Genomic DNA, 59,914 nt, shown 5'->3' on the forward strand with positions numbered 1-59,914 from the left:
GGGGGGGGGGGGGGGGAGGCACTGGAGACCCAGGACCCGCCCACACTCTGGGCGTGCAGAGCACCGCACCCTCCAACCTGCTGACCATTGGCAGGAGCCCCTGAGGCGGGCGTGAGAGGCGTCACACCCTCAGCTGCACCCCAGGTTCTAGGAGAACCCAAGCCCAGGGGTTGGTGGTCCCCTGGAGAGCCCCCTGTGGCCTGGGGTGGGGGGCCCCAGACCCGGGATGAAAACCCTCCAAGATTGTGGCACTGTGCTGGTGCCCCGCCTTCCTGGAGAAGGATCCAGAAGCCACTTGGGCCTGAGATTGTGCTGGCCTGGCCATGAGGTTACCCTAGGGGCCCAGGTAAACAGAATGTGGTGGGGAGGGCCCACAGTAGCACCCCCATGGTTCACTTGTCAACTTCGTACTGGCCCCAAGGGAACCCCAACTCTGCACACACCATCCCCTATAGGACCCGCACTGCCAGCCAGCTTTTTCCAAGTGGCACCCCAAGAAGCAAGCCCTGGGGAGGGCCTGAGGGGGCACTAGTAGTCTGCTCTCCACAGGGGGCTCCAACCCCACCCCACCTCCTAACCTGGGGTCCCATGTGAAGTACCCTGGCCAGCACCCAGGCTTGGCTATCAGTCCCCAGCCCCACAGAGGCTAAGTCCTGTGACACCTCGGCCACCCAAGGTCATGGGTGCTGCTGGGCCAGAGGGAGCCCCCAAAGGAACCATCATTGGGATTTCAGTTTGGGGGTCTTTGCTGGGACGGGGCTTCCCATACAGAGCCTGGAGGGGCGAGCGCCAGCCCACGGTCCTGCCCCCTATGGGGTGTGGCTTGGTAGCTTCCCCCATCACTGCCCCAGGGGTGGGGACAGCTGGGATCAGCTCTGCCTACAGCCAAGAACTCAGAACCCACTGCCCATTAACCTGAGCACTGGGTCTGCTGTCCAGGGCAGGGGTGAAGGGGGTGTCCCTCCAGGAGCTGGGCTGGTCGGAGGGGCTTCGGGCCCTTGAATCAGGCCCTCCAGAGATGGGGTCTGATGTGCCCCGTCTCCCCCTGAATCCCAGACACCCACCAAGGGCTGTTCCTCATTCCAGCCTGTGCTGGGGGCACAAAGCCAAGCTGTTCCTTCACCCAGGGTGGGGCTCACACCCCTCCCCTGCCTGTGCCCCCAGCCCTCCCCATCCTCCCTCCCCAAAGAGGTTGCCATGGGCCTGTTGGTCAGCAAGCCGGGCCTGCATTTGGAAGTGGCCCCTGTCTCCAGGCACCATCACCCCCCGGGGCCACGATCCCCAAGCTCCATCCTCTGTCTCTACCCCAAAACCCAGCCCTCAGGGTCCCCTCCACGGGGGAGTGCGTGGGCACGAACACACACACACACACACACACACACACACAGCAGCCTCCTGTTTCCACAAAGCCAAGCAGCCTCAGGAGAGCGCGGGTGTCTGCGAGGTCTGGCCCGGGGCGGGCAGGCAGCCCCCTGCTGCGCCAGCGGAGCAACAGGAGCGCTGCGGGGGCTGGGCGAGCTCCCAACACCAGGAACAAGCACGTGCCCTTTGTTGCCCCGATTTCCACAGAGCCCCACAAACCCTGTGGCTCCTCGTTCTCCAGGGGCAGGCTGTGTAGACCACCTCCCAGATTGCTCCTCCCAGGCCCAGCAGGCAGAGGAGCGCTCTTCCAGAATGGGTCCCCGCCTGGACACAGCACCCCCACCCTCCACCCACCTTGGTGCCCTGGCTTCTGGCCAAGACAGCCACCACCCATGAGTCTCCACGTGCCTCCTGGCCGGGTCGTGCTCCCAAACAGCTTAGCCCCAGTTCGTGTTTGCTCTCTCTCTCCGGCCCTAGACCCCACCTCTGACCCCAAAGCCCTGACACGTGCCTAGAGACACGCAGTCTGACTGAGGGCTGGGGAGGACTGGGGTGCCTGGAGGCGGTTTCTGGCTCTGGGTCCCTGCACGGGGCCAGGCTCAGGCCCCAGGCAGTGGGGGTGGGCGGTGAGGCAGAGGGAGGCCAGAGCAGAACCAAAACTCCGGGGTGTGTCCCAGCAGTTGGGGTCCTGGAGGCAGGAAGGGAGTCGGGGACGGAGGTTTCGGGAGACGCTGGCTGTCCGTTGCCGCTGCCGGGACTTCACGCAGCCCCACCCTGCTGGAAGGGCTTGCGGGGCCCCCTGGCAGGTTTGGGGGCCTGCCTGTGGACATGCTGGGTGACTGGACGCATGCACTGCATTGGGGCAGCATGTGCACTGTTTTCTTCTAAAAGTTAACAGCCAAGAAAACGTCCCCATGCTGATGTCTGCACTGGAGGAATGGCCAGGCCCCACCCCGCAGGCTGTCCGGCCCTGGGCACTCCTGGGCACATCACAAACCTCCCCTTCCTGGAAGCATAGACCCAGGCCCACCCCAGCAGGGAGCAAAAGCTTGTCTGCCCCCAAGCACGAGGTGCTGTCAGGATGGGGTGGTGTGACAGCCCTCGCCCTCACTGTGGACAGACAGCTCCCGCCGGTCGAGGCAACGAGTCAGCGACTCAGCAGACACATCCCCTCCGTGAGCACCGGGCAGCGTGGGCCAGCGGGACCTGGCATGCCCCCACCTCCTGCCACTGGCCCCATGCTCAGTCCCCAGGCACGAGCTGTGAGGACCTGGGGCCACACGCGGAGCTAGCACCATCCGCCGTGGGGGGGGGGGGCTTTCCTACCGCCCTACCCCCGCTGACCCACAGCCTCCCTCCCGGACCCGAGGCAGCGGCTCCACCAACAGGCAGAACCAAGGAATTCCCCCACGTTCCCCCACAAGTCTCTCTTCTCCGGGGGAGGATCTCCCACCGGTGACCATCACGGCCGCGGCACTCAAATAGCAGGCGCAGCGGAACGCCCCTCCCGGTTTGGAGAAGTCAAACGGTTACGAAGCGCTTTGCAGGCACACGGACCAGCGCCACCGGCGAGGGCCTGAGGGAACCTCAGCCCCGATGCTGCTGCTTACCACTTCCTCTCTGCCGCCCTCGCAAATCCCGACCACATGATGATCTCCCTTTCCTGCTTCCTCAGGAAACAGCTCATCGAGATTTGGGTATCCGCTAGGGAGCCAGGCTGTTTTCACAATTCTTCGCGGCTCCCTGCACCCTCTCAGGTCCAAACCTGTGGCCTGCGCCCCCGGGGGGGGGGGGTGTAGGTGGACATGGGGGAGGGCACTTGAGCACTTCCTGAACCCAGGAGCACAGGAGACCCTTAGTGAAAGAGCAGAGGCACAGCTGTGCCCCTGTGGAACCAGGTATGTGCCTTGGGGGGAGTGTTTTTTGGCCCCCTGAGCCCCCAGCCTGTGGGCCTCTGGGTGGTGGCACCTGTGACCGTCCATAGTCCCCATGGGCCCTGGGGTTTGGGAATGGCCAAGGCTGGGTGGCGGTGAGTCACGGGGGACGGAGGTCCACCGTACTCTGCTGTTTCCGGGCTTGCCTGGAATGTTCCACAGTTAAGGGAGTTTGCTAAGTAGCCAAACTAAGTATGGTGCTCCCTGGTCAGGGGCCTTGCCTGACCCGGCCGCTGCCACACCCACACCAGGCCCAGCTTCCTAGAAAGGAATGCAACCCATCTGCTTCCTGGGGGGCGTCTGGGCATCGAGGGGCCCCCAGGTCGCGGCACCTTGACCGTCTCCTGCAGCAAGGCCAGGGCCTGCTCCTTCTCCTCCAGCAGCTCCGGCAGCCCACTCCGGGCGCTCCCGCGGCCCATGGGCCGCGTCCTGGCTGAAAGGCAAACACCCGGCCTTTAACGCAGGAGGGGTGCGGGGATAAGAGCGGAGGTCAGGAGTGAGGGGCCCACCCTGTGCACACACAGTGGCCCGTCTTCTCTGGAGTCTTCCTGACTTGGAAGGGTCTTCGCGCTGGAGGGCCCTGTGGAGCACAGCCCGTCTGGGAGGTGAGCAGACGCAGGAGCTCAGAGGAGAGGCTGGGCCCCCTCGGCCACGGGTGGGGGTGGGGCACCACGCAGGCACCGCCGACATCCACCCACGGCACAGCCCTGGATGCCTCTGAAAGGCCCGTGTGGACCGTGGACAGGGCCGCTGGCTCCCACTCAGGAAGCTGCAGCCTGGGTGGCCTTGGACCCGGGACTCCCCTGGCCGTCCCCTCAGAGCAAGGACCTGCCTTTCCGGAGGTGTGACGTCAAGAGTGCCACAAGCCTCGTCGGACACCGCCCTCTGTGGGAGGACCGAGGGGGCTGCGATGGGCCTCAGTTCCCTGACCCAGGGATTGGGTACGACCGTGTGTGCCAGGCTGGCGAGCTCTGCCCAGGGTCTGCCAGCATTAGCACTGGAGGGTCCTGGGGCCTGCCACGGTTTTAAAGGCTGAACAGTGAGGGCCAGCCCCGGAGGTGCTGCTAATTGGCCTGTTGCCAACATACCTCCCTGTGTTTCTAGGCACAGAGGCGGGTGGGAGGGGGCTGGAGAGGAAAGAGCATGGCCCGGGGCTGGCCTGGGCACAGTAGTTTTCACTGCCCCGGGGCCGGTGGGTCAGGCCGGGAAAGGGCCAAGGGCTGGAGTTTCAGTCTGCACCCCGGGTCATGGGTGTGCAGGGCCTTTGTCACCCGTGCTATTATCACTGGCATATAAGCAGGCCACATCCCACCACCACCAACACAGCAGGGCAAAGGCCACACAAGGGCCCCAACAAATACGGCTGCTGTGAGCGGGACTTGCCGTGCAGTGCCATCCCTCACCCTTCCCTTCGGGGCACACAAGATGGGCTCGATGGCCCTGGGTGTGCTGGCCACCACCCTTTGGATTTCCATCTCTGAGACCCACAAATGCAGCTTGTGAAAGACTTTCCTGCAAAGGAGGTGGGGGTGCAGCCCTCAGAGCGGCTTTGTGGGGCCAGGAGGTGGGTCCAGCTTTCCTTGGAGGACAGATTGGGGCTCGTGGGCCTTCTCGCCCTGCACCCACAGAAACCCTGCAACCATCCTGTTCCCAGCAGGGCCATCTGGGGCCAGATTTTTTTTTTTTTTTTGTTAATGACTCAGTAGCTGGGGTGTGTCAGGGGAGGTGATTCCCAGGGTGGAGCCAAGTGGCTGGGTGATTTGAGGCGGGTGATTAGGGTGCAGGGAAGAAAACCACCCCTGCCGGAAACCCAGAGCCTCACTGTTGGAGGACAGGTGAAGGTCAGAACTGGCCACTCGTACGTCTCAACCTGGGCCTCCGAGGGAGAGCTCACCTCTTGGCTAGAAAGTCCCGCAGGCTCCCCGCCAAAGTGCTCACAACCGGGACTTCTCACCACCCCCAGAGCCTACCCCTCCCACCCCTGGGGTTGAGCAGCAGCCCCCCTGCCTCCACCTCCCCCCAAGTCCCCTTCTCCCTCTCGGTTCTCTATCTTACCAGAACTTGCCCAGGTGTCAACCCCACAGTCCCTCCTATATCCCCTCAGGCTCAGAGAGGTCCTGACCACGGCCTCTGGGGGCCCCGAGCAGCTTGAGCTCCCCCCCTGCCTAGCTTCCGGGGCGCAGGGACCCTGCTCCCCACTGCAGCACCCCTAGATCACCCACTCCTCGTTCCACTGTCACTTAGGGTCCTCGTGCTTCCTATTGCCCATCACGACGGACGCTTCCCACTAGACAGCCGGTCCGCCCCATGAGCGCGAGGGCCTGGAGCCGAGCCCGCCGCCCGGAATTACCGGGGAGTCAGCGAGCCGGAGATGCGGTCCGAGGGCAGGACTGATGCCCTGGTGGGGGTGGTCTCAAGCTGACCGCGCTGTCCTCTTGGCGGAATGAGGTGACTCCAGTGGACAGGGACACAAACACCGAAGAGACCGTCAGGGAAGCGGCCTGAGAACCGTGGTCCAGAGGCCCGGAGAGGAGGGGAGGGTCGCGTCGCCCGCGGAGAACAAGGGGCGGCGGGAGGCGGGAGGGCAGGCGGCCGAGAACGCGCCGGCCCAGCTCCGGGTCCGCAGGCGTGCGCGCCCAGCAGCCGCGATGGGCTGGTGCCCCAGTCTCCGCCCGCACGGCCGGGGCGCAAGGTCGGCCCCGCCTGATGGCCTCCAACACGTCAGCGTCCCAGGACCCCCGAGGAGGCAGCGCCCTGCCGGGGGCCGGCCCCGTCCTGGGCGAGCGGACCCAGCGGCCAGGCTGCAGGCCCCCCGGCGGCGCGTGGGTGCCCGGGAAGCGGGGCTGGGGTCGGCGGGGCCGCACGAGGAGCCCGGCCGCCGCGTGGCTCCTCCTCCAGGGGCCGGCGGCTGCTCGGGGCGTCGCCTCACGCCCTGCCCCGGGTCTCCCGCGCGTGCAGGGAGCGCGCGCCGCGGGGACGCCTCCGGGCCCGGCCCGGCTGCTGGGGCCGCTTCGCCGACGGCTGACGGGCGGCCCCGCGGCCCCCACCCTCCCCGGCGTCTCCCCGCCGGCCCCGCTCAGCCGCCGGCCCGCCCTCACCGCCGTCGCCGAGTCCCGGGCCGGGGGCGCTTGGAGCGGCTGAGCGGGGCGGGCCAGCCAGGCGCGGAGGCCACCGAGGGCAGCGCAGGGCCCCGAGGGGCAGCGGAGAGCCGCGGTGGCCGGAAGGGGCGGGGCGGCGGGCCAGGCCGTCGGGGCGGCTGACTTCCGGCGGGGGAGGGGGGCCGCGGGGCCGGGGAGGGCGGGTAGAGGGCGGCGCCGCCCCGCGTTGCCCGGCCGCGAACGAGTAGTGACTCCCGCTGCACGGGGTCGCGCACACGGTCCTGCGTCGGTTTAATGACGGTCCCGACCGCTCAGAACCCGGTCGGTGACTTGGTCCGAAAACACTTCACGGCAGCTCCGGCCCCGCTGCCGGCGCGGGGGCCCCTCGGGGTGCGGGACGCCGGGGGGGGGGTCCCGGGAGGGGGGCGGCCGGCCGTGGCTCCTCTGCGCGCGCTCCTCAGGCCGGACGCGTCCCCGGGGGCGGGGGGCAGGGGCCGCCCGACCCGAACCCTGCGGGGAGGGCACCGCCGTCCCCACCCGGGCCGATGTCCGCCGTCCCCACCAGGGCCGATGTCCGCAGTCCCGCGTCACCTCCGCTGCACCGGGGGCCTCGGAGCCGCCTTCGCACCCGCGGCGCCCTGGGAGGAGGGAGGAGAACCGGAGCTGAACCGCGGCCGGAGCGCTTCCTCGTGCATTCCTCGAAACGGAGGTCACCGCGGCCCACACCGGCCGCGACCCGCCACAAGCCTAACCCCCGCGACCCCAGCCTGGCCCCCTGGCTGACAGGAGGAACAGATGCAGGGGCAACAGGGGCGGCTCGCAGAGAAGTCCTGACAGGCGCAAGTGGGTGTGAGACAAGGCCGGTGGACAGTGACCCGGGGGCAGTGCCCCAGCCAGCCAGCCAGGGAGACCGCCCGCCCTGCTGCCCAGCGGCCTGGGGGAGACAGGCTCACCTGCACGGGTCCAGGGGTGGCCCTTCCGACCCCAGGCTTGACTGGAGGCATCGGGGGTGGGAAGGTCGGCTTCACACCCTGGGGGACAGACAGCAGACTCTGGACACCATCGAAGGCCCCATCTTCCCCAGCACTGGCTCTGCTCCCGACCCCCTGGCAAGCTTCTCCACAAAGAAGTGCCCCCAGCTGGGGCAGAACCCCCCTCCTGGCCCATCAGCTGCACTCTGGCTCCCCACCTCCCCTTCTCCCTCAACGTCCCCCCCCCCCCCCCCCCTACCCCAGCATTTCCCAAAAAAGGCTCTTAAATGGCCAGAATGTGGGTCTTTGGAAGTTCAAATGCTGAGAATTCACCACTAAAGTTGGCCTCTGTTTACACTTCAGCTTCCTCTGGGCAGGCAGGGCAAGTGCCCCCAGGATCTGGGTGCAGGAAGGGAAGGCCCAGCGTGGGCACTGGCCACCCCCCTCCAAGGGAAGACCCTTGGTGTGCGCAGCTCCCCTGTAGCCGCTCCCCGGCTAGACCCGTTTCTGCCCCTTTGTCCATTTTTCCTCTCAACCCCTCCCCCAAGGCTATCTTTGCAGCTTTGCTGTAAATCTAAAATTAGTTCAAAAAGTTAAAAAAGAGAATTTCCATGAAGCAAACACCACAGTAACGGTGGCTCCTGGCAGGGTCTCCGGTTGGACGCAGCAGACCCTGGGGGATCACAGCGTAAGGAGTCGTCCACCACGCATCTCAGAGCACTGGACTTGAGCTCCAAAAGGAAGCCAGGACACCACAGGGTCTGGCCGGGAGGGGCCCGGCAGCCAGGGAAGGGCACGCGTGCCGCTGGAGGGGTCTCCAGAAGGGCAGAGGCTTCTCACCTGCTTGGGCTTCAGCTCAGGGAGGCGCTTGGCAGGAGGAGGAGGTCTGAGCTGGTGGGAGGGAGAAGCAGCAGTCAGGGCCCCTCAGTCCCCTGGGTTTAGTAAACATCCTCTCTGGGCTGGGCCATCAGCCTCCCGAGTGTAGGGGCTGCTGCCCTGGGGTCCCCAGCTCACCAAATCCAACCCCCAGCCCCCACACTCCTCGCCTAGGACCCACTTAGTGCTCCCAGATTCCCTGGCTGCTGGGTCCCACTGCTGCTCACCTGGTCTGGGGGCGGCCGGGTGTACACAGGAATGGTGAAGGGTGGGTTGGACATGGTAATTGGAGGCTGCAGGGAACAGGGTGGGGACCTGGGTCTCACAGGGAGGCTATGTCCAGGGAGCCCGGCTTTGGAGGTCCCAGCCAGAACCCGAGGTTCCCACCCCTCCCAGAGGAGGGAGAGTAAAGTGCACATGGAGGGCTCTGCCCTGCCCCACCGATCCTCAAGGCTGAGCCCAGGTGCGACTCCCACCCTCCCCTTTGTCAGCCTTGTGGAGGGGCCCAGAGATGCGGGGCAGGGACAGAGGGCATCTGGGCCTTAACACCTCTCTGTCCGTCCTGCAGAGGCCGAGAGCCTCACGTCCAAGTCCAAGGTCTGGTCTCTCACTGGCTCATGCGGGTTCTCAGCCTGTCCACCTGAAGCCTGCTTCTGCCTCTGCGGGGCAGCTCCAAGCCCTGCTGGGAGGGACTGGGGATGGCCCAGGGGTGGTGGGCTGCACTGCTTACGGCAGGGGGCGGCTGCTTAGGGGTCGTCCTGGAGACCATGGGCCTGGTGGGCTGGCTGGGGCGGCTGGTGGCGGCTGGAGCCCCACCCTGGGCTGGCAAACTGGGCCCCTCGTGGAACAGGGGGTTGGAGAGCCCCTTGGCAGTCTTGGGCACTGAGCTCCTGGGGAGAAAGCAAGACTGGTCAGTGTGTCCTGGCCTTGGGGTCTGGCCCAGGGACTCGGGCTCCTGGGTGTGTCCTGCGGCCAGCAAGATGGGGTGAGGGCCCATGGCAACTCCGTGGGCAGCTGCCCACGACGGGCAAAGCCCGTATCATCCCAAGTGCTCTGGCACTGGTCAGGGTGGGGATGGAGGGGCTCTGTCTGGGTTTACCACCCCGACCTGTTGGCCACGCCTGTCACCTGCCCCGTCTTCAAGAGGCAGAGGCCCCAAGCTCTCTGTGCGGAGGGCTGTTCCTCTTCTTCAAACAGCAGCAGGATGTTTCCCAATTGTGTACGCACGGGAAGTGCTCCTCGCAACCCCAGAGCACGCTCACCTCCCAGAGCCTCGGTTCCAGGCCTTTCGGTAGAAGACCACGCCTGCCAGGAGAGCCACCAGCAGCACCACAGATGCCAGCAGGCCCACCAGGAGGCTCCTGGACCCTGTGGGGGTGCAGGAGACCAGGTGTCAATAGGGTAGTGAGGGCCCCAGGGCCGAGGAGGGGACTGTTTTCTCAGGCGGGGACCCAGGACCCCAGAGCCCACGTGAGGAGCCTCGGCACTGAGAGTGAGTCTGTTACACCAGCCCTGTGGGCTCTCAGAGCAGGGGCTGGAGGGCCTGGTGGTGACTGGCCCCTGGCCCACAGTGACGTGAGCAGGGTCTGGCCAGGCTCAGGAGGCCATGCTGCTGTGGGCAGCCGTGTGCACAGTGGCTACTGGAGAAGACACTTGCGGGTGTGGGGGGCCCTCAGACTCCTACGCTCAGAAGGCGGCCGAGGACCCAGCAAACCAGCTGGCGTCCTGTCGCCACGACTGTGCCCTCCCTCTAGGACAGGCCTCTTGCCTGTCTCACATGGAGCCCAGGCAGCAGCCGTGGGGTCAGAAAGCCCAGGCCGAGGGCCGCACACCTGCGTCTTTAGCAATGCCTGATGGACCTGAGGGCATGCGGTGTCCTTCTCAGCCCAGCCCAGGTGGTCTGAGGAAGGACGGGACCTGCACGGGACCCTATCAGGCCGTGCAGGCACGAAAGCCCCGGGGTCGCCGGGCCTACCTGTGTGCACGTGGGGCAGCAGCTCTGTGCAGTGGGGTGGGGCCCAGCCTGGGTGGCAGTGGCACGCTCCCTTGTGGTTGCACACCTGGGGGTGACTCGGTGTGAGGACCAGGCCGCCGTACACCTGTCTGCCGCCTCACCCATCAAACGTGCGGCCAGCAAGGTGAGCTTGTCTGGCGGCTTCCTGTGGGCTGTCCTTGGGGCACACCCCCAAACCTCCCTGAGACGGGGGGTCAGAAGGGAACACCCCAGCCCTGGTGTTCCAGGCTCTCAGCGGCCGACTGTCTCCACACCGCGACACACATTACTGACCGCTGAGAGCTTTCAAGTGTGCCTAGCCCCAGCCCACGCGCCCGCCGGCACCACTGCCCCAGGCCTCGGTGTTCACATGAGACACCCAGATCCCGCCAGCCTCTGGCAGCGTCCCCTGCTGGGCCTGGGCTCATCTTGAGCACGGCCTACCGGTCTGCTTCAGCCCCAGAGGACGCGTGGCGGGACACCCCGTGGGCTCACGTACCCCGTGGTTGTTGCACTGGGCAGAGCAGTTTATGGATCTGTAAACGTGCAGGTGCTGGCAGAGTCCTTTCCAGCAAACCTGGAGGGCAGAGGGGATCTCCTCAGGCAGACATTCTAGACCACTGCCTGGAGCCCCTGTGTCCCCACTTCTACCATCAGCTGACGCGAACCCTCAGCCTGATTGGGGAGCGCTGGGGGAGGCAGGCCGGGGCCATCACACCCAGACTGGCCAGGCCACAGTGGCCACCAGGGCCAGAGGGCTGGAGTCCCCATGCCCAGAGAGGTGTGGGCTTGCAGAACAGAATGGTCTTCACACCCCGTGAGCGGAGGACTGGCTGCTTGAGCACCTCCCGTCCTCCTGCACTGAGCACACACAGAAGCCCGTGTGCACAGCCCTCAGACCACGTGGGCTCGCCTCCGTGGGACATGTGTCTAGGACCGCCACACGGGGCGCATCCAGGCTCACGTCTGGGTCACAGCCCTGAGAAGCCCCTCTCCGCTGCAGCCAGTGGACGTGCCCTGCACCAGCAGGGCCTCGGGGAGCTCACCCTCTCCTCGCCGCACTTGGCGCCTTCCGGCACTGGCTCATGTGCAGCACCTCCCTCCAGGGCGAGAGCCTGGCAGGTGCCCGTACGCAAGGTGAGGGTACAGGAACTCCGCTCCCGCGGCTTCCGTCCGCCCTCACAGTATAGGGTGCCACACATGTTGACCCTGTGGACTGAGAAGCCATGCAGCCAACTCTGCTGGGTCTCCTGTCTGATGCCTGTGGGCCCTCCCTTAGGAGGACCTGGGGAGCTGCAGGAAATGAGGCCCCGAGCCCCCAGATGGGGCACCTACCCCACCCCCAGTGACAGCGACACACCCTCCCTCCCATGAGGGCAGACAGATGCTCAGGCCTGGGGGTGCTGGAGGGCAGGGTGGACCCCGTGGAGAACCCTCTGACTCAGACCCCAGACTCCTTTGTGCAGAAGATCCTCTTGGGCAGCCCCACTTCCAGGGACATCCTGCGGCCCGCGACCCGGGGGGGTCAGGCCACAGATGACCCCTCACCTGCTGGAACCATATGCGGGCCTGCCCTGGCAGCCTGGGGAGATGCTGTAGGTGTAGCATGTCTCCTTGGCAACCTGCGAGCCTGTGGGGGGCCGGAGGGGTCAGTCCTCTGGCTTGGGCCCCGCAATGCCCCGCAAGCCTGTGGGCACACGGCCAGAGCACACATGCCTCACCTGGCCCCCACAGGTCCTGGCACCTCTGGGCCAGCGCAGGGCAGACCCCATTGTAGCAGTAGCCCCCTGGGCAGGGTGTGCCGTTCTCCTGGAAGTCGTCCTCCGGGCACACTGGCCGCTGACCATCACAGTACTCCTCAAGGTCACACGCATCCTTTGGGGGACGGCACAGCTCACCGGCAGGCGTCACCTACCCAGCAGAGCAGAGCTCACATGCGCTGTCAGCCATCTCCTTGGGAACCCTTCCCACCGACTGGCCTGGGGGCCCAGGACTCACCCTGCAGTCCTGGCAGCAAGCACCCTGGGCACAATGGGCCCCCGCGGCCAGCTGGCAGGTGGTGGCGTTGCAGCAGGGGTTCCGACAGGCCTGGAGGGCAGAGGTAGGAGTGGGCTCCAGCGCGGACCCTGGGCCCCCTCCCTAGAGGCCCCTCCAGGTGGTGACAGGGCTCAGAGAGCAGAAGCGTTCTGCTGTGTGGCCGTGGCACACGGGGCGGCTGGTGGGTCACGAATGGGCGTCCGTGTGGGCAGAGGGTGGCGGGCATTTGGCCTGTACCTGGGGCGGGCCGCAGTCACACTGCTCTCCACGCTCCACAAACTGGTTCCCGCACACAGGGTCGCCCACCATCCGGCTGGGGTCCGGGGCGTTGGCCAGGCAGGCTGTGCGAGGCTCCTCCATGAACATCTCCAGGTCAGCGCGGCTGCATTGGCTGAACATCCTGGGGAACTTGGAGCTGGGGGCGCAGGGTGGAGCCTTGGTCAGGGTGCAGGGGCACCTAGGACACCCTGCTCCCCGGGCAGCCCCTGGCCTCACCCGATGCTGGCCGCCATGATGCAGCCTCCGCCCTCCCGTGGCACGGGGCAGTAACAGCCCTGGATGTTCTCGTCATGGTCCATGCCCAGGTTGTGGCCCATCTCATGGGCCATGGTGGATGCGACACCGACAGGGTTCTCTAGATTGTGGTCCTACCGGGAGAGGCCGCGCCGGCTAAAGCCACACCCCGTCCCGCCAGTACCACTTCTCAAAGCACCCCTGCACCCTCCAGGGGTGGTGGCCCCCAGGTGTTCCAGCCCATGGGGACAGCGCAGGGACAAGCATGTGGACCTAGTCCTCAGGGCTCCCCATCCAAAGGCCAGCAAACCTGGTTCACAGCCCCCGAGTCCTGGGAGCACATGGCCGACACCTTGGCCAGTCCCACGGTGGTCCCGGTGAACTCAACGCCACTGGAAACAAGAGCAGTGGGCAAAGGTGGACGCCCCGCAACTGCCTCCCTCCCACGTGCCCCGGCGTTCCCACGCAGCCCCCCAGCCGCAGGGGCCCGGATCTGCGCCAGGCGCCCACATACGTGATGAGCTGTGCGTTGTCGTGCTGGTGCCGTCCCACCAGGCTCTGCGTCCGCCACCGCAGGAAGTTGTCCAGCGTGGTGTCAGGGTTCGAGCTCACCTGAATCTCGTCCTCTTGGCTCCACATCTCCAGGCCCACCAGGACCACACGGAAATTGAGCTCCTGATAAAGCTGGGAGGGCAGGGGAGCCCCAGGTCAGGCTCGGGGACAGTGAGGGCTGCAGACACAGCCCTGCTCCCTGCTGGCCCAGTCCGCTCGACCACCGAGATTTCTACCCACCTTGTCCACGTGGTTCACCACCTCCATCACCCGTCTGCGCACGGCGGCTCTGCTCCCCAGCCGTTGGAACTGGAGGAAGGCAGGCCCTCAGAGGCACGCGCCCACCAGCCAGCCCCAGCCCTGCCCCCGCACTCGCCCGCACTACCTCTGCGCTGTCGGTGACCACATACAGCTCCACATAGCGGGTGTCTCGGGGCAGCGGCCCGTTCTGGGGGCACAAGACGCTGGTCAGCTGCCCCAGTCACAGTCCTGGCCCAGGCCCAGTGTTCGCACACTGACCCTCTCCCGGGGTCCTGGAGCTGGCACCTGGGCCCCTGCTCGGGACTGAGGGTGCCATCCAGGAGGCTCCAGCTCAGGCCAAGGGGCGATCTCGGTAGCCACTGGCAGAGCCAGATGCAATGGCCATGGGGACCCCCAGCCGAGCACAAAGAGGGTCTGGGGGATGCAGTCCCAGGGGACGGGGGTGATGCAGCTGGTCTGGGCCCCCCCTTACCCGGGGCCTGAAGGCTGCTGAGGTCCGAGGCCCCAAGGCTTGCTCCAAGCTGGTGTCGCTGACCCCACAGGTCCCAAGCTTCTGTTGCAGATGCTCCGCCCGGTACAGCGCGTGCCGCCCCTCTTCGCCACCCCTGTCCAGGGGCTCGATCACGAGGACATCTGAGCCAGCCCGGAAAAAGCCCCTGAGGGCAGAGGGAAGCCAGGCGGTTCTGAATCGGCGCCCCCCCCCCCCCGCCCACGGGCGTCTGGGAGGACGGGGGTGGGGTGGGGGGTGGGGGGGTATATGGGACAGGCTGCAGGGCCCGCGGGGAGCCCCACAGCCCGGGGAACCTGTGACTTCTAAGAGGCCACAGTCCGTGTGTGGGAAGGTCACCACCCTGAGCCCCTCTCTTCTCGGCCTCTGACGACTTCTCTGGAGCAAGTGGGGGACAGCTGACACCCCCACCCCCCAGGTCTGCGGCCCCCACCTGAGGCCCACACAGGTGCTGAGGCTGGCGGTGGAGTGCCGGTGTCCCTGCACGTGGCCCTGGTAGAAGCAGTGACCCTGCAGGAGGGGGGAGGCGTGAGGGGCCCGCAGCTCTGACCCCCCCACCGCTCCGCTGGCCGCTGGCCTCTCCAGGGCTGTCCTGGGCCCTACCTGCCTCTGTCGCTGCTCCACCACCTGGGAGCCATTGGCAGCCCTGTAGGTCTCCGTGTAGCTCGAGCCCACCAGGTCCCTGGAAAAGAGCCGCTGTGGTTCCCGGGGCCCTGTCTGCCTCCCACTAAAGCCGCCTCTGGCCTGGCAGAGTGGCCGGGCCTCTACTCACCTGTTCTTCCTCAAGTGCAGGGTGAAGTTGTGCCCCTGGGTCCCAAGGACGTAGCTCACGCTCTCCGGGTACAGGTCCTGAACCAGGGGACAGGGAGGAGTCCAGGGTGAGGGGCCCTAACCCAGGGCACACACGCCTCAACCCTGGGTGCGCTAGGGCTGGGCTGGGGTTGCAGTGAAGGCCAGGGCACCCTGAAATCTGAAAGCCCCTCAGAGGACCTTGGGGGTCGTTCAGTGTCCGGCTGGTATTAGGGAGCTGGGGCTGGGCAGGTTGGAGCTCTAGACCTCAATTTCCCCATCTGTCCACGCACGTAATGACTAGATCCCCTTTCCCAGGAAGCAGGGGGATGGGAGACAGGGCCCTGACCGGCAGCCCTTAGATCCAAGGTAGCAGAGGAGATGGGGGCACATGACCGAGCACCCCAGGGGAGTGCCTCCAGCCTGCCGACCTCTAGAAGGCTTTCTCCAGATACCAAGGTCAGGACAGGCGGTCCCACAGGGATTTCAGGAATGCCTCCAGGCAGCCTTCCTCGGGGAATCCCAGCCCAGCTCCAAACGCCCCAGGAAGGTGCGTCATCACAGTCACCACAAACCCGTCCGGTGACACGCCCCAGATGAGCCATTCCCTCGGGCCTGAAAGGGATCAGACTTATCCTGCCAGTGAGTGAAACTGTGACGTGCCATGAGCCATCAGGGCTGCTGAAGGGCAGCGGGAGCAGCCCCAGGGGCCCCCCCCTCAGCAGAAGTCACTCACCTCGCCCCACCCGCCGGGGGTGGGGGGGGCAGGCTGAGGCAGGAGGCAGGGAGGGGAGGCGGGGGATGGAGGAAGTGCGGGCAAAGACAGCCCTGCGGGGCCACGGGGCCGCTGTTCACCAGCGGCGGGCACGCTCGGAGCTACAGACAGGACAGGCTCCGGGGAGCCAGTGGGGCCCCCCAGGCCGGCTTCCCCGCCCAGACTTACCAGGTGGGAGGGCAGAGCTCGGCGGGCACGGGGTGCTGGCAGGCGTCGGGGCCACACCACCTCGTACTGCTCCATGTGGGGCAGTGGGTTGCTGGGGGCTGCCACTGTGTGCGAGAAGGGGGTCAGCCGGCCAGTGGTGGGCCTGCACCTCCTCCCCTGGGTGGTCACCACAGAGTGTGAGCACCAGGGATTCGGAGCCCTGGGTGGAATCCACCGGGCTGACCTAGACCTGACCTGACCTCCTGTCCCCTCCCCTCCCCTCCCCTCCCTCGGGTCTCTGGGCGAGCACCGGCCTGGGTGGGGGGTAGGTCTGCCCTCCTGCCTGCAGGCCGTTCCCGCAGCCCAGATCCAGCAGCTGTCAGGTATCCAACAACAAACAGCCCTGGGAGTGGGGTGAGGCCCAGAGGGCGGCCACCCGGCAAGGTTCTTCGGTCCTAGAGCGTTAATGGATGAGACCCTCATCTAGCAGAGCACCCGCAGAGAGGCTCCGAGCAGAGGCCCCCCAAGCTGGGGTCTGGGCCACCACAGAATTCAGCCCAGAAAGCTCCCCAGAGCAGCAGGGAGCCGGGAGGCCGGTGAGGGGCGGTCCCAAGGGGCTAGACTACCCCCTCCGCCCTCCTCCCCCAATGCCCACCCTCAGCTCCAGGTCACCGCTCCTCGGTCCTCCCTTCCCTGCCAGGCCGGGCGACCTGGGTGGGCGTGGGCAGTCATCCCAAGGCTCCAGGTGGATGGGGAGAGGCGCGGTTCTCCCCGGTGCCCTGTGAGTCCCCAGCGGGACCAGCGCTGGGGAAGTGCCCCAGGCGGCTTCTCCCCCCAGTTCCCTTTTGAGGTTTCCGTCTGCCACGCTGGGCCTTCCCGGTGAGGACTCCCCTCGGCGCGTCCGACCCCGGAGACTGACCCGGAGCTCGGCAGGGCGCGGAAGGCCAGGGGACTCGCCGGCGCCCCGGACGGCGGCCCCTCCCCGCAACACTCACCTAGCAGACACAGGGCGAGCAGCGGGAGCCCCAGGCCGCGCATGGCCGGGGCGCGCTCGGGGGGCGTACACTGGGGTCCGGGCCAAGAACAGAGGGCGCGCACGGGGCCGAGGTCTGGGGTCCGGGGTCCAGGGTCTACCGACGCCGCGCTGGCAGAGGCGGCTCCGCGCGGGGGAAGAGGTCTGGCCCCGCCGCCCCGCCCCGGAGACCAGCCCCCGGCCCGCAGCCTATCGGCCCCTCCGACGCCGGGAGGGGCGGTGCTTGGACACCCGCCGGGGAGGGGCGCCTCGCCCCGCGGATTTCCCGCGTCTACTCCTGGGCCCCTGCGGGCTCCTGAACAGCGCCTGGTGTCCCGCACGAGGAACAAGCTTCACAAATGCGGATCGATTTAAGGGAGGGGGCGGCGGACAGACTATCTGAGCCCCTCCCTGGAAGGTCGCCCCTCTGCTCTGAGCAGGTGAGGAAGCCCAAGGTGGCCTAGCCCAGGGGCCTGCTGGCCGGGCAGTGGCTTGGACAGGCTCTGTCCGGGGCGTGGCAGGGGGGGATCAGGGGCGCAGACTTCCTGCGCAACAGAGAGCTATGCACGCAGCGCCCCGGTGCCTCTTTCTGCTCTGGGGGGGTGGGGCCGCCCCCGCTCTGGCCCGGCACCTGGGTTCCTCCCGGTGGGTCCCTGTCACCTGCCCACCCAGACCGCCTGCAGCTGAACCACGTGGCTCCGGAGCTGCTTTCTGGACAATCTCCCTGAGATGGCAGCGTGGGAGCCTGTGCTGCCCACCGGCAGTTCCGGGCCAGAGGGCAGAGCTGGACCATTACTTCCTCCAGAGCAAATGGCAGCAGGAGCTCATGGATGTGGATGTGGATGTGAAGGCATCTCAGGCAAAGGCGACAGAGGCCGTGGAAATGGTCCAAATACACGGGCTCTGTCCCCTGCTCACACACAACTTCTTGTGATGAAACGAGGTACAGGAGCCCCCACGCCCCAGCGATCTTGATCTCTTCCTTCCTCGCATGTGGCAATTCTTTGAGAACAAAAAGTAAAAGGCAAAACCCAAAGCTGCTGTGGGTGCCCACGCTCCGCTCCGTGGGCAGCTCGGACCGGCCCCGTGCAGCTGCTGTCGGCTGCCAGGACCAGGACCCCACATGCACCTCGGCCCTCCCCTCACCACCTGCAGCCCTGAGGTGCATTGGCAAGCTTCCTGCCCAGAGCCCAGGATGGGGACACGAGGTTTCTGGGCCTCAGGGCAGGGCAGGAGGGCCCCAAGCCAGGGGCCAGCGGGCTACTCTGCTCACAGCGCGAGGTTTGAACAATGCCGGGGCTCTGGCCATGACGGCTCACAGGCCACCCCCCACAGGCTTTAGACTGGAAGAGGAAACAGCCTGTGGCTTGAACGGGAGCCCCCCGCTCCACGGTACCTCCTGTGCAAGGTGGTGGACAGGCTGGGGCTGCCCACACCCCGGCTGCAAGGGGGGGACCCAGGCTGCCTCCAGGAGCCTGCTTCTGGCTCTCACGCTTCCTTGCCCACCAGGACACCCCTCTCCGGAAGCAGGTGCTCAGAGCTGAACTGGGACAGTGACACGTGACCTCTGGCAGGTGGGCAGCACGGCAGGAGTACTGCAGAGCACTGTGGTGGGGGTCCCAGCCGTGGGGCAGGCCGGGGTCAGGTTCCCCAGCCCCGCCGCAGGTGTCCTCGGGACTCACCCAGCCTCCGGCAGGCCCTGTGACAGCGAGAGGACCATGCTGCCCCCTAGTGCCAGGAGCCCATCCTAGCATGACCGTGGATTTCTGGGGGTCCGGGCCAGTGTACCAGACCACGTGTGGGCACCTGGACCCTGTCCCCTGCATGGCACCTTGGTAATTATCTTCATGTTGCGCAAACACCGTATGTTTTCACTTTGTCTTTATTTGAGAAGAAAAACATTTTAAAAAGTGGCCCTGCTCAACTGAAGACCGCTCACAGAGGGGCACAGCTGTGGAGACCCCCGCCCCCACGCAGGTCTGGGCGGCTGCGGCAGAGCAGAACCCAGGACCCTGGGACCTGAGGCCAGCACGGCAGGGACAACATTCAAACTTTATGTTTAAACAGAGACAGGTGGTTTGGCGATATTCAAGTAAAAGCTTCCAAACTCATTTCTTCACGGCACCGGTGGCCTCACTGTGCGGGGACAGCGACCCTGGGCACTGATGCGGGGGGGCCCCGTGGGACGGGCACCTGGGAGGCTGCCTTCTGGCTCCTCTCTGCAGACAGACGCTCGAGGCGCTCCGTGTAGAAGCCATTGAAGTCCAGTCTGCAGGAGAGAGGCTGGGCTGCCCTGCAGTGCCATGCCAGGCAGCCCATCCCCCCCACAGGCAAAGGGTCGGCTCTGCACCAGGTGCGAGGGACACCCACCCACACAGCCTTCCCGGAGCAAGCAGTCCGGACGTCTGAACGTAAACACCCACGCAACACGAGAACTGCACCACAGAAACCCCTCGTTAGGAGTTCAGGCAGAAGCGCTTCCAGCAGAGTACCTGTCCCACACCCCCGGCCCGGGATGTTGGGGCTGGCCTTGCCTGGCACAGGGGCCTGAGGGGGCCTCAGGCTGTGGGCACCTCCCAGGCCCTGTACTTAGGACATCAGACGCCTGACAGCTTCCCAGGCAGACAACCCCCAACCCCCTGGGAATCCGAGTGGGGCCTCTGCAGAGAGGGGCGTCCAGGTCACTGCCAGGCTCCACCGGCCATGGGAACCTGCTGGCCCCAGAACCACAGACTGGCTGACCAGCTTGCTGGCTCCCTGCACCTGTCCTCACCGTTCCTACACTGTCCTCCCCAACGGGCCCCTCCCAGAGTCAACAGGAATGCTCCGTGACAGCTCCTGAGAGCGGCGACAAGACCCACCCAGGCCCAAGAGCCCAAACCTGCAGGCTTTAATAAGCACTGCCATGACCCCCACTGTTTGCCCCCAGCGACGTCCTGGCCCGAGCGGCACCGCTGGCCCTGTCCTCGCCCACCTCCGGGCTGCTCTTCTGAAAACGGGGTGATGCCGCTGCCATGCACGGCCCAGGGCTGGGAGCTGGGGGGGCCCTGCCAGCATCCTGGGTCCCGACTCAGGGGGCCAAGTGTTGGGCGAGGCCGACCCAGCCCAGCACACAGACAGGGACCGGTGCTGGGGCACCGACGGGGCGGCCTGGCGCACGCTGGTGCGCTCACTCACGCCTGAACACTAACCGCGGCGCACAGGCCTCTCACCGCAGGCGACCAGCGGTGGCACCTGAGGTGAAGGGCGAAGCCGCGCCCAAGCAGACCCCGCCTCAGTCACTCCTTCCCGAGGGGGCCTGAGGCAACGGTGGGGGAGCACATGCAGCGTGGGGGGAGGCTGGGACCCCCGACCCGACGGCACAGGACGGTGCCACGGCGGCGCACAGGAAGCCGCCCGCACCCACCTGGAGATGACGCTGGCCATGCTGTGCTCACAGTCACTGGTGCTGTAGAGGCTCAGGCGGGCCAGAAGGTCAAGCAGATGCGCTGAGAAGTTCTTGTCAAACTTGTTGATGGTGGCCTCGAAGCTGGAGGTCAGCTGGGGGGCATCCACGTGCTCAGCCACGTGCTGGAAGGCGCAGTCGGACACCATGAGCCCCAGCCCCATCCTGGCCTCTCTCCACCAGCTTGGTTTCCCTCCCCCTCCTTCTTAAAAAAAAAAAAAAGAAAATAGGAGGGAATTGCGCAAGTTTTCATGTGATAAAAGTTAAGGCGACATAAAACTTCCTGAGGCCGTGGGACACAGAGACTCACTCCGTTCGGGCAGCGGGTGCCCTGCCCTGCTCCCACCACATGGAAACAGCAAGTCCGCGCCCCTCATGGGTTCTTTACACGGCTCGGATTGTTAAGCGGCCGCAGCACTGTCTCCTGGCTCCCTCTCGGCACAAGGGTGTGGGCCGGGAGCACAGGGCTGGACGCCCTCCGGAGCTGCGGCTGGCGCTGCGGGGCCGCATCCCCAGCATCCCCTCCGAGGAGGCGGACACACCCGGCCCTTCTAGTTAAGGCTGGGCTCTAACTGTACCGCCGGCAGGGCCCTGTGTGGCAGGCCCTCCGCGGGCACCCCAAGCCCTGCTCCGGGGAACTGTGGCGTCGCCTTCACGCACAGCCGAGCTGAGGTTTGGACAAGTCTGGAGAGGAGATCCTCTAGCTCAGTTTCGGAACCTAATTGGGATGAGCCTTTTTTAACGAAAAGGAAAACAGAGTGCAGGCCAGCAGCGGGCCTGCGGAGGAGCCGCACGCTGCACACCTTCCTAGCAAGCTCCTTCTGGGCACGCTCCTCAGCCCGCTCGGCCTCCGTGGGCGGCCCCAGCATCGTGCCGTGCTCCAGCATCAGCCGGCCCAGCTCGCCGTCCAACTTCATGCTCTGCGTAAATCTCTTGGGGTCAGGAAGAAACGCGGCAGTGAGCTTCCAGGAACCCGGCCCCAGTAAAGGACGTGCCACCGCACAGCTGAGGCCCCGTCTGCAGACTCGGAGCAGCACACACGGGGCAGCAGACGTGGACTCGGGGCCGCGGTGTGCCACAAGGGTGGGCTTCCAAGGGTGCCCGTCCGGGAGCTTGCCGACAGGCTTCTGAGGACAGTGAGCCCCACACAGATCGGGTTCCCAGGCTCCTGGCCCCAGAGGTCGGCTACCATGTCACACGCCCTCCAGCTAGACTCCCCAGCTCTAGAGCCCTGGTGAGCCTCGAGTCACCCCCTCTGCCTCCCAACACTTACTCTCTGTGCCAGCATTCTGAGGCAAATACCCGTAACTGAGTCGTCCCTGCAACTGCACAAAAAGACACCGGGTGCCCAGCACAGGGCCGAGGTCGGAGCCGCGGCAGCTGCTGGCCCCGGCCCCCGGCGGTGGAGCAGGCTCGGGGACACAGGCGCGTGGCGCACCTGCACGCAGTTGGTGAACATGACGCACACGGACATGAGTCTGGAGAAGACTTTGAGCAGCTCGGGGTTGGTCAGCATGCAGTCCTTCAGACAGTTGTCCAGGAAGCTCGTGTGGTGGCCCAGGACGTCGTCGATGTTGGACGCCTGTGCGGAGAGAGGGCACCCGCCTTGGCTCGCAGCAGGACTGTGCGAGGAGACAGGCCTACACGGGCCAGGCCGAGGCTCTGCACGCTTCTGTGTTGTGTCCTTTCCTTACGTGACCCAATGGCTTTGGGTGCTCAACATGCTGGCGGAAGTCCAGGGTTTGGGTTCTTAAGCACAGAAAGAAGGAAACGCTGCTGCTGTCCCTTCACACTTCTGGGACATGCTGACAGGCCTGGAGTGTGCAGGGGGGCACAGAGCCACCCCAGCCCCTAGGCTCCCTGCCCCCCGACACTCGCGGCTGGGCTCATACACACGCAGGCCATGTTCCTAAGGAAATGCCTTGTGTGTGCGCGGAGGGCTTTGCTCTCTCGTCATCGCCAGCCCGGGGCAGGCGCAGCGCTCACCCCTCAACGTCCGACCCTCTGTCCCTCCAAGAACCTACTTGGTGCGACCTGGTCGGTGCAGAGCCTGTACAGTGTTAGGGCGTGTTAAGCTCAGACTCACGGATTTCAGGTTTTTCTCCAGGATGTGCCAGGTGGGCTCCATCACCTCAAACATCATGTAGTACTGAATATTCTGAACGAAGTTGAGCATCCGCTGCCGCAGGGTGAAGGCGCCCGCAAACCTGCGTGAGCACAAGGGTGGTTCCTGCTGCAGCCACCGCGCGCCCCCCGCTCCGTGGTTGGGGCCCCTCCTCTGAGCGCCCACACACAGGCACACACGGCACCTGCTGTCACCAGCCGGTGACCGACAACAGAGGGACAGAGCCAGCGTCCGCTGTGGGGGCCACGGCCCTGCGCCACAGTGTGAAACCTGTCCCGGATCAAGGGACAAGGGGGTGACAAGCCGCCTTTCGAGAGCTGTGGGCAAGGCGTGCGGTGGCCGAGGGACGCACCACTTTGCGGCGTGAGGCGGGTACTGCTTGGTGGCCTTGTTGCTGACCCAGACGCCGCAGAGCCGCCGCTCCACATGCTTGCAGTAGAACATGTGCCGGAAAAGCATCTGGTAGCGCGTCAGTGCCTTCCTGCAAGACGAGGGGCACAGGATGCTGAGCGACACCAGGCGGGCGCCGCTGGCCTTGACCATCGTGATGCTCACGGCACACGGTGGCCGAGGCTCTGACACCACCGATGCCGTCCTGTACCCCAGGAGCCGGGCGGCCCACCCTGCGCAGGAGTGACAGTGCACAGCCGCTCCGAGCGGTCTGCTGAGCAGACACAACCTGCCATCCCTGCAAGCCTGGAAGCATGTCCACGGAAGCCAGCGCCGGAAGGACCAACGCTCACCTATTGATAATCAGCGACAGGGGCCACTTGACGACATAGTCGAAGGAGAAGGCCTCTAGACCGCTCAGCGTGAGCTCAGTGGGGTCGGCATGGACCATCGCCTTCTCCTGCTTGGTCTCGATGGCCAGAACCCGCAGCAGCTGAGTGATGAGGTCGTGAGGCATCAGATCGATCTTGAGAAAGAAAGAAAAAAGCGTCGCCACCCACCTGGGTCAAGCCTCTGCCTTGGGTTCAGGTCATGATCCCAGAGTCCTGGGATCGAGCCCTCCATCGGGCTCTCTGCTCGGCAGGGAGCCTGCGTCCCCCCCGCCCCCACCTGCTTCTATGCCTGCTTGTGGTCTCTGTCAGATAAATAAAATCTCGTAAGAAAAAAGCACTGCGTCCCGACCGTGGCCCCGGCCCGGCTGCCACATGAGCTGGAGAAGCAGGTCCAGGACCGACCCAGCTTCCTCTGGCACGGACCCAGCATCCGGAAGGCCAGCTTACGAAACGAGTGTCTGCCAGTAAGGCCTCAGCCGCTTCCACCAAGCCAAAAAGGAGAAGTGCGGAGACGGCCCGTAAGGTACCCACGGGCGTACACAAGGAACTACGCAGCGAGTCATGGCTGACTGTGAACATGCTGGTTCAGCCGAAAACCCACGGGGTCTGCTGACCTCCCTAACCCCGGTGGCCAACAGCCGACAGCTGCCTGGAGGGCTCGCAGACGGGTGACGGGCATGCGTGTCGTGCGCCGCAGCACGGGGTGTGCCTCACGGTAACGCAAGCTACGGAGGAGGAGATGTTAGTGAAAAGGAAACGCGTTCACGTCACTGTACTGTCCCGATGAAGAAAGCCGCCTGCTCGGTGCACCCCGTGCTGCCCAAGGGTGAGCTGCGGTAGCACCGGCAGGAGTCCGGTCCCCCCGGCCTTCACCTCAGCCGTCCTGCTCAGGCGGCCGCTCCACCTCTCTGGACACAGGAACACGGGTCTGAGGGTGCTGCCCTGGCCCCAGCACCGGCCCCGCCCCCGGCCCACCTTGAGATCATCCTTGAAGGGGTCCGTGTTGGCCGTGCTCATGCGCAGGGCCAGCTCCAGGAGCGCCTCCAGACGGGTGGGCGTGATGTCGTCCACTGGCTTCTTCAGCTCGTCCTCGGTGAGGTCCATGAAGTGCACAAAGAAGTCCCCCTGGTCCATCAGGAAGTAGCGCTTGATGGACCTGAAGAGCAGGTGGGGCCCAGAGGTCACGCAGAGCGGCCCAGACTCAGGAAAACCCACAGGCGGCCGACAAGGAAGAGCTGTGTGCAGACACACGGCTCCCACCACCACCCGCGGTTTGGACGACGTGGTGGGCACGGCTGGGTGTGGGCCGTACGGCCCAGGGAGGGTGAGCCGAGCCCCGCAGCACTCCCCATGGAGAAGTACACAGACTGTACTAACTGGCCCAACCCTGCTCAGCTTCCTGCATCAGACAAGATCAGGTGCGTTCAGGGGGCTAAGGCCATAGACCAGAGACGTACATTAGAAAGGGGAGACCGGCGGTCAGCTTCTGAAGAGCAGGAATGAACAGCTCTTAGGCATGGGGGAAGGACCTCTGTGTCCAACTACGGCAAGAAACACTGCCCAGAAGGGGCTGGTGGCCCTGCACGGGGGCAAGGCTGGCAAGCCGGACCACCTCTGACTAGGTAACGCTGGCAGACACGGCCCCACTGAGCCTCTTGGGAAGCAGGAACAAGGCGGCAGGGTCACAAATGTGCAAGGTTCTTAGGCTGGAGACGACCTGGCAGCGTGCTCGTGTTTCTAGTGACAAAACGGGGATGCTAACAGGGTCTGGCCTCAGTCAGACACCGGGAGGGCTCCACGAGCTGAGTGAGAAGGCAGAAGGCAGCAGCTGACCTCAGGTGCGCCACGAGCTCCTTCTCCTCCATCAGGAAGGCCAGCAGGACCTTGCTGGCGTAGTTAAAAGCCTTCTCGATTTGCTCAACATATGCTCGCTCCTTCAAAGTGTAGATGATCTCCTTGGCCACTGGGCAGGTGACATCGTGGCCACACTCTCTGACTACATTCAGGTATTTTCCTGAAAAGACCAGAAGAAAACAGGTAAAAAATGTCACTATATACAGACACTAAACCACAGGCCTGAACCTCAGATACTGTGACCCCAATACTAGCTGGGGCCTGGAAACATGGTCCTAGAGCCCTTTACACAAGGCAGGGAAACACAACTGATGTCCACAAAGGACAGAAGCGCTAAGTGCTGTAACGGGCCGGGCTCTCTCTTAGCCAGGGTTTTCTGACCAAGAGCACAGAAATAATTCCGAGAAGCTTTCGGAGAGAGAGATTTTCAGTCGTCTTCCAACCGCATCCTTGACCACCGAGTCCCTGGCTTAAGCCTGTCTAGTACCTCAGCCCTTCTGTGCTTCTAACTCCGGTTCCCAGCCCACGTGATGGCGACTGGAACACCACTGGGCCACTGAGGCCCATGTCCTTCACCGCTTTTCCTGTGGTGGTGTATGAGAGTGACCCACAAGGACACGGACCCTTGGCCTCTGTCCCCGCCACTGGCACCGAGCTCCGACAACCCTTGCGACCTCGAGACCCAGGAGGCCCTTCCGAGCAGCTGAGTTTGTCCCCGCGAGGTGACTCCGGGCGGCCCCTGGACGGCTCGGGATGGGGGCTGCGTGCCAGGGACCCAACCCTGTGACCAGAGGCTGGAGGTCTGGTCCCGCCCCCTGGTGCCCGGGAGGGGGAGGGGCCGGAGGCAGAATAAGTCACCAACGGCCAAAGATCCCCTCACTCGCGCCTGCGTCGCGGAACCTCCCTAAGGCCCTACATGGAGCAGCGAGGTGCGTGTCCGGGTGCTGAACACATCTGCACGCGGGCGGCGCCCTCGGTGCCAGGCGCGTAGGAGCTCCCGTGCTCGGCACCCACCCAGACCTCGACCCGAGGACCTCTTCACGCGGCTGCTCGCTCGCGTCCTTGCTAACAACGTGGTGATCTAGAAAACACGGTGTCTCCCTGAGTTCCGTGAGCCGCACTAGCAAATGGCCAACCCTGCACCGGGGCGTCAGGGGAACCTCCAACGCGCAGCCGCATCAGATGGCCGTGCAGGTGGCCTAGGGCCCCGCACTGTAGACGCGGGGGCCGCCTTGAGAGCCTGAGCTCTGAGGCCGAGGAGCCCACACCCACCAACCCTGGGTGGTCCGTGCCGGGACTGGGTGAATTCACGGGACACCCAGCGGGTGTCCCCAGGCAGCAGCAGAGCTGCACGTTGGTGTGGAAAAGCCGCATGTCTGGGGCCGGCTGGGAGCAGGAAAGAAATTTTCCTGTCAATGGCTTCTAGAAACAAGGTAGTGGAGAAAAGTCATCTGTGAGACAACCTCCCAGGGCCAGAGAACAAAACAATGGCACCCAGAGCCACAGGAGTTGGACAGGACAACGACGAGGCGCAGGAAGGCCCTGCGGAGGCTGTTCCAGCCCTGTGCACAGCGGGGCACCTGCCCTGCAGCAGGAGACGCAATGACAGAGCCACAGGACAGAGGGCAAGTGTGCACTGGGCTGGGGCACGGGGCTCACCTGTGCTGAGCACCTTGCCGGCCATCTTCTGCAGGAAGGAGGGGATCTGCCGCTGCACCACGGTGTACCTCTGGTCCCAGTACTTGTCGTTATAGTCCTCCTGGATCTTCTCCTTCCGCAGCTCGTGCTCCTCCACCATGAACTCGCTGGCGAGCACAGGACGCTCTCAGACGGCAAGCCGAGCTCGACAGCCCAGCAGGCTCGGGAGGTCCCACGCCCATGAGCAGTGTCACCCGTCAGTGCCCAGCTGTGCGCCCGCTCTGAGGCTCTGAGGAATTCAGGGCCCCGGGTCGCAGGCTGACCTCTCTGTGGTCCCAGCCGTCAGGAAACGCAGCACTTCCCTCCCGTGCGAAACCAGGCAAGGAGCCGGTCCCAACGGCAGGGGTGCAACCCCTTCGTGCCTGTTTCAGACATTACTCAGCGGGGCACGGTTTTAAAACACGTTCCCTGTCAGGCCCTCCCCTCAGACTGTTACTGGAACCAGCAGCAGAAAAACACTGCTTCTAGCCCTGACTTTCAAAGTGCTTGAGCAGTACTCAACGCGACAGAGCTGTCCACGAGCCGCCTGGCTCCGTGAATGTACTGAAACCCCCAGGCTGGGAAGGAGCCCTCGCCAGCCGGGACGGAAGCCCACGGCGAGGCCAGGAGCGCCCCTCGGCGTGCTGAAGCCTCTCTGGGCTGCGTGGCTGCACGCGGCTGTCGTACCCGACTCCCTCAGGCTCCGCGAGTCCTACCTGTATGGGTCATCGATTATCCCTCTATAGATCCACTTTTCCAGAATCTCAAAGTACGGCACACTGGCGGCCTTGGTGAGGTAGAGGCACAGCTCCTGCGCCTGGCTGTCGCCCGTGTAGTTGAAGCTCCGGTCGTGGAGAAGGCTCAGGGTGGACCCCCCGACACACTCGCCTTTATCCACCGAGGTGGCTGCCAGGAGGGAGGCGGCAGTCAGCTGAGAAGGGGTGCCCGTGCTGCCCCAGCTAGGTGACGACAGACCAGGACCTCCTTCTAGGGGCAGATGATCCTTCTGGGGGAGACACTCAAACCGTAAGCTCGAAATCACTGATGAGCTTTTATCAGTAAGCGCTTCCAGAGTTTTCCTGCCACAAACTAAAACAGGAAGCAGTAGAGGCTTTGGCCTCACACCCTGGTGTCCTTGGTGAAGAACGGACGCCTCGAGCCTGGCCTGGGAGTTTCACCCGCACACACCACGGAAGGTGCCTGCCCGCTGCCCCAAGTCCCTCGCAGGGCCTGGCTGGTGTGGCGAGGTGGGGGCAGGCACGTACCCAGGGAGGCCAGGATGTCGACGGTGCGCATGGCTGGCTGGATGTAGAACCAGAGCTTCTGGAGGGACAGGAGGCCCTGCCTCTGCAGCTGCTCCAGCTGTGTGACCAGGATCAGGTACTCCTTCACGAGGGTTCTCATGGCGGCCGCCAAGGCGTGGTTCACCTGTCCGTACTCGAAGGAAGACTTTTCTTCAATGAACCTAGGAGGGAAAAGAGCACCCGGGACCCATGAGCAGGGGAGGCTACATGTTCTAATCAGAGGTCAGACGTTCTGAGCCCCCTCCCCTCTCAAGCATGTAGACACCAGCCCCTGCACTCGTCCCCAGGCCCTTCGGAACCGTGCCAGGTACGAGACCAGTCGCAACAAGACAAGGACGCTTTCTAGAAGAGGATTCAAATGACCTCACGAACACAAAGGGTGCGCTACAGGGTGAAGAGTGCCCGGGAAGGCCTGCGTCCAGCCTCAAGGCCTGTCGGGCGCCTACCTGGTCACTGTGGAGTAACTGGCAGCCACAGGGAGGATCCTGTTCACCAGCTCCCTGATGGACAAGTCGAGGTTGGGGTCCACGAGGAAGGTGCGGCTCTGCCTCCCGGTGAGGGGCTGGGCGGTGATGTACCTGCCGTCCACACCCACCAGCACATACAGCAGGTCCTCCACCACGGCCGACTCCTGGGAGGCCAGGGGCAGCGTGCCTGTGGGCCGCAGACACCAGCTGGGCCACGGCCTCACTTCCAGGGCCCCTCACTCCCACTGGCCTTTCTCCTGACCCCATCTACTCAGGTACCTTCTGCTGATTTCCCTGTGATTCCCTCAAACATTCATGACCACGAGAATCCGGCTGTTCACTGGGATCTGACTCATCCCAGGGAGGCACAAAGGCCGGGATTCGGAAAGCACCAGGAGCACAGGACAGGTGGGGCCTGGGCAATGTGCCACAGCCCTAAAGCACCAGGAAGATAAAACCCTCCGGACACAAGTAAGAGCTCGACATTTAAGAGGATAAAGTTAAGGATTTAAGAAGCACTTCTGGCGGAAGCCGTTCTCACAGCACTTACTACAACTTAACAGGTCTGGGTTGCCATGGGATAAGACTGTCTTTGAAGGCTTTAAAGCGGTGACAATTTCCAGCACGTGTGTGCCATATGAGGAGGCTTCCTTACCACCATCTAACCGAGGACAGTCCTGTGCCATCAACCAAGGCCGCCGGCCAAAGGCCTCCTGGCCCCAGCAGCTCCCTGCCCCTCTCGGTTCACAGCCCCAGGACAACCCTCGCCATCCTCCCGAGCACCTACTGGGACAGACCGCCACGCGTGGGGAGCCAGAGGTGGCAGTGACAGAAGGGTGTCTCTGCGCCCTTGCCTGAAGCCCAGCCTTGCACAGCTGGCCCAGGGGGTGGCCCCGTCAGCCCCACGGCATCCCAGAACCCAGGCTTGGTGGCTCCGGACGGCACAGCCCCACACGTCACTTCACAAAAGCTCAGCTGGCGTCACACACCCGCATGCCAGCCTGCTGACGGCAGGACACAGGCTCTGAACCCAGCAGCCACCTGTCCGTGCGTGGCATGGGTCGCGTGAACTTCAAGCTCCGTTTCCTCTTCCCGACGCCGCGGCTGTCAGGACGAGCTCACTCACGGCTCCGACTGAAGCGGTGAGGTGCAGCTTCCTGTTCCTCAAGCGCGGGGGTGCCGTCTAGGAATTGCCACCAAGCCCCACCACCACTCACTTGAAATCTGAGCATCGCCCCAGTTAGAGCCCCAGTGGACGCTCTCAGTGGGGGGTGAGGGGTACAGCACCAGGTCAGCTGGCCTTGAGGTAGGGCCCCTGGCCTTGGGGACAGACGCCACCATGCCCCTCCAGCACCCTACCCGCACACGGAAAAGGACCAGGTCACAGGCCGAGGAAAGGAACAGCCACGGGCGGCACAGCTGGCCTGGAGGCTGAGCTCTGAAGGGACACGGGAGCGAGCCAGGGTGAGGGACACTGCACGGTGAGGCGTGGCCAGGAGGCCTGTCCGCCAGCGCTGGGGGAGTCACCAGACAGGCCACGCGGGACACAGGCCGGAGGCTCAAAGCCGCCAGCTCTGCGATGACGGCAGCAGGGCTGGGTGCGAGGACCCACGCGGCGGCTACCTGGGCCAAGTGAGAGGGAAACAGACGTCCACTGCTCAGCCACACCAGCTGCACCGCATCGCCCAGGAGCTACATCCAGCAGACAGCCCCGCACTAGGCAGGGCAGATCCAGACCTTCCTTTACCACAGGGAGCTCTGGGGAGGTGCTGAGCCCCAAGCCAGTGAGAGCAGAAGGACCGCGTCTGGGCAAGAGCAGCAGAGGGAGGTGGGGGACCTGGGACCAGGTCGGTGCAGCGGGGGAAGCAAGCACAGGTGCCGCCCCCAGCTCCGGGACCCGGTGAACTGTGACACCAGTCACCATGGGAAAAGTGGAGACATTAGAGGGAAGGTCAGGAGCCCCACTGCAGGCACACACGACAGACAGATGCCCACGGGAGACCAAAGTTCAGGGAGACGTCCTGAGGGTACAGATCTGGGATCGCAATGGAGGCAATAAACAAACGAGGTCACCCTGCAAAGGGGAAGTAGCAAGGAAGACCTGAGAGCAAGCCCCAAGGACGCACCTGGCAGGGAGGGTGGGGGGAGGGTGGGGAGAGAAAGGGACACGCCGAGGCAGTGAGGACCTAAGAGCCTAGCGCTACCAAGGACGAGAACTCAGGAAGGTCGGCGCGCCACGCTGCTCAAGGGCGCCCGGATACTGGAAACGCGCATCACATACCTATAGGCACAGCCGCGTCTGTGCTTACGCCTGAGCCAGTCAGGAAATCCCCCACCAGTGTGGGTCTCTCGTACACCCACGGTGGAAAGACCGGGAGGCGCTGGCCCGAATTTTTTTTGTTCTGCTTATCTCGAAGCAGCTTTCTTGTAAGTTCCAGAGACTGGTGAGGGTATTTTCAAAAAGAAAAAGAAACAGACTTTCAGTACCAACACTTAAAACAGACATCGAGGGCATGGGAGAAGTCAGTCACTCAGCACGTGAAGGTTCCGTACAGATGTGAAGAAAGGAGTATCTCCAGGCCCATCACGGCGCCAGGCGCTGGCTGTACGACAGGGACCCCACCCCTCCTCAGGCTCTCGGTCTGCAGGACCCCCAGGGACACCAGGAGCACCAGAACAGGCCGCACCCTTCCTGGGCACACCTACACATAGATTCAATGGCTTTTTCCTGGTGGCACAAAGTCTAGACATGACCTGATGGGTGGAGACAAGGCTCCAGGGACAGCCAAGTGGAGAAGGGGGCCCCCACCTAGGCCCCTTAGGGCCAGGGGGAGAGGCCAGCACCTGCAGCACATGCCCAGAGCAGTGGCCCTCCTGTGCGACAGGCCACCGGGGGCTGACCAGGGCAGTTCCAGGGACCCAGCTTTCAGAAGTTCCAGGTCAAGGGTGGCCAGAGAGGGTGGGTGCAAGCCATCTGCTCATCTGTCATACAGGGTAGCAGAGTGAGGACACCCGCGGTGCTGATGTAAGACAGTCCCAACCAGCACTGGCCGTCGTGCCTGTCGGAGCCACTGAACTGGACAAGCAGAGACCCTGCCCAGACCCTCAGTTCGTACAGCCAGGTGCTGGGGCAGGACATGAAATGCAGAGCAGGAGGAAGCAGCTTCTAAGCATGAGAGACAGAAAGCGGCGCAGAGAAAATGATCTACAAAGTACAATCTCAGAAAAACAAACTATCAAAAACTAACTGAGGGGAAGGAAAAATCACAATTAACGGAGGCTGAGAGCCACGCGAGGGTCCCCAGCAGGCAAGCCCGACAGCCTGGTGGGTCAGAACCTTCCTGCACCGTCGTCCAGTCCTGTGGTCCAGGGCTGTCCCCCGCAAGGGCGGCGGGGGCTGCGTACCTGCTGCGGCGTGGAGCCCGCGGCCACACTGCCAAGCCGCTTCCTCAGCTCCTCCAGCTCCTGTGCCGAGATCCTGGAGGCCGCGGCCGGGGCGCTGAAGCTGGCGGCGCCGCCCGCAGTACTGGCGGCGAGCTCCGCGCGCTCTTTCGCGTTCTGCTGTAAATACTGCAGCGTCTGGAAACACACGAGACGGTGCGTCGCACGGGCCAGCCCTGGCTCCTTCCTTCCCGACTCCACGTGGAGGGACGGCAGGACCCCCGCGAGCCCTGGAGCTGCAGTCCCGTCTCTCGGTGTCTGCTGCTGCGAGGTGCCACGGCTCCAACGCAGGAGAGGAGGAGCACCCCAAGGCCGCCCGAAAGCCACTCCCCAGATACCACGCCCAAGGGCACGGTCCTTTCGCTACACTCTGGCTACACTCTGCCCGTCTCCCAGGCTGCGGCGGGACCGCGTCCTTTTGCCCTTCCCCAGCGCGGGCGGTCAAATGGGCCTAGCCACACCCTGCACCCCTGAACAGGCCCTGGGCCTGCAGAGGAGAGGGCCGATCCCCTCCCTGGACGCTTGGGGGTGCAGCGGCTCTGCCAGCCTCGACACTAGTGCTTTTCTTAGTGCGGCGGGCAGCACACGTCCGATGCACAACACACGAAAACACATCTGACAAGATGAAAAATAAAGGCCCCCAGCCTGGGAGGTAAGGGCTGTACTACTTCTCAAGTTTATCGCCAGCCCGAGTCACGTCCCTTCTGAAGCTCCACAGACACGTTCCTACGTCACGTCGAGGAGCTACACGGGGGCAGAAATGTGCCGTCAGAGGCGTTGTGTCAACGGAGCAAATCTCGTGAGTGTCCATCGGAGCAATCCCACCCGACGAGCCCCGTCAGAAACCCGCGTCCCAGTCGCCTTGCCCGACACTCCCCACGCGAGCCCACACAGCCGTTACCTCTCTGTCTTCTGTGAGTTTTGATAACAGGTACACCAGCGGGTCAAGGTTCCTCGCGTTTTTAGATTTCAGTTCATCATACTTTTTTAGAAAATCTTCTGGAGTACGAGAAAATTCTGCTATTTTAACCTCAAAAGCATAAACATGAGAGATTCAGTGGCAATAGCAAACAACTTCTAAAAATCTTCCAGGGGGCGCCTGGGGGCTCAGTGGGTTGAGCCGCTGCCTTCGGCTCAGGTTGTGATCTCAGGGTCCTGGGATCGAGCCCCACATCAGGCTCTGCTCAGCGGGGAGCCTGCCTCCACCTATCTTCCTGCCTGCCTCTCTGCCTACTTGTGGTCTCTGTCAAATAAACAAGTGAGATCTTAAAAAAGAAATCTTCCAGAAAATTAACACAAAAACCGAAACAGTGCAACTAGGTAGGCTAAATGATCCCATACGTCTGAAGTAAGACTTACACCCAACACGCGGTTAGCCCTACACACTCCTCTGTAGCTCCCCTCCTGCTTCCTCAGCCTGAGATCAGGAAACAGCCACCTGGATTTTTTTACCATTTTATGCACTTGCTTCCTACGTTCAGCGCTCTTCCCTCCGGAGTTAGGCTCGGCTCTGGGTTATGTCTGCTCACTGATTTTCGGTGCTCCCTTTGTAATAAATCACGTTCACTTCTGTGTTCCCAAACACTGCCTGCTCAGTAAGTTTTCCTAACTCTCCTGCTGCCATTATTAACGTATTTAAATAACTGAAGCTTCACAGTGTGTTTCTAAAAATAAATTTAAAAATTCTCTTTACTAAAAATCCGTAATTTTGAATTATACATTGTTTGAATAAAGATAGAAAAATCTGCTTTAAAGGGATTTCAATACAGTTAATACCAGGAGCTTCCTCTTCTTTTCAAGTTTTTTATTTTTTTTAAGTAATTTCTACGCCCACCGTGGGACTCGAACTCATGACCCCGAGATCCAGCTGCTCCACAAACTGAGCCAGCCAGGCGCCACGAGGAGCTTCCTTTCCGTGCAGAGGAACAGGAGTCTCCTTCCTCATGGGACCCAGAACCTGGGTTCTGAGGTCAGGCTGACATCCCAGCACTCTCCCCGAGCCTCCATTTACTCATCTGTACAACAGGGTGGGTGACAAGAGCTTGTATGAGGAAGCATCAGAAGCACAGAGTTGAGCAGAGGACATGGTCCAAGAAAAGCCTCCACGAGTGCTGTCGGCCATCGACACTAGTGATGCTACAGCTGCTCTGTCAGGAAACTCGTGAACTCTGTGCACAGGCTACACCAGGACGGGGCCCAGCTTGCCCGGTGCCCAGCGCAGCACCAGGGACGGAACCCACCTTGGCACTGTGTGCAGATACAGTGGTTGTGACATAGGGTGTCCTGTTCTTCTGCAGCAGGTCGATATAGACCTCAGCCCCATCCCCTCCATGGACACGCAGCAGGCTGAGCAGCTCATTGACGTCGTGGTGAATCCGAAATTCACTCATAGTTTTGGCTCAGAAACATCACAACAGGTTCTCCTAAAAGTGAGAGGAAAGCTGTTTATAAAAACAAAACTGTGCTAACAGGCCTGGTGAGGACGAGGAGGCCCCAGTTCAACATCGAGCATCGAGCAGAGAAGACTGGGCACACACGCCACGCTTGCGAACTAAGCAGTGAGCACTGATTTGCAGCTCCACACTGAGAGACTGAGGCTCTAGTCTTGTGGCCCAGACGCTGAGAACCGGCCAGAGCCAGGCCGTCTCCAAATGTAAGAGCAGAAGAGTTCAGCACGAACACGCACACTTACGAATCAGGTCATGGTAACCACAGCCACCGACACGAGGCACAGCAGGGCATGGGTTGTGGAGTCCCAGCCGGTCTGAACCCTGCCTTGGCCAGCTCTGAGCTGTGGGGCCGCAGGCAAAGACCTTGGCCTCTCTGGGCTTCTGACAAGGGGTGACTATTACTCCTACCACAGAGCTGCTGTGCGCCAGGCTTCAACACAATCACCCTCATAGAGCACCAAAGAGCCCACACCCAGTAAGTTCCAGTGGCGTCGTCACCGGAGAAGCAGGAACACACGTGCTTTTATTACATAGGGCTGACCGCGTGGAAATGTTGTTCCTGGAGAACGGGCTGGATTTACAAAAGGAACCCTGGATCCGAGTTTGGGAACCGACAGCATCCCAAACCACTGGGTACCAATCACAGAGGACCTCCAACGTACGAGCAAGACAGCAAAGAGGACGTGGAACTTCCCCCCGAGGCCTCTCCGAATCTAAGGGCATCCGGTTCCATCCGAGCGCTACGAAGGTCCTCAGCAATGGGGGTTGTCCCACGCTGGCTGCACCGAAGACCCTTCGTCATGCCAGACGGCAAGCACACCGCGCTTCCCACCAAAAAGAAACACCTGTCCACCAGGTACACACAGGGGAGAGCCCTTCAGAAGAGTGACCGCCCGAGGGAACCATCTGCAGGAAACCTTGTGTTTGTGCTAAAAGTACAAGCACAGACACACCCTCGTCACAAAGATCATAAGGAAGCCAGGTCTCCGTGGGGATGTGGACGACTCCGGCACCAACGGTGGCTCTCGACGGCGGGCAGGACCTCCCAGGAAGACGTCGGAAAGTGTGTAAGGGACACTTCCGCTCGTCACAGCGACCAGAAGGGGGCTCTGGGTATTGGGTGGGCAGGAGGCCAGAGAGCCAGACCACCAAGAGAAGCATCCCACCGAAAACGTCAGCAGCGCCCACTGAGAACAGCTCAGGAGCATCTCCTCACCAGGCCCACTCCTGAGCTCCTCTGCTGGCCGCCAAACAGCCGTGGGGGAGGGGCGGAACCCCTCCCCACTGTGAGCCAGCGGCGGGGTGCAGGAGGGGCCGGGGGCTTCCCCGGGAGTGAGTGAGGCAGAGAGAAGTGGCAGCGGGTCTTTACTGAGGGCTCAAAGCCAACTGCACAAAGGGGCCTGCAAAGCGTTGTGCCATTCGTGAGAAAACGTCAAGACTCTCAATGCTTTTTCATGAGATGAGCAAACGGTCCGTCCAGAGCTCTTCCCGGCCGCGAAGGGACCGACGGGGCGCACAGGCACCAGCCTTTCCTTCCCGAACGAAGCGAGGTCACTGCACCCTCAGACTTACACCTCAGAGCTATGTGTTCATGTGTTGAAGACGCAGAACCCGTCTCCAGGCCCGCCGCGAGCACGTGTGCGCCCCACTCTACGCGGGACCATCTGGGTGGGCAGTGGGGTCGGCCTCAGAGCCGCCCGCCCGCCGCCCAGGGCCCTCAGCACTCTAAGTGGGGAACCGTCTCACAGCCGGACGGACGTCTCTCCAGCCAGGCAGAGGCTCCAAGGGGCCGCCCCCGCCTCTACGTGCCCCCGGCGGCACCGCGCACCGCGCACAGCCCCGCACGTCTCGGGCGCGGGCGGGACGCAGGACGCCAGAAAGGCAGGCGGACAGACCGGGCCTGGCCGGCCAAGCGAGGGCCACTGGGCCAAGGGGGCGGTGCGGCCTTCTTCCAACAAGAAACGCTACGAGGGAGCGCGGGCCGCCACGACCGCGCGGGCTCGGGTCCGGTGCGCGGCTCGGGAGCAGAACGACCCAGGGGCCGCCCCAGCCTTGCCCGCGGGAGGCGGACGCGCTGCGCGCAGGGAGGCTGGGAGGGGCAGTGCGGGCGTCCCCGGGCGGCGGTCCGCGGGTGCGGGTCCGATAAAGGAACCCCGAGGTCCCGCGTGCGGACGCTACGGTCGGCCGGACGGCGCGGCGGCCAGGGCGGCGCCAACGCGCGGGCATGCGGGTCTGACAGCGCGCGGTCCAGGGGCGAGCCGCAGGCAGCCGGCGCGGGGAGGCGCTGCGCATGCCGGGCGGGCGCGCAGGGAACGAGGGCCGCGCCCGCCCCGCCGCCCCCCAAGGTTCAGGCGCCGCCACCCCCGGCGGGACTCACCGCGGGTACAGCGCGTCCCGACCCAGGCCGCCGAAGCCCCGCGGCCCGCGCCGGCAGCGGAAATGGCCCCACGTCACTTCCGGCCCCGCCCCGCCCGGCTCGCGGACGGTGGCCGGCAGCATGCGCGGCCGCCGGCACGCGGAGTGATGCAGCTGCCACCCGCGCTGCACTCCCGTCTGTTGGGGGCACCCGGGGCGGCCGAGCCGCTGCCTGTGGAGCGGGACCCCGCGGCCGGGGCCCCGCCCTTCCACTTCGCGGCGCGGCGGGTGCGCTTCCCGCGGGACCACGAGTTCTTCGAGGTGTGTGAGCAAAGGAGAGAGAAGGCAGTTGTCGGCGGGGACGGGGCCTGCGGGAGGGGCGGGGGCCTGCGGGAGGGGCAGGGCCTGCGGGAGGGGCGGGGGCCTGCTGGGCGGGACCAACGGGCGGGGGCGGAGCCTGCAGTCGGGGCGGAGCTGGAGGGGCGGGACCAACGGGCGGGGGCGGAGCCTGAGGTCGGGGCGGGGCTTGCGGGGCGGGACCGATGGGGGTGCCGGTATCGCGGCGCCCGGCCCCGGCCACCACACGTGTGTCCAGCAGGACGGGGATGTGCAGCGACACCTCTACCTCCAGGACGTGCTCACGCAGGTGACAGGGTCGCCCGAGAGGCCCAGGTGAGCGGCTCTGAGCCCAGTACCGCCCCCCGCCCCGCCCCGCCCGGCCCTCCCGAGTGCCCTGCTACCCCGCCCTCTGCCCGACAGCCGTCCCCCGCCCTGTGGTCGGGCCTGGCCGCCTTCTAGCTGGTCTGCGAATACTAGGGTTTGGGATCGGGAAGGAAACCTCAAAGCTTTGTCAGGCTCCGTGGAGGGCGGGTGGGGCCCGGCAGCCGGAGGCCCTGTGCCAGGAGCAGAGGGGCCTTCCAACCGGGGCTTCCTTCGCCAGGGTGCCCGAGTTCACCTGCCAGGTGGCGGGGTGCTGCCAGGTGTTCGACTCGCTGGAGAACTACGAGCACCACTACCACACCCTGCACAGAAACGTCTGCTCCTTCTGCGGACGGGCCTTCCCGTCCGTCCACCTGCTGGACGTCCACATTCTGGAGTGGCACGACTCGCTCTTCCAGATCCTGTCGGAAAGGCAGGACATGGTGGGTGACGCGCCCGCGTCCCCTGGCCCGAGTGCCGGCATCTGGGGCAGGGGGGGCTGTTGCCGGGCCGTCTGCCTCGGTACCAGTGCCCTGGGGGTCAGGGGCGAGGCGAGGGGGCCCCGTGGGGACGGAGGTCAGGGCGGGGGTGACAGCCTCTGTGTTTCAGTACCAGTGCCTGGTGGAGGGCTGTGCGGAGAGGTTCAGGAGCGGCAGAGACAGAAAGGAGCACCTGGTGCGGCGGCACCTGTACCCGGCGGACTTCCGGTTCGATAAACCGAAGAGGAGCAGAGGGTGCGCGAGGCGGGGCGCGCGGCGGGCCCCGGAGTTGGACAAGCCTTGCGGGCGTGGAGACGCCGCGGGTGCGGGCGCTGGTGCGGCTGCGGGCGCGGCGCGCCGGCCAAGCCTCTGCCTCGCGTCCGGCGCAGCTGCGGATGCGGAGACGCTGACGTGGGGCTGTGGGTCTGGAGGGCTTCAGCCCGCCGGGGAAGGTTTTGCTGCCCTGCTGGGAGGGTCTGGGGTCTCCGCGGTGTCTGCTCCTGGCCGGTTCTCTGTGCTCCCGCTGCAGCTGTTCCTGCCCCTCCTCCCCTCCCGCGCACCAGCCCCAGCGCTGGTGCTGACGGCCCCTGGGAGTCTGTCCCAGGCTGCGAGGCCCCCTCACACCCACCCTGACTTTCTTTGTCTGGTGGGTGACTTGACCGCAAAGCGCTTTGCCCCTCCTGCTGGCGCGCGCACCCGGGGAATGGATCCGTGTTGCTTCGCTGCCTCTTTCTAGTGATGCTCTGAGTGGTGCTTCAGAGCCGCTGGGACGGGGTAGCTTGAGGTTTTCTCAGAGCAGTTTCTCTCCGCGGGACTTTGCTCTGTAAAGTAACGGGATTCTGAGAGGCAGGGCAACGTGGAGCAGGCCTCGGAGGTGCGGTAGCTCCCCTTTTGGAGGGATCATGTCAAGGAGAAAAGCCCCACAGTGCTGCATCCAGTAGGGTCAGGGAGGAGATGCTCTGTGCCCTGGAGTTAAGGTCAGTAGATTTCTCACGCGAGGGTGTGAGAGGACCTTCACTTGGAGGGCAGGCACCACGGGGCACCCCAGAGCTTCTGTTTCCAGAAGAGTAAGTGCAGCTGCCCCTGAGCTTATACACGTGGGAGCAGTTATATACGCGTTCGTTTCGGGCTCTGTCGCCATCCTCGTCTGTCTCAGCGGTCGGAGAATCACGCCACATCAGGATAGCTAGAAACTATTTCTGCGAGAAAAAGGAGCACTTTGGTGGGGAGGGGGCCCGTGAGGGAAGACAAGGCCACAGGGGCCGCCCCTCACGTCGCTGTCTCCACAGCCCAGCCATGCCCGGGGCCGCCATCCAGGAGTCGGCAGAAGCTCTGGGGGAGGGCGAGGAGCAGTCAGGAGGGGACGCCATGGATGTCTGCCCTGAGCATGCAGCCCCCCGCCCAGAACCTGTGGGCGAGCGGCGGACGTACGGCCACAGGTTAGTACCTGGCGTCTTTCCGCAGCAAGTTCCGCTTGTGTGTTCTATGACGATGGTGCTGGGCTTGACCTCGGGCAGTGTTCGCACTGAGAAGCGGACGCTGGGTCGGCGCGCTGCCTTCCACAGCAGCTGCGAGCCTGACGATGTGTTTCCTTGAACGTCTCGGTTTCTCGTGCTCGCTCTGGGTCAGGACCGGGAAGGCAGGGTGCTGCCTCCGCTTCGAACCGTGGCCTGACCTGGGACAGAACCAACACCGGCCGTAGTTGCTTAAGTTACGATCTACATGTTTGTTTTTCTCATAGTAATTATGCTCTTATTGGCTTAAACTTGATTCCAAGTCTCATTTTGGGAAAAACGTTAGAAGGGAAGAGATAGCCAACAAACGCAAACGGGCAGGAAGACGGGCTCGTGTCCGTCCACCGCCCTCCCGCAGCCACCCAGACTTCGGCCTGCAGGTGGGTCCTGGAGGCCCGTGGCGGTCAGGATTTCTTCCAGATGGTGGGTCTCGAGAAGCCTGGGCCTGAAAACTTGGCAGCAGGGGCCCTCTTGGCCAAGTGTCCCAGGCAAGCATCCCGCTGGCTGGGAGGGTCTCCCTCAGGAAGCAGGTCGTGCGGCTACAGCTGGCCGGAGCTGCCCTGGGGCCCAGGGTACAGGGCATCTAGGGAAAGGAGAGCCCACGTTCTGGGTGTCCCACAAGGGAAAGAGGAAGAGCCCCCAGAACAAGAAGAGCTTGTCCTCAACGATGCTGCTTTTACGAGTGGGGTGTTTTGTTGGCAAAAACCGTGATGTTTAGTACAAAGACTTCTTTTCCTTTTCAGAATACCTTCTACCATCTGTTTCGGTCAAGGTGCGTCACGAGGATTTAAAAACACCAAGAAAAGAAAGGAACACCAGTGACAACATGGACAGAGAGCCACAGGCCTCCCAGCAGACCCCGGGGGGGTGGTTGCCTTTGGCAGGATGCGGTGTCCGTGGTGCGGTTTCTCTCGCCTTCTGGTGCGGCCACCCTAGGACCTGGGCCTTTGCCACCCTCGATGCCAGTCCCTTGATGGACCAGTGTGTGACCGCAAAAGCAGTGACAGGCCCACCGTTTCCAGAAGTGGCCCCAACACGTGGTCTGGGGAATGAAATGGGGGCTACTGTCCTGCCTCCCTCTGCAGGACCAGGACGCTGTGCTTTGTAAACTCGTAAACCCTTGCCTCTGGCAGTCTCTGTTCGTCACCTGTGCATTGTTGGGCTGGGTAGAGGAGTGAGCAGCAGCTGCTCGCGGCTGATCTGTTCTCGGTGCTCCATTTCAGGAAGATTTACGAAGTGGCAGAACCCCGGGGGTGAGGGCAGCACGCGGCACTGAGTTGCTGATGGTCGTGGCTTGGCGAGAGGCTCCTGGGTCACCTATCCACCACATCAGTGATCCGACCCGATGGGTCTGGTGAGAACCAGAGACGGCTCGTGTGCCTCAGCGGGGACGCGTGGTGCCGCAGAGAGCAGTGCAGCCGGGGAGGTTTCTCCAAGGAAAGAGTGTGATGGCGCAGAGGAGGGAGTGTCGCGGCGAAGGAGGGGGCTTTGGCCGGAGCTCCAGTGCCTGGCTAGTTGTGCCCAGCGGCAACGGGGCAGAGCTGTCACGCGCTCTCACGGTGAGCCAAGGTCGCCACCGGAAAGCGGTGCCAGGAGAACCACACAGAAGCAGCGGCGTCCGTCGGGGCTCTCAGGGCCCGGCCGAGCGGGGGCCCGAGAGCGGGGTCTCTCCACGGCCCGTCCCCAACGTGCCTGCGCCTGGGGCACGTCTGGGCTGGCGGCTGGCCTGAGGGCTCCAGGTCAGCCAGCCGCAGGAGGGTGGGGCTCCTCCAGCCTGTCCTTTCCAGGCTCTGGGCTCGGCCAGAGGCACCTGGGGGCCATCTGTGGCTCTCCTGGCCTGGAGGCTGTGCCCCAGCTCCTGCTGAGCCACACCTGTCGCTCTCCGGAGTCTGGAGCAAAGGGACTGTCAGGGCTGGCATGTCACACCAGATGTTTCACACAGTAAAAGCTTTTGAGGTAGGTTACCAGGTGCTTATGGGAAAAGTCCAAAACCTAAAGCACAGGTCCTAGAACATCAGTAAGAGACCTAGTGTGCACTTCGTGGGTTGGGGGGTGGCGGGGTCCAGCCGTGGCTAGGGGCGATGTGGCAGGGCTGCCCCAGAGTCCCTTCTTTGGCTCTTGAAAAGCACAACATGGAGAAAAACGTGAACACACAAAACTCCCATTCTGTCTCTATCCACCTCCCCTCCAAGACCTTTCCTTCCCCAGCTCCTGCACGGCCGCATGCATGGCTCCGTCGTCTCTGGCCTTTTCCACCATGGCTCGTTCTGGTGAACGTCGTCGTCCACAGCATCGGCTCCTGTGAGACTGTTGTGTAGTCTTTGGGACCTGGCCGTCCTGGGTTCCAGTCCTCGCTTCAGTCCCACCCAGAAAGTTGCTCCTTCAGTCTGTCCTGGTTTTTCTTCTGAGAAATGGGGGGATGTCAGACTTCGGTGTGGAGTGTTTCTGCTGCCAAACCTGGGTGTGGTTTCCAGGTCCAGTGTCAAGGGAAAACTCGATCGGACCCGTCGATGACGAGCTTGTTGCAGGGTGCATGGCAGCCGGACGTCAGGACAGGCTGTCGGCAAGTGTTTGGGGATGCTGAGCCTGCATTAGTCTGTTTTTGGTGGGAAACGGGATTATTATGCTTAGTTTGCATGAAACCGTCAACACTTTGTTATTTGGGAGACTGGAGCCCATTGGGTGACCCCATTTGTCCCTAATCAGTGTGTGCAGTGCTCAGGCCCATAGGGAGCAGAGCAGAGCACTGGGCCTTGCTCTTGTCCTGGGGCACCATGTCCTCAGCTTTTGCCAAGTTCCTCGAAATCATACTAAGAACCTCATGAGTCAGCTCAGTGCCCCTTGGCTCACCTTTTCTTTCTTTTCTCTTTTTGTGCCTTATTTTGGATGGAGTGGGTTTCTATTCTCATTCTGACATTTGGGAAGTTAGACACTCGTTTTATTTCAGAAATTTTAATATGTGAGTACTGGGGATCTAAGGTTAATCAGTGTTGTTTCCCTTCCCCCAAACAGTACAAGGAGTGCGGAGTTCACCTCCACCGTCTGGTGTGGCGTATGTGAGGAAAGGCGCACACTGGCGTCTGGGTCCTCTCTGTCCCCACAGGAGTGTCCTGCCATGGCTCCGTCATTCACACCTACCTCTGCTGGGTGTTTCCTCTTGCCTCAGACCCCTGTTTGGTTGTCCTTTGCCTAATGACTCTCTTTAGAATTTCCTTTAGTGAAGGTCAGCAGTCATAAGTTCTCAATTCTCTTTGCCAGGCTAAGTTCTGTTCTTGTTCTGGAAGGATAGTTTGGTCAGGAATACAGCGCTCGGTTGGCCTGTTTTGCCCTAAGCAAGTGGGGTGGGTCGCGCTGGTCTCATGGCTGCTGTCGAGGGTTCCGAGGCCAGTCTTGTCCCCGTTCCTCAGAAGGGCTCAGTCTGGTCTCCGTCTTCGCTGTTCTGCGGCTCCCTGGACAGTGAGGGGCCTGCATCCGTGTGCTGCTGGCTCTTCCCTCCGTCGTGCGAGCCTGGGGTCTTACCGCCTCACACGCTGCCTCTCCCGCATTCTCTGTTCCTTCCCCTCCAGCTCCAGCCACGCATGCATCAGCCCTCCCCCTCCGTCATCAGTGCTTGTCACCAGCCCTTCCGTATTTTCCATTCCCGTGTGGTCTTTGCTTCATTCTGGATGATTCTTCAGACCTGCTTTCCAGTTCACAAAGTTTCATACCAGTTACATCAGATTTGCTGTTAAACTATTTTAGATTTTATTTTCAACAATTACCATCTTCGATTTTGTTAGTTCTTTGTTGTTTTTCTAATTTCTTGTATTTTCATAGCTTTTTGTCCATCACATTTTCTTTCTTTCTTTTTTTTTTTAAAGATTTTATTTATCTATTTGACAGAGAGAGACACAGCGAGAGAGGGAACACAAGCAGGGAGAGAGGGAGAGGGAGAAGCAGGCTCCCCGCTGAGCAGGGAGCCTGATGTGGGGCTCGATCCCAGGACCCTGGGATCATGATCTGGGCCGAAGGCAGACACTTAACCAACTGAGCCCCCAGTCACCCCTGTCCATCACATTTTCAATTCATTCTCTTATTTCTTAAACATATTAAACTAATTTTACATTATTGATTGGCAGCATCAATAGTATCTGTAACTATAGCGAAGATTCTGTGGGTGTGATTCTTTTGCCCATTTCTTCTGCTGACTCACTCATACTGCCTTGTTTCCTGGTGAACTTTGTGACTTTTGACTGTGAGTTTATATTTTTTCGATCTTTTCTTCTGGAATTTCTCTGACATGTCTGAATTCTTCCAGCAAAAATTAGTATCTGCTTCTGTCTTGTGACCAGGGGTGCTCCCAATCTTGGGTCACTTTAAGAAGAATCATTGCAGGGCGCCTGCATGGCTCAGTGGTTTAAGCCCCTGCCTTTGGCTCAGGTCATGATCTCAGGGTCCTGGGATCGAGCCCCACATTGGGCTCTCTGCTCAGCAGGGAGCCTGCTTCCTCCTCTCTCTCTCTGCCTGCCTCTCTGCCTGCCTGTGATCTCTCTCTGTCATGTAAATAAATAAATAAAATCTTTAAAAAAAAAAAGAGGAATCATTGGGTAGGGGTTCTCAGTCCAACCGACTTTTCCTACAAATGTTCTTTCTGTGTTGCCTTTACATGACCCTCAGCCAAAGCAGAACATGACAGTGAGAGGAACAGACCCCCGCATTTCACTCACAGCAAGAGAATTAGAAATAAAAATAATCCGAGGCCTTTTCTTAAACATTCAGTTGTCAGAAACCCTAAAGTTTGGTCACACTCTGTTGTCAGGGCCGTGTGGAAACAGACACTGCGTCCACTGTCAGGGCTGCCGAGTGTTGGAGCCCCGAGAAGAGGGTTTGGCGATATCTAACACAATTGCCTTTGCGTTCGCCCTTTGACCCAGCAAATATGTTTCTAAAGACAGATCCTAAACACACATTGGCAAGAATCCAAAAGCTCTACTTAAAAGGCATTTTTAAAAGATTTTATTTATTTATTTGACAGGCAGAGATCACAAGTAGGCAGAGAGGCAGGCAGAGAGAGAGAGAGAGGAGGAAGCAGGCTTCCTGCTAAGCAGAGAGCCCAATGCGGGGCTCGATCCCAGCACCCTGGGATCATGACCTGAGCTGAAGGCAGAAGCTTTAACCCACTGAGCCACCCAGGCGCCCCTATTCAGTAAAATTTTTAATGACTAAAGACTGAAACCAGCTCAAGTGTCCCAAATAGCATTGAGAACTGAGTTTTTTTGGCATGGTAAAATGAAGATACAGATTTAAGATCAACGAACTTAATAGACACCTTGTAGTCCTAAATTTGAATTAGAAGCATTGCTATATGCTCATTACATATACTTAACATGTTCCAATATGGGTATATTGTTAAATCAGTGTTTTTTACTGAAAAAACTGGATTCATTTTTAGAAGTCAAGGAAGTTATTAAAGGATGCTAAGGTCAGACTCAGGAGCCAGCTCAGCTAGGGGCCCCCTGTCCAGAGACACGGCGGCTTGCTCATCCGTGAGAATCACAACTGCAGCTGAATGAAACAGATCAAATATATTTAAGCCTTTGAGCTCATAGTGGTTTTTTTTTTTTTTTTAAGATTGATTTATTTTGGGGAGGGAGGGGGAGAAGCGGAGGGAGAGAGAGTCTTAAATAGATTCTGTGGGGAGTGCAGAACCCAAATGGGGCTCAGTCCTATGACCCTGAGATCATGACCCGAGCCGAAATCAAGAGTCAGATGCTTAGCTGACTGTGCCACCCAGGTACCCCTCAGAGTGATTCTTTATTTTTATTTTTTTTAAAGATTTTATTTATTTGAGAGAGAGACAGTGAGAGAGAGCTTGAGCGAGAAGGTCAGAGGGAGAAGCAGACTCCCCATGGAGCTGGGAGCCCGATGTGGGACTCGATCCTGGAACTCCGGGATCATGACCTGAGCTGAAGGCAGTCGTCCAACCAACTGAGCCACCCAGGCGTCCCTCAGAGTGATTCTTTAAAAACAAAAAATTTCAAGCCCCAGGACATTCTCAAAGCAGTGAAATAGTGGTGAAGACTGGTGGGAGAAGAGTCAAGATGAAGGTTGGATCAGAGGCCAGTTCATAGGAGAGAACCCAGAAATAAGGAAACTGGGAGGAACCTCCTGGGGTCAAATAAATATGAAACACTGACCTCTGAAACCCAGGAAGCCAGAACTTCATTGGCTTAGTCTGTAGAGGAATTTGTGCCCAGGGCATTGTTGACAACAGTAGAGCAATCAGCTGGCAAGCAGTGGTCAGGGAAAGAGGAGGTGAGTCCCAGGAAAGCACTATTCTCTGAGGGGTCTGAGGGTTACCCAAAGCTGCATAGTCCTATGGACACACCAGAGGCTCAGCATGTTGGGGGTGTGGAGGTGGAAAGGAATAGTCTTCACTCAAATAATCCAGCCACATACTAGACAGATAAGTAAGTAAATAATAATAGGCCCCAGAGGAGGGGGACTGGTACCCAGAGTTGCTGTGATATATTAACTATAATGTGCAATTTCCAACCAAAAAATATGAGGCATGCAAAGAAAGGAATGTACAACCCTTGTATCTGAGAAAGCAAGGAACAGAAACTGTGGGCAGGACAGGGTGTCAGCTTTATCAGAAAAGACTTCAAAGTAGCCATCATAAACATTTCACGGAACTAAAGGAAACTATGGTAAAATGATTAAGGAAGGGATGAGTACAATGTCCTATCAAATGAAGACTATCAACAATGAGATAGAAATTATTTTAAAAAGAACCAAGGGAAAATTCTGGAGTTGAAAAATACAATACCTGAAATTTTTAAAAAACCCACTGGAGGGGCTCCACAGTAGAGCTGAACTAACAGGAGAAAGAATAAATGAACATGAAGATAGCTTAGTTGAGATTGTGTATGCTGAAGACCAGAAAGGAAAAATAATGAAAAAACACGAAGGGCGCCTCAGGGAAAACTGCGGCACCATTAAGAACACCAGCATACTAGTGATGGGAACACTAGAGGAAGAGAGAAAGGAGCAAAAACTGAAGAAATCATGGCTAAAGACTTCCTAAACTCATAGAAACACAAGTTACCTAACATCTAGGACTCTCAGTGAATTCCAAGTAGGATAAACATAGGGAGCGGCTGGACACATCATCATAAAAATGCTGAAAGTCAAAGACAAGGAAAAATCTTGAAAACAACAAGACCAGAGCTCCTGGGTGGCTCAGTCCGTTAAGGTCCGACTTTCTGATCTCGGCGTGCCATCCTGGGTGTGGAGCCCACTTTAAAAATTAAAAAGCAACAAGACCAAGTGACTCATTACTTACAAGGGAACCTCGGTAAACTTAAGAGGAGTTTCCTGCAGAAGTAATGGAGGCCAGACGATAGGAGGATAACATATTCCAAGTGCTTCAAGAGAAAAGCTGTTGAGAATTCTACATCCAGCAATCAGAATGAAAATGGGGATGTTATTACATACCTAATAGATAGAGGAAGAGCTAGGAAGTAATGTTATGAATAGTTTTATGCCAACAGAGTCAGAGAACTCAGATGAAACAGGCAGGTTCCCAGAAAGACAGGCTGAAACCGACTCAAGGAGTAATGGGCGGTCTGAATAGCCCTGTAACCGGTAAAAAGACTAAATTAGTAAACAACAATCTGCCCGTAAAGAAAAGCAGAGAAGTTCAGGACCAGACAGTTTCTCTGGTTCTACCAGTTACCTAGAAAGAATTCATAGCAATTTTTTAAAAAGTTTTCCAAAACATAGCAGAGAAGAAAACACTTCCCAACTCCCTTTTTTGAGCCTAGTACTGCTTTGTCATAGAACCAGACAAGGACACATAAGAAAAGAAAAGCGTAGTCTAATACCTCCTGTGAATACGGATGCAGAGATCCTCAGCAAACATCAGCAAACCAAATCAACAACATGTAAAAAGAATCACACAGCACAGCCACGTGGGATCTAACCCAGGAACGATAGGTCGCTTTAACACCAGAAAATTGACTGGCATACTACCTCATAGCATAGTATCACCACAATAAAAAAACGAAAAGCACTGGGTCATCTCCACTGATACAGAAAAATCATTTGACAAGAACCCAAACCCTTTCCTGATAAAAAGACTTTAAAAAACTAAGGTTGGAAGGGAACTTCCTTGATCTGATAATGGGCATCTATGAAAGCCCACAGCTCGCATCATATGTACTGTGAAAGCCTGGATGCTTTCAGGAGCAAGATAAGGACACTTCTGTCCAACGTTGTGCTGAGGTTCCAGCCAGGGCAGCGAGGCAAGAAAAAGAAGACACATCCAGATTTAAAAGGAAGAAGTAAAAGTATTTCTATTCTCAGAAGACATGATCTTGTATATAGAAGATCCTAAGGAACCCACTGGAAAATGATGAAAAGCAGCAAGCTCAACAAGGTTGCAGGGTAAAGGATCAATATACAAAATTGATTATATTTCTACACACGTGCAATGAACAATCCAAAAGTAGAAATAAACGATTTCATTTGCAATAGCATCAATAGAGATAACATACTTGGGAATAAGTTTCCCCAAGTATAAAACGCACGTTCTGAGAGCTGTACAACATTGCTCAAAGAATTAAAAGTCTAAAGAATTGGAGAAAATTTCATGCTCGTGATTGGAAGACTTGATGTCGTTAAAATGGCAATATTCCCCGATCTACAGAGGCAGAGCGGTCTCCATCAGAATCCCAGTGGGTTTCTTCGTGGAAATTAACGAGCTCGATTCTAAAATTCCTATGGAGTTGCAAGGGACCCAGAATAGCCAAAACAGTCTTGACAGAGAACAAAGTTTCGCAGTTTCAAAACTTACTACAAAGTAACAGTAACCATGACACTGTGGTACCTGCAGAAATTCACACGGATTAATGGGATAGAATTGAGAGTCTGGAAACAAACACACACACTCGTGGCCAACTAGTGGGGACAGAATGGTCTTCCCAACACATGGTACCGGGAGAGCTGGACATGCACATGCCAGAGAAAGGGGCGTGCACCTGAGAAATGAAAAAACATGTCCACACAGAACTTCACGCGCTACTCGTAGTCGAAAGGTGGAAACAACCCAAAGATCCGTCAACTAGCGAATGGACAAACAAATGTGGTGTATTTAAATGATGAAATATTCTTTGGCTGTAAAAAGGAATGAAGCTATTACCCGCTATGACACAGAAGGGCCTCGAAAACATTACACTGAACGGACAAAGCCAGACACACACGCAAACACGCGTGCGGTCCACAGGATAGGATTCCGTCTCCAGAAATGCACGCGGACACGTCCACAGGGAGGCAGGCGTGTCCGCCTTGTCTCCCGGGCAGACCACGTGGCGCCGCTCTCCTGGCGCTGTTTTGCTGGTCCTGACTTGAACAGTTACAGCGTCAATCCATCATTTATTATCTTTGCCATTTTTTTTGCCTAAATGTGTCAAATCTCCCCTCTCCCAGGGTTATTCTAGGAATTCACACTAGTGTCAACATTGGAGAATCTTTACCACGTTAACAGACTGAGGGAAACACAGCATCTCAATCAATATATGCAGGAAAAGAATCTGATAAAAGTACAACATTCACTGAGGATGACAGTTTGTATTAATTAGTTGCATAAGTGAACTGCAGTCACCTGGAAAAGGTGTTTCAAAAAAACCACCACATGCATATTATGCTCATAGTGAAGTGTTAAAAGTATTTCCTTTAAAAATCAAGAATGAGACCAAGATACCCCTTCTGGCAGCTTCTGTGCACACCGAGGCCGGAGGCGCTAGCTGCCTAGTGACAGGGAAAAGAGCTGAGGGTACGTCCCATTGTGCGTACTTTCAGCTCCGTTTATGGAAACGCCGACACTAAATTGCAACAGAGTAAGAACGCAGGTCTCTCCCGCCCGTGGCCTCCCCGCCTCCCGCAGGGTCGCAGGGCCCCTGGGCCTCCGGGGCAGCGCTCACAGTCCCAAGCCGTAAAAAGGGGCCCGGGAGGGCAGGGGTGCGTACGTCATTCCGCGTTCTACACATTTTCAAAGTACAACCTGGAAAAAACCAGCACCCTTGGGCGCTTAAAGGACTAGTGTCGCCGCTGGGTGTGGGTTTCAGATGCTCGCCCTGCACACCGCGAGCTGCGTCCCCCCACCCGCACCGCCTCTGCAGCCCAGCGCCGAGCTTCACGAGTCGTGTCCGCGTCAGCGCTGCACAGTGCTCGTTCTTAACGGCCTTGGCGGCGGAAGACGTAAGTGCAGAGCACCAGCAAAAGCGAAAACTGTCCATTCAGGGGAGGGAGACCCCACTTCCGCGGACGTCAGAGTGAAAGCACGAGCACTCAGGCAGCGGGACAGCTTCATGTATCGTCACACCGAAGAAACAGTGCAGCCCGTCTGCCCAAAGATGCCGCCTGAACACGCAGACACTGGGGCCTGGGCAGGTCCTGGGGCCACAAGGAAGACGCGGGGGAGCCCCCCAGAGCACGTGCCTGCATCCCAGGACGCAGAGACGGTGGCGTTCTTTAGCAATCACTGTACCCGACAGAAAGTAGTGTGCTCCTGTCACGAGACGCCTAGCAGTGCAAACGCACATGTGAAGTCACATGTCCTGGTGGGAACGGTAGACGCCACCCCACTGCCCAGCTTAAGAAGGACCCTGGGGTCCCATTTCCAGAAGTCCCATGAGCAGCCTCTGCCCTCTAGGCAACGGCTTCTTTGTGATCATTGGGACCTACGGTCAGACAGCGGGAGTCCCTCCAAGAGAAATATTTCCCAGAGAAATACTGGAACCGAATTGTCCTTGTCCTCCTTCTGCGGGCATGGAACACATGAGGGGCATGACTTTGGAGATCAGGGTGTCTGTCCCAAGACGAAGGCGGCAGAGGCCCCAGGCCTCCGTGCAGGTTCCTGATGGGTGAACCCTTCCATGTTAGCTCTGGCAAGCTTGGGACACCCTCTGGGCCTCTGAGAACTTCCATCAGAGACGCACTGGCTGGGAGAGAGACCAGCATGTCCACATGGCTTGGGGATCTGGTCCAGGACATGCAGGAACCTGAGGGGGAAGGCAAACAGGCAGCAAGTCTCAGGAGGAGGGACAGTCCCTGCCCAAGGCAGTAGCCCTCTCCAGACAGACTTGGTCTTGACAAGCGACAAGGGTGCTGGGCTAGTGGGCCATTGAGCAGGCAGGTGTCTTGGGCTGAAAATGGTTATGGAGAAATAGTAACAAACTGAGTCAGCACCGTAGTCGGCCAGCTCTGGGCTGCGCAGGACCGTGGGAATCGAGTGTGGAGACGTGTGTGTAGACCCCTGCTCCATGGCCAGAGCACCACCAGAATGGACACCAGGGGATGCGAGGGGAAATGCTGGGCAGTGGGTGCTGGATGGGGGTTTCCCTCCCGCGCTCGTGTCACTGTTGCCTTTGCCCTGGCTCATCCCAAATGACCACACTGATCCTCAAACTATTTGCAAAGTGAGCCTTGTTGTCTGTCCGTAAGATTTGGTCCTGACTTTCAGGGACCTCAGATTTGTGAAGAGATCAGTGCTGGCCGAACGGGACTGTCCAGACTGGGGGGGCCTGGCCCTCGTGCAGGGTCCTGCAGCCACGCCTCTGGCATATGTGCAGACCTGCGCCCTTGGACTCTGCACCTGGACTCGGTTCAGAGCTAGCACGGTGGGAGGCGCACCTGTCCTCAGCTCGGGAAAACGGGAGGGGCTTCCCTCCCTCCCTGGCCGCCCTCTGTCACTGGTGGCAGCGGGGGTGGGGGCCCTTGAAAATCCATTGTGAATTCTCATTGCCCTGACACGTAGGGAGAATAATGGCTACTAATAGGCAAGTTCATGCAATATTAGGACTTTGGGGAGCCTCCTGCTCAGTAAAACCAGGTCCTCCCCCTCCTGGGGCCGGCAGCACCCCAGTCCGGGGCAACCACCCCGCGGTCCTGTCTGGAGGGAAAGGCTTGGAACCCCCCACCCTGTGGTCTGGGCGGGCCGTGTGCAGGGCGGGCGGGGCCAGAGGGGCTGCTGCAGCCCCAAGCCACAGTGAGGACAGGAAATGGGCCCTGTGGGTCTTCGTGGGCAACTTCAGCCGCCCCTGGGCCGAGGCTGAGTGTTGTGGACGCTGAGAGGGACACCATGGGCTTCCTTAACCCAATTCCTGGGTTAGTAAAGCAGCGGTGGCGGTGGCGGTGGCGGCTGAGCCGCTGGTCCCTGGCCGTCACCCCCCTCCGCCCCTGCTGGGCAGGCAGGTCGACCAACAGGACCCAGGAGCTGCGGGTCCTGTGACCAGGGCAGCGCCAGGGGCGGCTTCATCCCCATTCCGGCGCCCCGCCCCCCCCAGTGCGCCGCCCCCGCAGGGCTACACCTGCCACAGGCACTCACCCCCACACATTCACACACACGCACACACACTCCTACAGACAGCATTTCGCAGAAGGCTGCAGGGCCTTCTCCATGAAAACAGTAATATGAGAGCAAAATCCCTAAAATAAGCGCGAACTTTGGTCAGGATGGCAACAAACCTGGTCAGTGGAAGTAACTAGTAAGTTCATTTCACACTCCTGGCACCGAACTATTCTCACCTCCTTGTTCGGGCCTCAGTTTCTTGCCGAAGCCCCAAACCACGGAGCCAGTTCTGAGCGTCCTGCTTAAGGTAGGAAGGGCGCAGGAGACACGCCACAGAGTAAACCTCAGAACACCTTACTAGCTGCTTTGCCCAAAATGGGAAGCTCTGCGGTGGCCCCTTCCGAGGACTCGGAAGGAAGCTGCCCTCATTCCCTGCAGAGAAGTTTGTAGGAATGTGATTTTTTTTAAAGATCCGTGAGATAACCCCAAGTAAGCTTGAGGCATCAGTCATACATGTATTAACAATAGCAGAAACATAAAAACTGAAAAACCAAACAGAGCAAGAAGTGCCGGGGGCTCCCCAGAGCAGCAGTTCCGCGAGAGGACACCACGCCCTGGGCCGCCAGCTTGAGCTTCTCCAGCTCCGACTCCTGCAGCCTCTTGGCCTTGGCGCGGCGGTTCTGAAACCAGATCTTGACCTGCGTCTTCGAGAGGCTCAGGCTACTGGAAAACTCGGCGCGCTCGGCGACGGACAGGTACCGCTTCTGGCGGAACTTGCGCTCCAGCGCCAGCAGCTGCGTGGCGGTGAAGGGAGTCCGCGGCTTGCGGTTGGTCTTGTGTTTTCGGAGGGTGCAGGGTGGAGGGCTGGGGGCGCCTGGGAGGAGAGAAAAGCACAAAGCGGGCGCTCAGACGCCAGGAGTGCGCACCTCTTTCCGACACTTTCGGGTCCCGCAAAGGCCGGTTACCAATGCGAGTGTCGGCCCTGAGGGAAGTCGAGACTCCAGAAGCCCCTGGGGCCGGAGAACAAGGCATCAGGGAGACCGTGTGAGCGCGGGCGGGGCGGTGGGCCCTGGACTCCAGCTCTGCTCCTCAAGTAGGCTGCCCCGCACGCCAGGGAGGAGGTTAACTCGGCCCGTTTGGAGAAGCGAGACGCTTGGGCGGGAGGCGGCCTCAAGAACCCAGCGGCTGGGGGTGGGGGTGGGATTCGGCCAAGCAGAAGTTAAGCATCGCAGGGACGGACGGGTCGGGGGATGCTTGGGCCGGGAAGCTCTGAGCCGCAAAGCCGCGGGCTCACGGGTTCCCGACTCTGCCTCGGGGTTGGCGTGGGCCGCAGGAGCCGCTGCGGGCTGGCGCGCGCACGAGGGCTCGGGTGGGCTCGTTTCTTTCTTTGCCCCCCAGCCAGGCGCCTTAGCCGCTACTTTGCGAAGTTAAGAGCGACAGCGCCCTTCCCGCGCTCGTCCTCCGAGCATGGGCCGGTAAGGGCTTCTCTCGCTGCCCGGACCGTGCGACAGGGCACTTACGTGGGGAGGACGAGCGGGCAGCCGTCGGGAACCAGGCCCAGGGCTCCGCGGTGCCCCGTGGCCTCTCCTCCCGGAGCGCTGCGGGCTCCGAGTCCAGCCCGCGCTCCACCTCCAGCAGCGACTCGACGCTAAAGGGCAGCGGGCCGGGCCCCGCGCGCCCCCCGCTGCACGTCTTGAGTCCAGCGGGGTTCATGCCGAGCGTCGCCGGGGCCATGCGCAGGCCGGCGGGCGCAGGGCTGGCGGGGCCCGGCAGACACGACGAGAGGGTCGCGCGCGGCACGGTTGCAGAGGGCCTGGCGGAGCCCGCGCGCTCGGAACCCTGTACTGAGGCGGTGCCCCTTTCATGCGCCGCCATCCAATCGCCGCGGCCGCGGCAGCGTGAGCCTGTGTATCCATTGGCTTCGTTGACCTGGGGCGGGGTGGGGGGCGGGCGGATGGACAGGGAGGGGCTGGTCCGCCGCTTAGGACCCTAAGCCCCAGGTCCCCGCCGGCTTGGCGCGCCCCTGTCCCTCTCCCAGCGCCCGCCGGCCTCTCCCGGAGCTCTGCCGGCCGGACCCGCGCTCCTTCTGCCCAGGAGGTGCCTGGGACACCCAGGGAGCACGCGGAGCTGGCCCCAGGTTCCCCAAAGGGAGGACTCGACGGCGGGCACAATCGAGGGGAACACGGGCCTTGACAGCGCGGATCCTGCGACGCGGAGAGCGCAGCACCATCGGAGGCCGTGCGGTTCCCCTGTGGCTCGCCCGCTCTTCTCCTGCGCCCCAGCCCGGACCCGGAACCCTCGGCTCCTGCTGCTTTGGTCCCAGCGCTCACTCTCAACCCTGGGGCCTCATATGATGGATCCGCCGCCTGAACTGGCGACTCTGCTTCTGTCCCCTTGAAGTTGCCTTGGCCCTGGATGGTTTTCAGTCACCTGTGGCTGCGCTGCGCCCTCCCGGGCGGGGGTCGCCTGCCGCACTGCCCGAGTGTCCCAGGGTCCGGCCCTAGGAGCGGTCAGCCGGGCGCGTCGAAGGTCCTTGCGCGGGGCCTGCGGCCGCCGGCAGGGTGGCAGGAGCACCTTCTTACCCGCCTCGGGCGCCGGGCTTGGGACACAGGCTGGCGGGGGGCCTGTTCCGCACTTGTTCACCCTAATCATCCCAGGTCGCGGGACCCGGGACCTGGCACCAAGGAAAGGTCCCCGGAGAGGGACCTCCTCGGCTCCGACCCATCCCCGGAGCTGCTTCTGGGGGGGCGCCCGCGAGCCCCGCGAAGACCTGCGCTTCTTCAGAGCACCTCTCCAAAACTGGACTCATCTTTGGTTTAAAAACCTTCTTGGGTGCTGTAGGCCTCCCTCTGCCGTCTCTCGCTGAAGTTTTAGAACAAATCATGAGATTGGTTTGCGGGAGGCTTTACGTCTGATTACTGTCCCAGAACCCAGGAGCAGCAACCTGGATCCATATATATTTATTTTTGAAAACCCAAAGTTGGTTTCATAAAATCCAGTTTTGGGGACAGTTGGGGGACAGTTAACTCTTGGGCTCAGCCAGAGAATACAATTAGAACTTTTTTTCTCCATTAATTTGAATTTAGAAGTGCGGCTGACGCGGCCTGGGACCCGCTGGGCGGCGAGGCCTGGTGTCTGTGGCGCGGGCCGCTCTCCAACCTGAGACGGGCTGCCCCGTTCCCATGTAGTAAAGATGTTGAGCTGAATGGAGTAAATTGCATCACGAAAGCGCTTTCTTTGAAGGACTCTCTCCTGGTAGCTTGTCTTCCGCAAGCCACACTCACAGATGTGTTTGAAGAAGAATTTTAATGAGGGTAACAGCCAGCTGCCCCAGCCCGCACCAGGTCTGCTCAGCTCCCTCCGAAGGTGGCGTCTCGTGGGTGAGGTGGGAGTCTGTGCTGGGGTTTGGCTGGGCCCGGGGGAGGGAGGGGGTTTCAGGGCCAGATACAGCCCCAACATTCTGGGAAATCTTTCCTTCCCTGTGGTGTCCAAACTGGTGTTCGTCCCTCCTGGCAAGGCAAGGCTGGGCCAGTGCTGACCAGGCCCCTGGCTGGCATGGGTTCCCGCAAAGTGGCAGAGAAGAGAGGGAAGATGTGGGGGCTGGGGAGAGCCTCCAGGTCTGGACATGAAGATCCGGGCCCCGGCACTCAGCACAAACAGGTTTCCAGCAGAGCAGTGTGTCCTCAGACCCCTGGGGCCTGGCGGCAGTGGAACAAGTGGGGAGGGCTGAGAAGGGTCCCCATTGCTGCCATTGTAGTGGCTTTGGAGCTAGAAACCCATGTCTTATGTGTGAAGAAAGACGAGACACTGTCTCTGGCCACCAGGAGAGACGCTGGGGCCCGTTCTCTGGCTCCGCCTCCCCCTGGAGCCCGGGCCTCCCTCCCAGGCTCCCTTGCTCCGGGTGCTCAGCCCATCTGCACGGCCCCTGAGGTGGGATGTGTTCTCAGGTGTCTCTACCCTGAGAAACTGGGCACAGGGTGCCGGCTGACCACACCCAGGCGGTAGAAGGCAGGTGGCTCTGTGCCTTTGTGAGGACCCCGTGCACTAGCAACGGTCCACACACACCAAGACTGGCTCTCTGCCTGCTGTCAGCCCCCCGAGACCTAACTGTGCTGGCTGGAGACTCTGAACACCAGGGCCGGGTGGGGCGGGGCTGCTGAGGACGGAGGAGGCTTCCTTCCAGGCCAGGAGAGCTTCTCAGACAGGACTGGGGCTTCTTCTCACTTCCACCAGGCCCCAGATGCTGCCTCCGTGCACCTTCTCTCTCTCTCTCTGATGTCTCCCTCTCTGCGCCTCCCTGTCTTTCTGTATCTGTCTCTGTGTCTCTGACTCGGCTCTCCCGTCACCCTGGCGTTGGCTCTCCCGTCACCCTGGCGTTGGCTCTCCCGTCACCCTGGCGTTGGCTCTCCCGTCACCCTGGCGTTGGCTCTCCCGTCACCCTGGCGTTGGCTCTCCCGTCACCCTGGCGTTGGCTCTCCCGTCACCCTGGCGTTGGCTCTCCCGTCACCCTGGCGTTGGCTCTCCCGTCACCCTGGCGTTGGCTAGGCTGATGAACAGATGTGACCCCTTCACCCACGGGGCCTGGGCACAAAGGTAGGGCCTCAGGGCATACTGAGAGCACAAGCAGGGGAGCGGCAGGCGGAGGGAGGAGCAGATGCAGGACCCCATCCCGGGACCTGAGATCACGACCTGACCAAAGGCAGAGACGCTCAACCGACTGAGCCACCCAGGTGCCCCAATATTTGCATCGAGGATTAACAACTTTTCTTTGGCGATCCTTGGGGGGAAAAAAAAGTCCGTGGAGAGTGGGGACAAGACCACTGAAGCCAGATGAGGATGAGTGCAGGACGGTTTTGGAAACGGGAGCCAGGCTGCCCCTCCAAGCTTGGCTCAGCTCCAAGGCCCCAGAGGCAGCCGTCATTAGACCCAGGGCCTCGGGCTCCTGCTCTCAGCCAGGCTGGGCAGGGCAGGATGGTGGCATGACAGGGACCTGAACCCGGCAGGAGTCTGTGGGCTCCGGCTGTGCGGGCAGCCTGGGCTCAGCAGTACTGCGGACCTCAAGGCACCGGCTCTCGGATCCACCGCTTTATGGTTTCCTGGCTCCTGCTTCACGGGGGTCCCCCCAATCTTTATTGTTTCCTTTCCTCTACTGGGCTTGGGTTCTGTTTGCTCTTTTTTGGGTTTCTTAAGGGGGATACTGAGTCATTGATCTTCAAACCTGTCTTCCTTTCTAATAGAACATCCCGTGCTACAGATTTTCCCGAGTGCAGCTGTGGTGACATCCTGCAATTGGGATGTTTTCATTTTCACTCAGTTCGAAACACTGCCTTTGCTTTCGCTTTCTTCTTTGACCCAGGGTCACTTAAAAGTGTGTCATTCAGCTCCTCAGTATTTGGGGCATTTTCCAGGGATGTTTCTAAACTGACTTTCAGTTTACTTCTGGTGAGGTCAGGGAAGCACTGGGACATGAGTCCTTTTACATTTAGAGACTTGTGTTATGGCCCCAAATATGGTCTATCCTGGCCAATGTTCTGTTGCCTCAAAAAGACCATGGGTTCGTCTATGGCAGAGCAGGGCATCCAGAAAACATCAGCTAGGTCATTTGGACGCAGCATGTACGACGACAGCCGTGCGGGCTTTCTGCGTGCTTGCTTAATCAGTTCCTGAGAGCAAACTGAAGTCTGCAACAGTCACTGTGGGTTTGATTTCTCTTTGCGGTTCTACCATTTCTTTAAAAAAATATTATTTATTTATTTATTTATTTATTTGAGAGAAAGAGAGAATGAGAGCGAGCACAAGCAGGTAGAGACGCAGGCAGAGAGAGGGAGACGCAGGCTCCCCGCGGAGCAGGGAGCATCCCAGGCCCCTGGGATCATGACCTGAGATGAAGGCAGACGCTCAACCGACGGAGCCCTCCAGGCATCCCTGGTTCTACCATTTTTACTTAGTATATTTTGAAGCTGTCTTGTTAGTTGCATAAGTGTTTAAGATCGTAGTATAGACACTCAGGCTTTCTTCTAACCAGTGTTAGTACGGGATATCTCTTCTATGCTTTTACTTTTAATATAGTTGTGTCTTTAAAAAGTATTTTTTTTTTAAAGATTTTATCTATTTGACAGAGAGGGACACAGGGAGAGAGGGAACACAAGCAGGGGGAGTGGGAGAGGGAGAAGCAGGCTTCCCGCTGAGAAGGGAGCCTAATGGGGGATCATGACCTGAGCCCAAGGCAGATGCTTAAAGACTGAGCCACCTGGTGTCCCTAAAAAATGCCTTGTGGGGGCACCTGGGTGGCTCAGACAGTTGACCCTGTGCCTTTTGCTCAAGCCATGGTCCCAGAGTGCCGGGATTGAGCTCCAGGTCAGGCTCCTGGCCTCAGGGAGTCTGCTCCTCCGCTCCCCCTCCCTTCCTCTCTTTCTCTCTCTCGCTGAAATAAATAAGTAAAAAAAAAAATCCTTAAAAATAACTAACTACATAAAATAAGCGGTGCTTCGTGTAGGCTGCGGGCCATCGGGTCTGGCTCTTCCACACGTCCTGCTCGTCTTTGCCTCTTTATCGGGAAGTGACACTGTTCACATTCCTGTGCTTGCTGATGCGCCTCTGCTAAGTCTGTCATCCCACTGATCACGTTGCAAGTCCCCACTCGTTGTTGTCGCACTTTTCCTTTCTTTCGGGTCCTTTGAATTTCTTTATAATTCCAGCATATTTCCTTTGTTGGTTTATTGGCTGTAACTCTTTTATTATTGTCACTTTAGGGGCTGCTGTAAGGGTGACAGTAATGTATTCAGTTTATGACAACATAACTGCTAGTGGCATCGTCCCTTTGTGTCTGGTGTGGGAACTTTGCCGGAGTGTCTGGTGTCTTTATCTGTCCTTCCAGGCCCTGGGGCTACTGCTGTCACACCTTTTACTTCCATGTCTTGTAGACCCCACACTACACTGACATCATTTCTGTTTAAAGGGTCAGTTATCTTTTAAAGAGATTTGAATAGTAAGAAAACTATCTCTTCTATCCCTTCACATCCGTACGACTTCCGGCGCTCTTCACCTGTTTGGGTCCATTTCTACTTACGTCTGTCGCTACTGTCCTGTGTAAGGGCTTTCTTTAGTGTTTCTTGTAGTGTAGGTCTGCAGGTAAACTCTTCTTCCAGGTTTTGTATGTCTGAAAACATGTTTCTCTCCCCTACAATCTTGAAAGATATCTTCCTGGGAGCAGAACTGTGACTTGACAGGTCAAAGTATTGTGAACATGTTGTCCTCCTTACTGTCTGAGTTGTCCCAGTGAGAAATCTGTCGTGGACGTTTGCTATCTTTGCTTCTGCATGCATAAGGTGTCTTTTCTCTCTGGCTACTTTTTTTTTTTTTTAAAGATTTTATTTATCTATCTGACAGAGAGATACACAGCGAGACAGGGAACACAAGCAGGGGGAGTGGAAGAGGGAGAAGCAGACTTCCTGCTGAGCAGGGGGCCCGTTGTGGGGCTCAATCCCAGGACCCTGGGATCATGACCTGAGTGGGAGGCAGACACTTAATGACTGAGCCACCCAGGTGCCCCCTCTGGCTACTTTTAAGATTTTATCTTTATCATTAGTTTTGAGCAATATGGTTATGATGGACTTTGGGGTGATTCTATTTATGTTTCTTCTGCTTGGTTTCTGTTGAACTTCCTGGATCTGCAAGTTTAGTTTTCATTCAATTAGGAAAATTGTCAGCCATTATTCAGGGATTTTTCTTGACGTCCTCCGCACGTGGGTACTCAATCACACGCATCTTGAGCCTCTTGAAGTCGTTCTATGGCTCCATTCTTTAAAAAGTTACCTATTTTGGGGCATCTGTGTGGCTCAGTGGGTTAAGCCTTCACCTTCGGCTCAGGTCATGGTCCCACGGTCCCGGGATCGAGCCCCACATCGGGCTCTCTGCTCGGCGGGGAGCCTGCTTCCCCCTCTCTCTCTGCCTACTTGTGATCTCTGTCTGTCAAATAAATAAATAAAATCTTTAAAAAAGTTTAAAAAAAAGTTACCTCTTTCCTTCTGGGGGGGCTTTTCCTAGTACTGTCTTCAAGTTCACGAACCCTTTTCTACTGTCTTCAAGTTCACGAACCCCTTTCTACTGTCTTCAAGTTCACGAACCCCTTTCTTCTGTCTTCAAGTTCACGAACCCCTTTCT

General features: G+C 60.4%; 4 protein-coding genes across 7 annotated transcripts; 1 reads left to right on the plus strand and 3 right to left on the minus strand.

The window, feature by feature from the left end:
• Positions 1–6,832: 6,832 nt before the first annotated feature.
• LOC111144950 (ADAM metallopeptidase domain 8) lies at positions 6,833–16,880 on the minus strand. Of its 2 annotated transcripts, XM_022499570.1 has the most exons (24): positions 16,812–16,880; positions 15,838–15,941; positions 14,878–14,954; positions 14,709–14,787; positions 14,539–14,615; positions 14,070–14,253; positions 13,722–13,784; positions 13,577–13,645; positions 13,299–13,468; positions 13,095–13,176; positions 12,767–12,918; positions 12,509–12,686; positions 12,233–12,322; positions 11,956–12,145; positions 11,783–11,864; positions 11,281–11,443; positions 10,734–10,811; positions 10,217–10,301; positions 9,504–9,609; positions 8,972–9,131; positions 8,469–8,534; positions 8,206–8,256; positions 7,348–7,425; positions 6,833–7,032 (listed from the first exon to the last, which is right to left on the minus strand). In XM_022499570.1, exons 1-24 carry the CDS (start codon positions 16,852–16,854, stop codon positions 6,982–6,984), a joined length of 2,478 nt encoding a protein of 825 aa, XP_022355278.1. In that variant the 5' UTR covers positions 16,855–16,880; the 3' UTR covers positions 6,833–6,981. The 2 variants fall into 2 exon arrangements, with proteins under 2 accessions (XP_022355278.1, XP_022355279.1); XM_022499571.1 differs by lacking the exons at positions 14,539–14,615; positions 15,838–15,941; positions 16,812–16,880 and having other exon boundaries at positions 14,878–14,943.
• A 1,812-nt stretch (positions 16,881–18,692) lies between these two features.
• On the minus strand, positions 18,693–36,801 carry LOC111144779 (tubulin gamma complex associated protein 2). Its single transcript, XM_022499231.1, has 18 exons — positions 36,751–36,801; positions 34,164–34,346; positions 32,825–32,953; positions 31,888–32,061; positions 30,764–30,923; positions 28,462–28,669; positions 27,977–28,176; positions 27,428–27,617; positions 26,694–26,839; positions 25,014–25,194; positions 24,156–24,336; positions 23,142–23,314; positions 22,751–22,879; positions 22,360–22,480; positions 21,712–21,855; positions 21,077–21,205; positions 20,235–20,398; positions 18,693–19,097 (listed from the first exon to the last, which is right to left on the minus strand). The coding sequence occupies exons 2-18, from the start codon at positions 34,311–34,313 to the stop codon at positions 18,962–18,964; spliced, it is 2,715 nt and encodes a 904-aa protein (XP_022354939.1). The 5' UTR covers positions 34,314–34,346; positions 36,751–36,801; the 3' UTR covers positions 18,693–18,961.
• Positions 36,802–36,857: 56 nt separating this feature from the next.
• On the plus strand, positions 36,858–40,555 carry LOC111144891 (zinc finger protein 511). 3 transcript variants are annotated; one of them, XM_022499477.1, is made up of 6 exons: positions 36,858–37,049; positions 37,327–37,400; positions 37,669–37,870; positions 38,037–38,161; positions 39,196–39,345; positions 40,164–40,555. In XM_022499477.1, exons 1-6 carry the CDS (start codon positions 36,897–36,899, stop codon positions 40,240–40,242), a joined length of 783 nt encoding a protein of 260 aa, XP_022355185.1. In that variant the 5' UTR covers positions 36,858–36,896; the 3' UTR covers positions 40,243–40,555. The 3 variants fall into 3 exon arrangements, with proteins under 3 accessions (XP_022355185.1, XP_022355183.1, XP_022355184.1); XM_022499475.1 differs by lacking the exon at positions 40,164–40,555 and having other exon boundaries at positions 38,037–39,263; XM_022499476.1 differs by lacking the exon at positions 40,164–40,555 and having other exon boundaries at positions 37,360–37,400; positions 38,037–39,263.
• An 11,013-nt stretch (positions 40,556–51,568) lies between these two features.
• Positions 51,569–53,626, minus strand: LOC111145047 (homeobox protein MSX-3-like). The gene is made up of 3 exons (XM_022499660.1): positions 53,272–53,626; positions 52,360–52,625; positions 51,569–51,685 (listed from the first exon to the last, which is right to left on the minus strand). The coding sequence occupies exons 1-3, from the start codon at positions 53,624–53,626 to the stop codon at positions 51,569–51,571; spliced, it is 738 nt and encodes a 245-aa protein (XP_022355368.1).
• Positions 53,627–59,914: the final 6,288 nt, after the last annotated feature.

Source organism: Enhydra lutris, unplaced genomic scaffold (assembly GCF_002288905.1).
Source record: "Enhydra lutris kenyoni isolate GAN:26980312 unplaced genomic scaffold, ASM228890v2 scaffoldscaffold12, whole genome shotgun sequence".
Taxonomy (NCBI): domain Eukaryota; kingdom Metazoa; phylum Chordata; class Mammalia; order Carnivora; family Mustelidae; genus Enhydra; species Enhydra lutris.

Coding starts and splice junctions, on each gene's coding strand:
- LOC111145047 (XM_022499660.1), bottom strand. CDS start 53,626: ATGGCGGCGCATGAAAGGGGCACCGCCTCAGTACAGGGTTCCGAGCGC. Junction 52,626..53,271: donor TGCCCGCTCGTCCTCCCCAC/GTAAGTGCCCTG, acceptor CTCTCCTCCCAG/GCGCCCCCAGCCCTCCACCC. Junction 51,686..52,359: donor AGCTGGCGGCCCAGGGCGTG/GTGTCCTCTCGC, acceptor CCCTGGTCACAG/GACCCGCAGCTCCTGGGTCC.
- LOC111144950 (XM_022499570.1), bottom strand. CDS start 16,854: ATGCGCGGCCTGGGGCTCCCGCTGCTCGCCCTGTGTCTGCTAG. Junction 12,687..12,766: donor ATCATGGCGGCCAGCATCGG/GTGAGGCCAGGG, acceptor CTGCGCCCCCAG/CTCCAAGTTCCCCAGGATGT. Junction 12,146..12,232: donor CTTGCTGCCAGGACTGCAGG/GTGAGTCCTGGG, acceptor TCTGCTGGGTAG/GTGACGCCTGCCGGTGAGCT.
- LOC111144891 (XM_022499475.1), top strand. CDS start 36,897: ATGCAGCTGCCACCCGCGCTGCACTCCCGTCTGTTGGGGGCACCCGGG. Junction 37,050..37,326: donor GGGACCACGAGTTCTTCGAG/GTGTGTGAGCAA, acceptor TGTGTCCAGCAG/GACGGGGATGTGCAGCGACA. Junction 37,871..38,036: donor TGTCGGAAAGGCAGGACATG/GTGGGTGACGCG, acceptor TCTGTGTTTCAG/TACCAGTGCCTGGTGGAGGG.
- LOC111144779 (XM_022499231.1), bottom strand. CDS start 34,313: ATGAGTGAATTTCGGATTCACCACGACGTCAATGAGCTGCTCAGCCTG. Junction 32,954..34,163: donor TATCTGCACACAGTGCCAAG/GTGGGTTCCGTC, acceptor TATGCTTTTGAG/GTTAAAATAGCAGAATTTTC. Junction 28,670..30,763: donor AGACGCGGCTGTGCCTATAG/GTATGTGATGCG, acceptor TGCGGCCCACAG/GCACGCTGCCCCTGGCCTCC.